Raw genomic sequence first — 71607 nt, forward strand, 5'->3', positions numbered from 1 at the left:
GCTTAGATTTATTATAATTACAACCTTCACTAATTAATATAATTGATATACTCTCTACAAATCCATTTCTTCTTAAAGCATTTCCAATATTTTGTTTATTGTTCATATGCCAAGAGTTAGGTCCAAAGGAGGTCAGTGCTTAACGGGTCCAAAGTCTTTTCTACCTGGAGAAATCTATGTAGAACCTATACTGCTAGATCGAGATTCTTAAAATTCCTTATCTTGGAAGAAAAGCACACAGTCAGACTGATGGAATTTTTTATTTTATTTTTTTTTTTTGGTCATGATCTTGCCCCAAATATCAGTAATACTACTAAAACTACTGCATAAAATCACTGCTAGTACCAGTCACAGAATCAATTAGGTTGGAAAAGACCTCTGAAATGATCGGGTGCAACCCACGACCGAACACCACCTTGTCAGCTAGACCACGACACTAAGCGCCACATCCAGCCTTTCCTTAAACACCTGCAGGGATGGTGACTCCACCACCTCTCTGGACAGACCATTCCAATGTCTAATCACCCTTTCTGGGAAGAGATTCTTCCTGTTGTCCAACCTGAATCTCCCCTGGCGGAGCTTGAGGCCATTTCCTCTCATCCTGTAGCTTGTTGCCTGGGAGAAGACATCGAACCCCACCCGGCTACAACCTCCGTTCAGGTAGTTGTAGAATGATAAGATCTCCCTCGAGCCTCCTTTTCTCCAGGCTAAACAACCCCAGCTCCCTCAGCCGCTCCTCACAGGACTTGCGCTCCAGCCCCTCCACCAGCTTCATTGCTGTTGTCTGGACAAGTCGATCTAGAAATAAAGGGAAAACAGGGCGGAGGCGGTTTCCCCGTGCAGAGGGCAACTGCGAACGCCGCTGTTTTGTTGCGCCCCGGCCGCCTTCGGCAGGCAGGCAGCGGGGCGGGCGCGGCGCGCTGGGCGGAGCGGGGAATCCTCCCGGACAGGGCGGAGCGGGGCCGGCCCGCCGTGCCGTGTCGTAGCGGCGCCGCCGGGCCGGGAGGCGATCGCCATGGAAACCCCGGCCCCGCCCCTGCCCCCCCGGGTGCCGCCGGGAGAGCGGCCGGAGCCGCCGCGTCCCTGCTCCCCGAGCGGCGCCAGGTAGAGCGCGGGGCGGGGGCTCCCCCGGGCCGGGCCGGGCGGGAGGAGAGGCGAGGGGCGGCTGGTAGAGCGCAGGCCGGGCTCGCTCCGTTCCGCTCCGCCGCCGCCGCCCGGCCGGGGTTCCACCCGGGATCTCCCCCGGTGCCGGGTGCCCCCAGCGATCCGCCCCTGGGCCCCCGGCGGCTCCCCCCGGGAGCAGAGCCGGGCTCTTCTCAGCCCGCCGGGGCGGGGCTTGTTCCTCGTCCCCGCTCCTGCCGGAGAGGCCCTGACGTGTTGCCATGGCCGAGGGGGCCGCGGCGGCCCCGGCGTGCTTCAGCGAGGATGATTTTTACTGCCCGGTGTGCCAGGAGGTGTTCAAAACGCCCGTGAGGACCGCCAACTGCCAGCACGTGTGGGTATCCCGGCCCCCCGCCCCTTCCCAAGCCTTTTCCTCACCGCCTCCGGCTCTCCACCCTGTGCTCCTCTGCTTCCCCCCCCCCCCCCCCCCCCCCCCCCCCCCCCCCCCCCCCCCCCCCCCCCCCTTCCGCCGCTCAGACCCTCGGCCTGGAGCCTCTGGCTGTGGGGATGACGAGCCCAGTGCTGCCCCAGCCTCTCTTCTCCTCTTTCCTTTGTAGCCGACGAGGACCGGTCACTGAGGAAAAGCCCTCGCGGCGGTCTGGTCGGTGGCGGGGGAGTTTCACTGTACCCTCTAACCTAACTCGCGTTTTTTTTCCACTTCATGGTTTTCCTCGTTCCTTTTCGAACAAGGACTGTAGTATGAGTTGTTCTTTCTTTTCAGCCCGTCTATTCAGCATTTTTTTTTCCAGAGGAACGCTTGGTTACAACGTGCTACTTCGTAGAAAAGCAAAACAGTTTCGGCAGCTGGTGCGTGAGGAAAAAGAGAGCTGCAAAAGCTGGTGGACTGAGGTCTCTGGAAACCCGTGCTGAATGAAGCTTTGCAGTGTTTTTGATTCTGCTTAAGGACAATAAACAGGAATTCCTCTGATAAGATTGTCCAATGTCAGGTGCATGCTGCACCATTTAATATCTTAATTAATGATCAATCTGGTGTGCAGCTCGTCATACTAGTCAATAAATAATGAGAGCTTTACCTAAAGTGCATTGCCAAGTTCCCCTAATTTCCATATTCTTCTTCATAAGCACCGTCGTTTCATTTTTCTTATAAATATTTGAATTCAGTAGACCATTACTCTGATATATATCTCTTTTTTTCCCTAACAATCACCTAGCTCTCTTCAAGGACAAAGTATCTGTTCATTTTGCTCACCTTTGTTTGTGGTAACTTTTTAATTTAGATTTTGCAGAAAGTGCTTCTTGACAGCTATAAGAGAAAGTGGAACACATTGTCCTCTCTGCCGGGGGAGCGTGACTAAAAAAGAAAGAACGTATCCCAAAAGGGCTCTAGATGTTGAAAACAGTATGAAGAAAGCTTCTGGGGGCTGTAGATGCTGTGAGAAGCAGGTAGAGTAAAACTTTAAAGAAAAGTTGAATAAATTTTACTTATTTTTGTCCAGACACGCTTTTAGTATGTGTCATTCTTGTCTTGGGGCTAAAGAGCCTATAGCAGTTTGAACTTAGCTTTGTATGGCTTGTGCATATACGAGACATGTAGTGCCTAGCTCTACCTAACAGATGTAAACTGAAAGAGGATCTTGAATTGTCAATAAAGGCATTTTTAGTGGAGCGCCAGTTTTTCCAAAAAAAAGATGGGAAAACTGGATATAGCTATAAAACTGGCAAAAGAAAAGTTAGGAAGATGAACATGAAAGTTGCAGATACATGGAAAACCTCAGAAACTTTCAGTATGGAGATGAAAGTGCTTAGAACTGCTATAAAATTTAATTTAAAACAAATGATAAGAGTGGCTTGATTACTTTCAGTGCTGATACAATAATATGTAACTTCCTCCTTCCCCATCAGTCTTTTTACATTCCATTTATTTCCCTTGTCAGGGGGTTATTATTTTCAGAACATTAGGTGAAATTTTGACCCCTCCCCCACTCAATCCAAGGGTAATCTTTCTTCTGGTATAAATGAATGCAGGATTTCAGCCACACATTTTGTTTATAACAGGTTGCATCGAACCCAGGTAGTCTTCATGTTTGTTTCGTTTCACCTGGGACTCATTTCTGCCAGTGTGAAGATTAGTACTAGTTGAAACCTCATCTGCTTGCCTTGTTCCATGTGATTCATTAGGATGAAAAGTGGGGAGAAAGAAACTGATAGGAAGTTAGTAAACTGGAAGCAAGAACCAAGCAAGAATTTTAATGGAATTCAGGCACAGGCATGTGAGATGTGATCTTGTTCAGCCTCTAAACCTGTGAGCACCTTCTGACAGTGCTGTTGGACCTGAAATTCTGATTTGGGACATGTCCAACACAGCTGTCTTCAGACAAATCTTAGCAACTCGTTGTCCTACCTTGAATTAAAGGTGGATAGGCAGCATTAAGTTGGTGTTCATTCACCTATTTTTTTAACCCTCCCTTCTAAAAGGGAAAAGGAATGCACCTAATGCCAAAAAAAAAAAAAAAAGTTCCTCTGTGTGGGGTAACAGCAGGCCAGAGAAAACTGAAGGAGCAGTGGTGCTTGTCCCATCCTCATGGGCCCTCTTTGTTATAGCTCATCAGTTATTGATCCTGGATCTGGAAGGTGTAGTTCCAGTGACTTTGTTCCAGTTAAATGGCATTTACTCACACTTTTCACCCCTAAGAGAGCCCTCAAACGCCTGGCAGAGTGGGGAATAGAGAGTAGAAGAGACTCTAAGCAAAGAGGAATCAGAGATGTCCTGTTGGTGAAGAATGTGTTTGTGCTCAGTGGGGAGGCACAAGTCCTGGTTTCTGCTACATATGATGTCTACAAAATTCCTGCACGCATTGCTTTCTGTTGGCAGAATTATCTCTTCCTTCTATCCTTGGATTGTTCAGTATGATTTCAGTAATTTGGCATTTCATTTTCAGGTTAGATTTTCGTGGATGAGACAGCATTATAAAACCTGTAAGAAGTATCAGGATGAATATGGTGTTTCTTCAATTATTCCAAACTTACAGATTTCCCAAGATTCAACAGGGAACAGGTAATCAGGGTGTTCTGTGTATAACAATTCATCTTCTTCTTTCCCCACCCCGCCTGCCCATGGGAAGTATTTTTTTCCAGGGAATTCCTTCTTTTTGCAGTAATTCTTGTCCCTATTTTTGTGTTTCAAATATGAGTTTTTCCAGGTCTTTTTTTTACTCTTAGCAGACAGAAGAAAACCTTTCTGCATGATGGCTTTGAAATGTCTTGTAGAGACTCTCCTGAAAAGTATTTAGTATTTGTAGCTTGCTTTCCTTGCCTTAACAGCATTTGAGCAGCTTACTTTGTAACATCTTTCATAATATTTACCTCCGGGGAAGTTCCTGTCTATTTTTATTCCCCCTCCCCTTCCTAAGTTTGTTTTAGTGGCTATCCTGTTTCAAAACATTACTGTGCAAGCCTTTGCTTTCTGATTGAATTTATTTTGAATAGCTCTCTTATGAAATGTGTAAGGAACTCCAGTATGTTACACACCATAAAATTAAATGACACTTTTACCACTTGTTTTCAGGCAGTAAAGCTAAAGAACTTTTTTTTTCATACATTCTCACTCATGGTTGGGGTTGGGGATTTTCAGTTATTTTTGAAGAACTTTTTTTACATACTAGTTTCACAGAGCTTTTTTATATATATCCTGTCCTTTATTTACTTTGTTTTGCCATCAATTTTCTATTTTTAGCAGACTGAACTTCTCTGTTTGGTTTTTAACCCATCAGTATATTGAAAGTTGAAGCTCTTACCAGAATTAGCTGCAGCAATGTTTCACCAAAGTGTCTGGATATTATTATGTCACTATTTACTGAGTATGCCACAGTAGAATACCCAAGCTTATAATATCACAGATGTATAAAAAAAATTTACCGTGACCTTATCTGTGACTGTAAATATTCATCTTCTTAGTAAGATCAGCATGTTTGGACAGTTTCTTCTGGCTTAGCTAGAGGTGCATATACAGTCAAATTTATTTTCCAAAATGCTTCTCTCTGTTACTCTTACTTTAGGAAATAAGTTTGTTTTGTGCTCAGCATAAGAAAAGTTTCCTTGTTGTAGTTGAAAGTTGTAAATTATTTCTGTAAACACATGGCAGTTAAATCCTAAGTCAAAAGACTTAGTGCTGCCTATCTTACATTCATGTAGTTCATAATGGTTTTTGAGTTACTTGGCTGCCATCTCCATTACCATTCTTGTTGACTAAATGTTTGTTGTATTAGATACCATTTTCCTATAAAGTTGCGTGATATTCCACCGAGGATCACCATGGTAACTAAATTATCCAGAGAAGTTCGAGTTGACTGCAGATTTGCAAATGTGATGCCCATCTACAAGAAGGATCAGAAGAATGATCTAGGGAGCTCCAGGCCTGTCAGACTGACCTTGGTGCCGGGGAAGGTCATGGAACAGATCATCCTGAGTGCCATCATGTGGCATGTGCAGGACAACCAGGGGATCAGACCCAGCCAACATGGGTTTATGAAAGTCAGGTCCAGTTTGAGCAACCTGATCTCCTTCTGTGACAAAGTGACCCACTTAGTGGATGAGGGAAAGGCTGTGGATGTTTTCTATCTAGACTTCAGTAAAGCATTTGGCGCTGTCTTCCACAGTATTCTCCTGGAGAAGCTGGCAGCCTATGGCTTTGGACAGGTGCACTGTCCTCTGGGTAAAAAAAGACTGCCTGGATGGCTGGGCCCCGAGTGTGGTGGTGAGTGGAGCTACATCCGGTTGGCAGCTGGTCACGAGTGGTGCTCCCCAGGGATCAGTTTGGGACCAGTCCTGTTTAATATCTTTATGGATGACTTGGATGAGGGGAGCAAGTGCACCCTCAGTCTATTTGCAGATGACACCAAGGTGGGTGGGAGTGTTCATATGCTGAGGGTACAAAGACTCTGCAGAGAGACCTTGACAGGTTGGATCAATGGGCTGAGGACAAACTGCAAAAGTTTCAACAGGGTGAAGTTCCAGGTCCTGCAGTTGAGTTATAACAGCCCTGGTCTCTGCTACAGGCGTGGGGAAAAGTGGATGTAAAGATGTCTGGAGGAAAGGGACTCGGTGGTGCTGCCCTACAGCCAGCTGAACAGCCAGCGGTGTGCCCAGGTGGCCAAGAAGGCCAGTGGCATCTTGACTTGCGTCAGCAATAGAGTGGCCAACAGGACCAGGGAAGTTATTTTCTTGTGCTCAGCACTTGTGAGGCCGCACCTGCAATCTTGTGTTCAGTTTTGGGCCCCTCGCTGCAAAGAGGACATTGAGGTGCTGGGGCAAGTCCAGAGAAGTGCAATGAGGCTTGAGAAGGATCTGGAGCACAAGTCCTATGAGGAGTGGCTGAGGGAGCTGGTGTTTATCTTGTAGAAAAGGAGGTTCAGGTGGGACCTCATTGCTCTCTAGAATTACTCAGGAGGAGGTTGCAGTGAGGTGGGGGTTGCTCTGCCACATCCCGAGTGAAACGACAAGAGGAAATGGCCTTAAGTTGTACCAGGGAAAGTTCAGATTAGATACTAGAAAAAATTTTTTTTCACTGAAGAGTGGTTAGGCATTGGAATAAGTTGTCCAGGGAGGTGGTGGAGTTGCCGTTGGAAATGTTCAAGAGGTGTCTGAATATGTGGCATGTGGGGATATGGTGTAGGTTTGATTATGGTGGTGCTGAGTTGACAGTTGGACTAGATAGTCTTGAAGGTGTCTTCCCACCGTGATGATTCTGTGATTCTGTAAATATATTCTGGATGTATCTAAAGAAAAAGTTGTGAAAGTTAGAATATGTGCATCGTATGTTGACTTGACCTTCATGGGACTTGATGGGTTTTTTTCCTCTCCCTCCCCCATTACAGTTAAACTTTTAAAAATTTTGATAGTGGAGTAAAATACTCTCAATTTTCATTGCCTTTTTTTTTTTCTTCATTTAAAGTAGCAGGAGTGATGCAATATCTGATAATGGCGAGACGGCTAATAGTCAAATACTTCAAGGAGAAACAAGGTAGGCTGCTTATTTCTCTATAGCTGTTACTAAAATAGATCCAGATAGTCACAGTCAGCTTCTACTGACTTATAAACAAAAACCAGAAACCCCCCACACAAACACCTTCAACAAGTTGTTTTAAAAAAATCCTGTAGTTTCTCCTACATTTGCATGTATACGTTAGAAATTGGGTTTTTCAGTACTTTCTGGAAGGATTTACACTACAAGATGTTATCAGAAAGTAAGAACAGGGTGTAGCTGCAATTGGAACAAAAGAATTTTCTGAAGTCCAAATCTCAGAAGAATGCACTTAGGCATACAAATTATAAATATGCCTTAAAATTACAATTTGGAAGTAGCACTGGAGCTGCATTAGGTCTGCTGCTGTGTCAGTGAGGATGTGGAGGGTTTTTTGTTGCTTTTATCAAAACAAGGGAGGACAATTAGGAGATAACAGATGAATTAAGCTTTTGGTAACACTGCTTCTAAAACTCTGTTTTCTTTTTAATACTCTGTATTTCTGTTTACAGTGGACACCCAACCTTCAAATGCCCCCTGTGTCAGGAAGCCAATTTTACCAGACAGCGCTTGCTGGATCACTGTAATAACAGACATCTTTATCAGATGGTTCCTGTGGTAAGTAGAGTTGCTTATGTATGTTTCCTAAGCTACTTTCATTATAATTATGTGGACAATTTTATATGTGCAGTAGCTACTCTATATTTGTAACATCACTGTGGTCTGAAAAAAAACCAATATACTTCATGTAGTGCATTTTTCTTGAGGAGTGACTTTCACTTTGAAAACATTTCATGTCCAGCCTGCTGGTCCTAAAGCATTTCTGACCTGGCTGTCTCATTTATCTTGATGTGAAACAAGTTCAGTTTTTGAGCCTGATGCTTAGCTCTTCTTAATTTAGTATTTCAGATCTGTTTCTATAGAATCCCATTTGTAACGTAACTATATTGCTTCATGTGAAACCTACCGTTACTTGAAAAGTAATCTAAGGTGTAATCAAAGGGTCTTGAAGGAAAAAAATCTGTTTGGTTTTCTACTTGATGAGCTCACTTGTATGAAAATTCTCACACACAGTAAGTAGGATGCAGTAATCACTTTCTAAATTGACTGAATGTCAGACGGACATTGTAATCTCCCATTCGGAAGAGAAACGCTTTAGAAATCCAGCAAGTTGAAACGTAGGTTTTGAATGTTGCACAGTTGAGGAAAAGCACTTGAGAACTGTGATTTGTTGTTAACGTCTCTACTGTATTTTGGTAGTGGATGAGTAATAAACTAGTTATTCTTGTAGAGCATGTCTTTAATGCATTCTGTATTACCAATAACACCTTTTTTTTTTTTTTTACTGTCTCTTTCCCCTCCTCCTCCCAATACAGATCTGCCCTATTTGTGTATCTCTTCCTTGGGCAGATACTAATCAGGTTACTAGAAATCTTGTTGGCCATCTAAATCTAAGACACCGGTTTGATTATGGAGAATTTGTGGTAAGCTTTCTCGTCTTTGATGTGTGGGGGAATAAATGGTAACTTTTTTTTTCTATAAATAAAAATGCCAAATAAAAAATTTGTACCAAACTTGTGCTCTGGACATGCTATGTTCCTGCTCTGTATGGAACTCAGAAGTAGCCTGTCTGTTCTTAGACTTTCTGTTATCAGCATGAAGTGCTACTGGGAATAGTCAAAATGCCCCAAACTGACTTAAACCTTTAGTGTAGTGTTCTCAGTCTGGACTGTTTATTAGAACAGTTGATTACTGCTGTTTCTAGGGGAAGTAAAATAGATACTACTCTGCTTTATTGACATTATTGACCTTTTATGGAAGAAATTGCTAAATCATAATTTCACGACTCGAAGTGTAGCTTGACTAGCTGATATTGCTGCTACACCCTCTCTTCTGGTATGTTGGGAGAGAGACTGAAAAAGGTGTGTCATGAAGTTGGTGTTCAGGTTGCCTCCTTTCAGGCTGGCTTTGAGTAAATGACCTTGGAGTAGCGGCAGAATTACATACACAGATGTAGTCAGTGGGTGGTTCATAAGTCAAGCTGACCTGTTGGTTCTGCATGCGGGTTCAGAGAGCTGGAGAGTTTGAGTTGGAGTTTCTGTAGAGTTTGACGGGCTTTGCTCCTTAAGCTTTGTGTGGGACAGGCCTAGTATTTGAGGCAGAAGCAGCCCTAATGGTTCAAGATGGCAAAGATGATGTGTAATTGTTCTCTGAGTTGAGTGATTGATGATAAAAGCATGAAGAGCTAGGAGTTTGATACAGGCAGTTGGGCTCTTCACTGTGAGTCCATCTTGCATGTTTGACGATGTAAAATTGGTGATAGGAATTCTGATTCGGGGAAACTGCCAGGATTGCACTAAAAAGATGTATTACTGTGGCAATTAAGAACCTGTAAGATAGGTTGGCAAAAGTAGCAGGATTAACCCCACATCTTTTGTGATGTGTGTTTGCTGTCTCATTTCAAGCAGTATATTCTCAAGAATCTATGATTACTGTTGTCTGGTGATCACATTTTGTTTTCATTAATGGAGAATGTTATGGCTGGTTAGAAGTCCTGTTATAAAAATTGCATGACACAGTCAGCTTTCCTGAGCTGGCTGTTCCATAATGGAGTTGAGCTAGGGAGAGAAGATGGACCCTTCTGCTTAATGAACCTTGTCCCACTCATCTGATTCTTCTCCTGTCTCAAGTGTCTCTTGGTATTTGGTTCAATAAAAGATACTGTGCAACAGAAACAATCATGTAGTACACATGAAGATGAAGAGTCTTCATCTAGGTGCCAATTCCTATGTAAAAATGTGGAAGAGGAATTATTAAACTAATGATTGTGGGACATCTTGAGTATTTGTCCATTTTGATGATGTTTTTATTTTGTTTAGAATCTTCAGCTTGATGAAGAAGCCCAGTACCAAAATGCAGTTCAGGAATCCTGTCATGTGAACTTTTAAAGCAGAGCCCCTTCCATCTTACTGATTATCTGCGAGAAAAATTACTTCTGTTGGTGATCTGAGTGTATATTAATAAAAACGGTATTCAGTAACTACTTTTTGGGCTAAACCTTTTTTCACACTCACAAGGACTTTTGATAAATGATTTTGCTGAAACTCAAGCTTGACATCTTTACTGCGATCTGTCCCTGTGGAATTAGGGACCTTTTTGGAACTTCTCACTCTTGTCTTGATTTTCTCTAACCTTTACTACTCTGTTAATTACATAGTTTCTATGATTAATGTAGGATATTTTAATTCACCAAAAACAACTTTAGAAAGACATCAAGGATGCTCTGTTGCACTGTTGAGTTTGTTTAAGTTCAGCTGTCTTCTAAGGTATCTATGAGATAATAATTTATTTTTTTTCTTTTCCTGCCAAGGACAAATTTTATTTGATGTTGTGATTAATTTTTTACTGTTGCTATGTGACTGAAAATAACAACAGCTTAAAAAATGAATATATTTCTTTTCTACAGATCAACAATGCAGGGTAGGGCTTCTTTCACCTTTCATTGAGAAAGAATGATGCCATTGCCTATGAATAATTACATCTATTTTTTCCACTTTTGGAGCATAACTGAAATAGAATGCTTGCTTACTTATGTGATGAGTGTGGAGTAGTCCTAATACTCCCAACTGCTAAGGAAGATGACATATTTTCTGAGCGATTTTGATGACATAATTTCTGAGCAAAGATGACATGCAAAAGTTATACTCTTTTGGCCTCTGACTGTGATCAGATAGTTTTTCATTTTGTTGGAGCTTTTAAAGAACTCCTGTTGTTGCATTTGGAATTGAATTTTTGGTCTGTCCTGTCTTTCATGGAAGGCTGTGTAGCTCAATAACTAATTGGCTTCACACCTACCAACACTCAGAAACAAACTTGTTTATTTTGGTAAAGCTGTTTAAAACTTGTACATCTCCTGCATCCAAAGGCTTGAAAAAACAGTGGAGAATACTTGCTCTAAAATAGTTACCAACATAGTTTAAGAGTTCCTATTTTAAATTTCCATGTTCCCAGCAAGACCATTGTTAAAATCAGAGAAAATAGAGCAATAATGCAATTTTGAATTTAAATGGAAAATTGATTTGTAAAAGAGTTTTAAGATCTTTTGTTTAATACTAAAGGGGAGGAGGGGAATGAAGGCTGCAAAACATACATTGTGGAGGTATAAGCAGAGACTGTTCTGAATATATACCATTTAGGTATAGGACTCCTCATCCTGTGTTGCCATCACCCATTGTCAAACAATTGTTCTTACTGAGTGTTGTATATGTGGTGGAAAACATCCCCAGTAATTTTCTTAGTCTAGTTAGTGATTTATGTGTAGTAATCAGTCGTGCAGCCAAAGTACAAACTGTTTCTTATGCCCTGCCTCCCATTTTGGGCTCCATACAGAGGTTTTGATTATTCTTTAAATGCTGGGATATTTCATATTCCAAAACTGGTAATGTTGAAATGCCTCATTCTGCAATGTAATGGGTTTTACAACTGAATCTTAGTTCTACTTTATTGAGTGTTGGAACTAAACCACTATACATTGTAACTTGACTTCTCTAGCTTTAAATTTTTAAGAGTGTAAAACATTCCTGAAGGCATTGCTGGCTAAAATACAGAGAAAGTTGTCCATTTCAGAAACTTTTTGTAAGAAACTGAAATTTCTTGCATTTTGTTACCCTCTCACTGCAGTATTTTGACAGCAGACCACACTTTCATCTTGTATTCCAACTTCCTATTTCCCCCCATACTCTTGTCTGTGTATTCTCATGTATCTGTCAGCTCTAGTGCTTGTGTGACCACTTGAAGTGGTTCACTGATCCAACAGGAAAGATTATTTAGACTTTTTCTTTTGCTCTGTAAAGCCAACTATGAGACAGTGCCTGTTAGATAGAAATGAAGTTCAAGGTAGCCTGATGCTAAAGTTTTACCTTTTTTGAAATAAAAATACATACTGTGGTGATTTATTACTGCATACATTTCCTAAGGAGTTTAACTGTTACATATAAGTTTAGTTAATGTTTTTAGTTTCTATAAAATATTTATATGATCTGGCAATAAATGCCTACAGCCAATACAGATTCTGAATGCCTCATGGACACTGGAACTAGTTATTTCTATTACTTGAACATATCTTGAGAATTGCAAATGTTTTAAATCTCTTTTAAAACTCTGGGAAGCAATTTTTTATAGCAATAATTAGTTGTCACTTGATGAGTACTTGCTGAGCATTTTAGTCATGTTTAAATGTTGAGAGACTTAAATACACATTTTAAAGCAACAAATGTGTATTAATGCAATATGAAGAAAAACCCTTGCAAAACGTTCATCCTCTTTATTTAAAATCTGTATTGGCAGGCGCAGCCTTGCTTAGGATTTTGTACTTTTAATATGAAGAGATTGCATCAAATACATTCACTAGGTAAGCGTTTAATGAAAATTAAACTATTTAAATATGTTGCTACCGGTCATGATCTTTCTCACTGAAACTCAGACACGCACAAAAGCTGTGTATTTGTGATGGGTGATGCTCAAAATATGCGATCTTTACTAGAAGATTGCTGTTAAACGATGTTTTCATGTTCACGTTGCATTATGTATGGTTTCAATATGTTATTATGTTTGAATTGTACCTTCTGTTTTTTCTCCTATTAAAGTATTTTATTTTCTGTTTGTCTTTTTGTTGCATAATAAAGATGATCAGTTCCCTTGGTGCTACTTCTTCCTTTTCAGCTGCTTTCTCAAACTTAAATATGTGGTCAGTTGTATGCCTTCACAATGTGAATTATTAGAATGGCGTGTGCCTCCTGGAACTAATGAGTTGTGACTCATCATCCATCTGTGAGCTGACAAGTTACCTCTGGTATTTCCAGAAAGCAAAAAAGAAGATAAGTTGTCCAAAATCTGCTTCTTGCTTCTTTTCTCCCTTCTGTGTTTGTATGTTGCTGTCTCATGTCATGTTAATAGAGGAATGACAAGAAATAGCAAAAGGAGAGAGAAAGAGGTATGTAGCACTCAGGTCATTAGTTAATCTTGTTATTTAAAGGTAGATTTACTGAGATGAGTTAATGCTTTTCTGAGGAAAGAGTTGTCAGTAAGTTTGGGCTGGTTGCAAGGTGGCAGCTAGATGTTTTATCCTTCTGCCCTCTGTTTTTGAGCTGAAAAACCCTTTGGTTACTTCTTGTGCTTTTACATTCTAAGGACATGCAGATGATAATACAGTTAGGAAATTGATTTAATGTGTTATTTTGAATGACAGAAGTGTAACAAAATTACATAAATTTTCTTTTTGTTAGTTTATTCTTTCCCCATAGAATCTAATTTTGTGATCTCTAAGTAAACCACTCTATCTCCGAAATCTGTTTATAAGCCCTTTGTTAGAGATTTCACTTTACTTTACTACAGCAATTCATATTTCATTACTTAGAGAGAATGCACTCCATGTGTTTAGTTCTCATTGACAGTATCTGAATTATAGGATACTTGAGCTCTGTAAAACTGCCCTTTGTCCTGCTCCAGTCTTAACCCAGGGCTTTATTCCCAGGGGAAGAGGGGGACTCTTGTGCACCCAGGTCATCTTCTGACAGGTAGTCAGGGCTAGAAGGTTTTCTGTCTTTGGGAAGCATTCCTGGGTCCCTCTTCTTAGATTTGGCTTTTCAGTATGGTGAGATTTGCATACGAGTGTCTGTGAGGACTCTGCTGTGAAAGAGTCTGGATAGTGTATTTTTTATATCCTTTGTTTTATGCAGAAACGGACACTGATTCATGGACACTGTTAAGAAATGTGCACTTTGCCATGTCTGGTGAACACTGTGCCATTTGTGAAATGACTGCAGAACCTGGCAGCCAGGGTTGGTTTACTGCAGACAAGAAGAGCTACAAGAATATCTGATAAACACATCTTCGGGTTTCTTCTACAACTGGAGGAACTAGCAATGAATGGGCACAAAAACTACTTGGTCTGTTCTCCGTGCAGCGTACATTTGCTTTAGAGATCAGGTTTCTTTTGTGTCCTGTTGTGGCTGTATTTGAAAACACGTAAGAGTCAAGATCATGGCTGCCTGCAATGAGAAGGCTTTTCAGTAATGTTAAAACTGCCCCTTCCCAGTGATTTACGAGACTCTTACTAGGGTCAAAGCATGGACTTCCTCCTTTCATGAATAAAGTAAGTCTGTACTGTTTCTTATATTTCTCAAACTCCACGTCTGCTTTGGGAAGGACCAGTTTTCACCTTTTGATTTTCCAGCTCTAACCAGTCTTATTCTATCTGTAACATTTTTTCCCCCTAGTCATGCATCTCTATTTTTATGGACATGATAAGGAAAGAACTAGGAAAATTAATTTTATGTTTATTCCCTCACCATTCTCCAAACTCTTAGGAAATCACATGGGGGAAGTCATCGCTGCCACATGCATTCTATGGGAAGTACTCAATTCTATTTTAAGTCTGTGCCTTAAGTACTCCATATACGTTTAGGATTCATTCCTCAGCTCTGTGAAACTGCAGGCTAATTCCCAGGGCTTAGAAACGGAGTACTGTTTTTATGGGGATGCCTAGTCACTGGGAAAAGTGCTCCTCACTATTACTTTACATTCTTTCTCTACTGTTGTGTTTCTGTCTCTTTCTTTCATAGCATGGTTCATGCTGGAAAAGGATCATCCAGTTCCAACCCCCTGCCATGGGCAGGGACACCTTCCACTGGACCAGGTTGCTCAGAGCTGCATCCAACTTGGCCTTGAACACTTGCAGGGATGGGGCATCCACGGCTTCACTGGGCAACTTGTTCCTGTATATCACCACCTGTTTTCCTCTCTGTGCATTTCCCTACAGCAGTTCTCCTAAATTTACACTGTGTTTCCCTCCCACTGCCTTTTTTTGTCTTTTAAAGCAGTCAGCAATTAAACTGCTATGATTGTATTACTTGGATACTAATTATTGTTTCATATTTATAAACTACTCTGGCTGTGCCCTTAATATGGGGCTGGTGTGGGCCTCAGGGGTAAATACAGTAACTAAGATGCTTAGCACCAATAATTTCCAGAGTTCTCCAGACATATTTACTTCTATGGCTGGAGGAGTTTATATTTCTCAGAATGTGTTTGCACTTGGAAAGAATCTGGAAGTCTTACCAGACAGATCTTATTGCTTTTAAATGCGTTTTAAAGCATTTAGTTTGTTGTTTTCTTTAGGGGGAGGATCTATTTTGGGGTTTAAGAGATTAGGATGAGGTTTAAAATTAAAAACATCTCACGAAGACCAGTTCTTTAATGGTAACAGCACTCTCTTTTCAGAAAACCTTGCAGTTCTCTGTTTCTGCAGGTAGGGACAGAAGAGTGTGGGATGGTTTTTCTCCAGGTTAACTGCCGTGGCCCCAGTGCTATAGAGGGTGAGGTTCAGGTGCCATTGCAGTTTTGAGACTGATCAAACTTGAGTATTTTCTTTCATGAATTTTCCTTTCATAATTCAAACCACAAGAGGGCACTGAATATTCTTGGGAACTCTAAAAAAAGTATTTAAGGGTGATAATTCACTAAGTAGTTGCACTCCAAGACACTATTAGATGCGAATTTTTTATCCAGATGTTTAATAAATCTTTCAAGGGCTTTTTTGGGGGGTTAAGAGACTGGCTGGGCTCATTCCAATCTAGAGAAAGAGAATATTTCTAACTTAAAACTTCAGACTTACATATTTACTTCTGTGCTGGGGCAAGTAAACAGTGTTCCCCCAGGACTCCACGCTGGGAAGGACGGAGTGCTCCCCAGTTCACGAGTGAACATAAAAGGTTGCGCGTTCGTGCATTTAGTTGCTAGACCTTCCCTTCCCGAAGGCGTTCTCCAGAGGTCTTTAAAACTAAGGCGCTGTAGTGCAGACGGGAGTCACACGGGGGCAGCTGAGGACTGATGGATTCTGTGAGAGCTACAACCGTAGTAGTGCTGATTTTTGAGTTCTTGCTTTCTGAAACTGCACACAGGTCCTCGCCCTCGCTAATTCCCTCTGCCGCGGTGGTGAGATCCACCCGGTGCCCAGTGCAGGTATGCGTCATTATCTATTCACGATGGTTTGGGGTTGTTACAGTCCTCGGGAATGAAGAGAGGAATTCTCCCACCTCCGTCATCTGAGAAAGACCTAAGTATCCCTAGAGTATGTTTCTGCAGTGGCATGATACTTAGTGGCCAGCTACAGCCACTTAGGTAGCTGCCCGTCAGTGGCAGCTTGTTTTCACACTGTAATCTGATTCATATTTACTCTGAAATACATCTATGTAAAAACATGTCAGACGTGATTCAGATCCCTGTGAGAGGGAGAGAGGTGTAATCCTGTATGACTAGTTATTTAATTTATGAGATACTGTTTTCTCACGCACACACACAAAATAATGATTAAAGTATGTCTGAAGTGGCAGTGGGCAGAATGGTATGCAATGTTATACCCAACCTTCTGCTTTTTGCTTTTCAACCTTGCTTTTTAATTTAGCAGTAGCTAAGCAATAGAAGAAACTGAAGGTCTGCTTAATTTTTTTTTTTTAATAAACTCTCAGTCAAAGCAAACCTGTCTTATTTGCTCCTCTGCAAGTAGATGGAACACTTGTATTTGATATCCGGTGTAATTTTCACTTTCTTACGTTATATCCCACGTGACACTTACTAGGTTTGTAAACATTGGAGTTTCCCAACTTGAAATATTTGGGTGTTCAACTTGAAGCATTTTGGATTTGATTGAGGGTCTCTTATCTTGCAGGTTTATCTGACAACTCTTATCTTCGTTGGTGCTTTTGCCTCATCAGCCAAAGAGATACTATTGCAGTGATATCTTGGTTTGGGAGATAACTGAAAAAGTGAAACTAATTTGTGCAAGATAATGCAGGAAGCTTGAGACAGGGCAAGGACAATCCTCTATCTGAGAGTATGAGACCATCTGAATATCCTCATACTCTTTCACATTTGGTCTATATGCACTTCTGAGTGGGATATGAAATACAGCACTTTTCATATTATGTAACGAATTCATATCACTTGAAGCTGACACTGAATTTTGTAATCAGACAGGTTCCACCAAAATGTCAGTAAGCAACCCATGAATCACCCTTGTTTGCTGAGCAGGATACAGATAGTACAATTACCAAAGTATTTGTGCTGACTTACAGAAGATTAATAAAACTATTCAAATATGAAACTACCTACCAAAAATTCTAGAAAATCACTGTATTTATAGAACTAATTTTACTTGGGTTTATGGTTCCATGTAGTTAGCTAATATTGTGTTTTGAAATTAAGTTCTTTTGGCTTTTAAAAGAGCATTCTTGCCCTCCTATACTTCACTCATTTTTCCTAGTCTCTCTGCCCTCATTACTGTCTCTTCCCAGGTTATTGCCCACAGATGTAGCTTTACAAAGAAGAATAAAACAGGTGATATTTGCCAGCTCTATTGGATGATGCCTGATTAATGTTCTTTTTCTGCAGCAAGGCAGAGGGAAAGCACTGCAGTATCTTTATTACCTGTGCTATGATAGTACCCACTGGCAGCAGTGCTACTAGGAAGGCATGGAGAGACAATACCTGTCCAGGAGAAGGTGCAATCTGCATCTGTCTGGTGCTCACAAAGTGAACTCAGCAGGAGATCCAAGTGGTCACCGCAGTGCATCTGCAGCAAGCTCCACAACACGTTCTGATGTCTCTCCTTTTCATTGTTTCTACTAGCAGCGTGTGAGCCTATGGAAAAAGAAATGTAATTGACTGGCAAAAGCTCAGATTTTGCAGGTGTCTCTTACAGTTACTCAGGGCTCATTAGATAGTTTAGCACCCATAAAAAAATGTGAAATATGTTTAAGGTAAAGAAGTGCAAGAAAGGAAAAAGCAATCGACCAGTTAAAGACCTGCTCCTTCTCATTTGCATTTAATGTTTTTACTTTTCTTCAAACTCAGAGCTTGCAATTAGGATAGTGGTGGAGTCCGCCTGCAGATCAAAATGTTAATGGAAATAACATCCTTGAATTACACAGGTCCCTGAATGTATCAAGAAAGGACATGCATTACTTTTGGCTATATGTTAAGGGAAGTTATGTGTTAAGGAAACTTCCCAGTCTCCCAGTCTGACCATTTGTGAGACTCTCTGGCAGTCAATCTGCATTTCAGTCTGCAGCTTGCAAGCTGAGCTACCTGGGCCAGATGTTTTCCTCAACATATATGCCCTATGCAATAAAGACATAATCTAAAACCACCATTCTTTTTGTTAATCTGAAAATTAGCACTATCCAAATAACTTGCACTACCCTTTATTAATTCATCTCAGTAATACTCAGTTTTTTCTGACTATGAGCCTGTCTCAGAAGTATGATATGGCTGTTTTCATCTGCTAAGAAAAATGCAAGGAATCCTGTAGGAAAAGCCTTAAGGAAAATAAGGGGTAAGAATATAGCCTGAACACAGACAGCCAGTCAGTGATAAAGCAAAAGGTTTGTCATTGTAGAGAACAGGATAACAAAAGTAGATAAGGCCTGTCAAAAAGATCCTCTGTGATTAGATAGAAATAAAACTTCCTGAAGACTGCACATCTATTTATTAATTTCTCCTCAACATGTAATAAAAAAACCCATTTGACTGCTTCACTGATATTTCTGCCAAGAGGTTCTATCTTAAAAGTCCTAATGTTCTGTTGTTAACATGTTGCTTATTTTTCCATTGCATCTTGTTTTATTATACCAACCAGATGACTGGTTGAGGTGTCAAAACTCTGAGTTTATTTAATGAAAAAGAGGTGTGAGTTGAAGGAAAAATGGGTATATGGATGTCTTTCGCAATGCAGGGTCGGCATATAACTTTTGTACCTTTTGTGTTTGTTGTCACTATATGCCAGTTCCAACACCAACACCTGTTTTCTTCAGGTAACTCACTTTTCAGCCAGTCCTGGGAGTAGCAATGGTCATGACGCAGAGGTTCATACAGCCCTTCATCCCTCTATCTACCACTGACAAAAGGTTGGTGTGAGGTCTCAATAGTGATTGATGCATCTTAGAAGTGGGGAAGAGGGAACAGAGAACAATTGTGTTGATTATTTGTGTCTAAAGAGGACCAAAGCAGTAGAAAAGCAGAGTTTTAGGCTTTCTTCCAACACCAAGTAGCAAGGCCAAAATTTTTGCATTTCTTTTGAGTTCATCATCTCAGGAAAACCCTTGTAAGGTACTATAATCAAGGAATACTGGAAGCAGCTGCATTAGTATTTTAGTTTTGATCAGGAGTGTATTTTTTAAGCAAGTGTTATCATCATGTTTTTTCATGGTTACTCTACCATGCTTTAATTTGCATCACAGAGCAGTTTTGGGGTGTCCAAATTGAATTCCTTTGTTTTGAAAATAAGCCAGAATATGTTCTGCAGATTCCTGCCTAACACAGTCCAGTTGTCCTCACTGATATCCTTGGGATCAAATCAGAGCCAGACCAAAGTAGAGCCCTTTGAGATGTCTACAGCGTACATGCCAGGTTCTTGCCACCAGGTGTTTCTGTCTATTAATCTGTTCATGTTGGTTTGAAATACTTGGTAGTGTGGACATTGCCGATCTAGAGAGCCTCCAAAAGAAGAGCTACCATCCTCTCTCAGTAGCTGGAGATGACAGCATGCAGAATTCAAGGAGCACTGAACTCGTAGAAGAAATCTTGGCTAAAAGAGCGTTTCAACCTACTGAGCATCACTGATTTGAGAGCAGTTGACATCACCAATATTGGTGAGTAGAGGATTACAATATTTAGCTACTTTAGTAGAAAAAGACCCTGACATTATAAGAACAACAATTCCTGCAACAGCTACTTCTCAATGCATCAGCAATAAGTAAGTATGGATCTGAGTAGCTAGAAATGGCTTAGGTGTCCTCATTACTCTTTCTTTCTTTTTTGTTACCTCTGATACTTAAAATGTTGTGCCAAATGTTATTAATTTTGTATCATAATTTGAAAGTCTGTGTTTACAATGCAAAATCTAAATTTAAATTTCATGCTGGTCTATCCAAGTATTTGGTCTGGGAAAATAAAAGGTTATCAAAGCCTGATCATACAATTACCACAAGTACATGCAGTTTAAGTGTGGCAGTTTCAGCACTCACTGACAGGTAGGAAGTAGAAGAGATGATTGGAGTTGGAAGAAACACCCAAGAGTCACAGACAGTGATGAGTGGTGCTAGTACAGTGGTACTGACATTTTAAATATTAATTTGCATGGAATCTTTAAATGATCGAAGGATACCATGATTTGAGATAGTGACAAATACAGTGTCTCACATCTATCAAAATAGAAATAGAATTGCATTTTCCAAAAGCAGAATACTGAAATTATATTGCTGACAGGTGTTGTTTTTTTGTTTTTTTTGTTTTTTTTTTTAACGCACACACACTTCTCATTTTCACTTCCGGTCAAAAAAATGCATAATTATTAAAGAATTAATGGCTTGCTTGCCAAGAGTCTTGCTAGTTTTCTATTGTTCAAAAGGCTTTAGTACCAGGTTTATTCACTGAATCACAGGATGACTGAGATGGGAAGGCATCTCTGGAGATTGCCTAGCCCAGTTTCCCTGCAGCACCCCAGTAGGGTCATGTGCATCGCTCAGGTCTGTTTGATTGAGTTTTGACTGTTTCAAGGATGGAGATTCCACAACTTCTCTCGGCAACTTGTTCTAGTGCTTAAAACCCCCTGGAATAAAAACCAAATTATTTCTTTAAAGTTCTTAAATTTAAATGGAATTTTCTGTATTTCCCAAAGTGTGCCCATGTCCCCTGTATTTCCATTTTCCTTGTTTCCATTTCATCATGTATTTCAGGTTATGTCCAATCCTTTTTCTCACATCAGTAATAAAGTTAAGATGGACTTAGCTTACTTGACAAGAAAAAGGTAGTTAAGTTAATCGTTGTTGGGAGGACAAAGGTTTTGATTTATGATACTTACTGCCTTAAATACCAAGTTGGTCTAAAATTCTGTCCATGCAACTGCTGACTAGAGAACAACATGAACTTGTTTTCTGTGTCTGTGCTTCTAACTTGGCTTCTTCTTCAGGTGGTCTGGAGTCTGGTAAGAAAACAAAGAATATATATTCTTTATATGGTTGAGTAACTAATGCAACTTAAGATGAGTTTGAGAGGAAAACTATTAAGTATGTTGATTTTGCAATATAAGAATTCTATTATCATCTGCATTAGAGAGAGAGAAGATTTCTGTTTCCTGGGGGAAAGTGTTGCTCTTTTTCATAGACCTGGCTATACATAGAAAGAACTTATCTTGTGTTCCTCATCTAAGCAAGTTGTCCACTAGTACTCAAAGTGCCATTACCAGAATAACAAGTCTGGGGTTAGAAACAAAATAAGTACTGAAATGTATTTCACTACTCCATATTTAAGTGGATTTTTTTTTTTCTGTAACACAATATATTTGGTATTGAAAGTGATGCCTTTCTAGCCACTGGATATACTTGGAAATGACTGCTCCCTGTTCCTCCAATCCAGCCGAAATATTTAAGGTCAAAAAGTAATAGTTGAGATTTTTATATTTCCTGTCTTTTGTAGTGAAATATAGCGTTTTGGTCATGTTGGGATGCTTTGTTGTAGAGGTCAGGAATTTTTGGTGATGCACAATATAATTAGTTTGGAGAACAGAGGTTGTTGACCAACTGTTCATAGTGTCAGGGTAATCTACAGTGTAAGGTATTGCTTTTTGTGACATGATCTAAGTGCAATAACATTATCTGAGTTATGCAACTTAACTATTTGATTCTATGAATCCACCTTCTGTATCTCACTGTGGCAGCCTTGTATTCTTCCTCTCCACTAGCACATGTTCATACATCTCCCTAAGACAAGAGCTCAACCTCACACTCCCAACTTTCCCATAGTCCGCCTGTATCCCCCACTACCCCAATCCCACACGTCTGTTTCCGTTACCTGTTCCTCTTCCCCAGCCTTTTGGAAACTCAAGTCTCAGCCTTGTTTAGATTCCACTGCAGGCTGTGTTAAAGCCCATAGTGGGTGATGCAGGGTGCTACTAACATCTACAAGTTATCTGACATCAAACTGATTCCTGATAACCAAGTCTTGTGTGAGAGTGGCTTCTGATCACTAGGGCTAATTATTAAATTCCCATGGCCAGGAAGAGCCCATTTCATATTTCTGGATGCCAATACTAAAATTATATAGCCTGAAGAAAACAGTGCTAAGTTAGGGTGTCATCCAAAGCAGCTGAATATATTCCATCTGAGGTTTATGGTAAGACAGGGAAATTTTCATCAAATGATTTATCACATCCTTGAATAGACTTCCAAGTGAAGTGGATCAACTTATGGAGATGCCAGGGCATCATAGTGGTGCCACAGGTACTCTAGGAACATAAGCATTACCCATTTGTTTCTCCAGTGATTACTGAGTGAGTCTACTTACCTAATTTTTACATTACTTCAATAGGTGAGATGTTTCCCATCTGTCCAAGATGCACTTGAATTATTTGCCAGTAAATATGCTTACAAGCCAGGGTTTAACCAACCATTGCTGTATCTTAATTCGCACAAACCACGTTGCCCATGTCCAAAGTTAGGAGCTGATATAAAAAACGTTCAGAAATTTGTGTGAGTGAATAAATTAGATTCCTGTTTGGTACACCTCAGCTTACACAACCTTCCTCTATATGTGACTATGAACTGTGAAATTGTTGTGTATTTACAGTACTTCCACAGGCTTCATCATATAGTTTGTTAGGCTGGTATTGAGACCAAAGTCATTGCCACAGAAACAAATGATACTTGTATGCAGAGATACTCTCTTTGAAACAGACTGTTTTGGTGTTGAGATTCACAGGATTAAAGACCTAGTTTTGTTGGGAAAGAAGTGAAAAGAAGTGATGGAAGGGATTCCTTTGGCGTAAAACATTCAGTGGCAGTTCTCGGACACCGAGGACCAGCCTGGATTTCGCTGAGTTGCTGAATTTGGCATTGCTCAGTCATGGACTCACTTTTTGATTTGTGCACCAAAGCATGACTATACTTAGCTACATTGATTTCAGTTTATGAGCTTTTACTGCTGCTAGAGGAACTTTTCCAGGAGTTAGCCAGTTTGTACCTTTGGCACAGTTATACTTTCTGATTAGTAAATATGAGTGCATTGTAGTTTATAGTTATTGAAACTGTAGAAACATGTTACTCCCCATTAATGGTTACAGTTCAAAATGGGTGTTACATACTTTGCCCATGTACTTTCAGCTTGTTTTACAAGCTGCACCTTCGTTTCAAAACTTGAGTATGTGTATACTGTCACACAGTGATAACAAACTGTCTTATACACTGATAACAAAATATAATGATAAATGTGCAATAAAACTTCATCATGTAGGAGGAGCCTATTGACATCTCAAATATGTGGATGATTTGTCCAAAAAAAGATATCTGGGGTTATTAAACTGTATCTGTATACAGTTATATGCTTTTTTTCTATGCTTTTTTTCTATTCCCCCCTCGCCCCCCCCGAAGTCCCCTTCAGGAAGAGGAGTTAACCTGAATGATAACTCTGAATAGTTAACTCTGAAATGTGAAATCAAAATCAATCCTTCGGCATTTTCATCTGCAGAATTCTGGAACCAGTTTTTCATTGGACTCGATCAATTTTCTACAATGATACTCGGCTTTTAAGAGTCACCTATCTTAAAATCTACCAAATTTTAAAACCACTCAAAAATGCAAACTGCAGATATAGGGCTGTTTCAGGAGAAATTCAACCAGGAAAAAGATTCTATTCAATTTTTTCTGTAACCAACACTTCAAGGTCAAAATCCTGCCTTTAGACTGAGCAAGGATATATGTGGGTAGTACTTTTCATTAAAAAAATTAAGAAGTTAAATTAAAAACTTCACCTGTTTATATAACAGATATTAAGGGTTTGACTGTGCCAGCTGATACCAGGGAGGAATTATCTCTCTTAAAAACCTACAAAATCTAGCCTCTGATTTGTTTTGGCAAAAGAAAGTTTTCCCCTCTAAGGCAATGAGAATAAATTTTTAAAATCTGACAAAAACTCTGAAGGAACAGTTTGAGTTAATCTTAGTTCAGGTGAATCAAAATCATAAAATGAGATTTCAAACTTTTGTATTTGCAGTATTTTTTCTGCCATTTTCTGAAGTTTTTACAAGACAGTCATTTGAGATTAAAAATTAATCTTCCATTACAAAGCTAAAATAGGGCCTTCTGACAATTTCAAAGCTCTCTTTCTAAATCTTGAAATTTTATGGAAGGTAGAGTTTTTTTCTGTATTTGGTTAAACATTTTATATGAGTGTCATCAGTTTTAAGGCTCACAATTTATTACCCTCAAAATTGTTCCCATCATTACGTGTCAAAAGTTAGGCGTAGAAGAACATGTGCATTTGAATCTCACTTGAATATTCTGACCATACTTTTATCTTACACATCATACAGGTGGTAGAAATTACCCCAATTAATATTCCTGGGAACTGCATGGACTTGACTTTTGCCATTTTTCAGCACTCTGAACTTGTATTGGTCATTGCTTCTAATGAAGGCTGCAGATGTTTATCACACTGGAAAAAATAAGTCCTACCTGCAAAACTTCATGTACAAAAAATAAATTATTTAAATGAAGAAAGAAAACCATTTCATGCTGTTTTGCACAATTGCTGTTGTATCTTGCCATTTGCTATATCACTGAACTGGGGCTGAAGTGAGCTGGGCTGTGTACTCAGTCCTTCAAAGTCTTGCCGTATGATGGCAGACCACTAATTCTGTTCTCTCATCTTCAGCTTTACAATGGAAAGTTAAGCATAAATTCCATAGGTTCTTCACAGCTTCTGATAGTAGCAATACTTGATTCCATAGAAACAATAACCTCTTTTTTTTTTTTTTTTCCCCTGTTTGTGAAGGACCATTCAGTACTACTTGAGTTGTGAGAGGAAACCTCACAGGAGCAGTACTGGGAAACTTACTTGATTACTTGATTCATACTTGTTGGGCAGCCTGAGGTGGGGAGGGCAACGAAGCTGACAGATGAGCAAATGAAGTATTCCAGTCAAATGAGGAGGCAGTGGGCTCAGTCAATCCAATACAAAGCCATGTGCTAAGTGCTGTCAGTTGAGCTTGAATCGCATCTCTAATATTGTAGAGAGAGTAATGTGAACTGCATTTCATCATGTGCCTTTCTAATAATACCTTTTTTTTCTTCCCCCTTCCAGCCTGCTCCAGAGACAACTGGTGAGTTCTGTTTAGAGATCTATTTGTATGCACAGGAGGCAGTCAACAGAACCAGCTGCTTGTAAACATCGCTAGGACAGACACAGATTTATAATTACTGTTATTGTTATTGCATTAATTTTCACACTTCATAAAGATAACAGCAAGGGCTAATGTCCTACCTCACTTGTCTTTTTATTTTTCAGAAGTGGATGTAGATGGAGGAATTGAACGAGACATCTTTGACATCAATGAAGGTTTATCAAAATTCAATTTCTCTTTTAATTCTTTTTGGTAATTTTCATTATACTAGCCACAGATCAATACAATAACCGAATGTTTATATCCTCTTCCCTTTAGCTTTAGGACTAGACCTTTTTGAGGGAGACATCAAACTTCATGGGGTGAGTTCAAATATAAAATATAAACCCAGAAATGTGTCATTGACTTATGTAATGTAAAGTATCACTGGCATGGAAATTCTATTACAATAAATGTTGTTTATGTAACAATAAACTGAAGATGTTTGGGGGTGGAATTCTACCAAATGTCATAGACGATGAAGGAGTCAGGAGCATTTGCAGAAACATTATCCAGCATGAAATCTGTTTAGCCATTAGATCAATATTATTAACTTCTTGTTTCCTTTACTGAGTTTTTTTATGTTTGAGCTTTTAAGAGATTCAGCAGCACTGATAATCATCGAGGCAGATTAATATATAAAAAAATTATTCTTTTATCTGTACAATATTTATTTTGAGCCAATTAAATTTACTGAGCAGTGCTGCAAAACATCCATCATACAGATTGACTAAAACCAATGGAAAAATTAGATCTGTAGTACCACATTTTAAAGCGTCTGACAAGCATCCTTATCTCATCAATTAAAAAAAAATAATTGGATTTACATCTCAAAAATAGCTAGTAGGAAACCCCGAAAGTGTCTTGTAGTCTGAAGGATGATAGTGTTTTACTCTCCCTTTTGGGAGATATGCTTTGGCTGAGCATGTCAGTGAAAGCAAGGATGGTGCTTGCTAAAGGCATGGAAACAAACCCTTGCATTATGAAAAATTAAAAAATTATTAATACTTGTTCAGTTTTCAATACTTTAAATCTTAATGCTTCCCATATGAGCTGAAGCTCCTATGCACATGCATCAAAAGCTCAGGTAATTACTGTGGAGAGAGGGGTGCAGAAGCTGGAGACACTGGTAGAAGGGAGTGAAGGGATTTCAAACTCGAACCTTAGACCTCTGAGTTTTTCTGAGTTCATTGTTTTCCTTTATGCTTTATTTGGACCTGTAGGTTTGCTAACACTATTGTAGTCCCTGATGCTAAATCACTTTTTCCTGAGGACTACATATGTCTCTTCTTTCTTGGATGCAGGAACGAAACTCCATCATTGGTGACAACTATCGGTGGCCCCATGTTATTCCCTACGTCCTCGAGGACAGTCTGGGTACAGTATTTACCCTTGACAATGTCTGTATGTTGTGTTGATTGAAATGTTAAATACAGCTTGATAAAGCTTCTGTGACATCCTTTCCTCTTAAGTCTAGAGCAGGCATTTCCCAGAGCAGGAATGGGGCTGAGTGGGCACAAATAGGGTATATAATCTTGGTATTGGTGCTGGCTCTCACCTCCTTTCTTGAATTATTCTCATTCTGCCATTGCTATGGCCCAGCAGGTTAGTTTGGTTTTGAAAGCTTGTGTCTGAGGCATGAAACTCTACTAAGCAGAAGTAAAAAGAGGACACCGAAGATCTTTTTGAAGCCCTTTACAGCATCTACAGCACTGAAGGCAAAATGGCATTCTGACAGGCAGAGTCAACGACACATTGCTGAGTCTCCTAATGTGGGCCAGGGACACATCATAGTTTGTCTCCATCCCTTTGAATCTGCCTGCCTGTGGCTCTGGATGGCAGAGGTGGGCAGTGAGACAGGGAGCTGTAGTTCTTACTGATACCACAGAGGGAAGATTACATGGTGTGGGGTCATCCCCAGTTTAAAGTCAGATCTAAGATGGGCTGAAACTATGCAAGTTTCTTAGAGGAGATAACCCAGATATAATGTGAGCATTTCAGATCCTGGAGAAATTCTGTGAGAGATCTGTAGCCTGCCTTCTGTACTAGGTAAAATCTGATGTCTTTGTTGCTTATGTATTTAATACTTGCTTATGTAAATCTCAAAAAAAGTAAATGAAAGAATTTACAAAATTAAGACCTATGCACTATCATATTTTATATACTCATCGTGCCATACTTTATACATAAGTACCTAAGATAAATTACATGGATGTGGGGGAAAAGGCCTTTTCTCCACAAGTGGGAGCAAAACAAGAGGAAGATACAGTGTCACAACAGCCTAAGTTATGTTTCTTAGGTCCCTACTCTGGTCTTAATCCAGAGAAAAGCCTGCTCATTTTGATCAAAGATAGCTGGAGCAAGACCCACCCTTAGAACTTGCCCCATACAGATAATAATACAAATCTGTTGCTTCAGTATTGACAAGAACACTGTTTGCTTTGCAGAAATGAATGCTAAGGGACTCATCCTCAAGGCATTTGAACAATATCGACTGAAAACCTGTATTGACTTTAAACCTTGGGAAGGGGAGAAGAATTACATATCTGTGTTCAAAGGAAGTGGGTAAGAGGAGCAATTCAAAATAACTTTGATTCTGTTTGCCTTCAGACTATTTTCATGGCCAATATTCACTCTAAAACTCACATATCTGATTATAATTTTGTATTTTTGTTGTCTTCGTTTTCCCAGTCTTTTTTAAACTGGAAATTGTAGTAGTTTCCGACGCAGGTATTACCTTAGTAATAATGAACAATTACTTACTGAAACTTATTTTTAAATACAATATTTTTATATATATTTTAAATACAATATATTTAAGTCCTTTAAGAGGTAATTTTCTGGACATGGTAAAATGTATCAGAAACAAGGCAGTTATGTTCTTGACTGATCTTTGGATATATGGAGTATCACTTTCAAATGGTTATTCTTACTATACCTTAGTATGTAGGGAAAAAAAATCCCAGAAGAAATGGGATAGTTCTAACTGTGGGGCAACGATTTTTTTTGAATATAACAATGAAATTGCATTTGAACAATGTTACACCAGCACTCAGATGTAAGAGCAATATTTTTAAACACTGTGCAACACTGACATATTTTACTGAGGTTTCACTTTATTTACCTCCTTTGGTGAACAGTTATGTTATTTCACCTTAAATTTTGCAAAACAAGACTCCAGTAAAGAAGTTAAAATTGCCCCACCTTCTTTCCTTCTAAGACAGCCTCTGTCAAAACAGTGCAACAAGAATAAATATATTCTCCACTCTATGCTGAACCATTTCTCCTTCAGAAAAGGTGAACAGGGAGAGCTTGATAGCCTGGTGAGGAAATTTGCTTTCAGAAAATAATTTCCTGATATGAGAATGCATTCATAAATGGGAAAAGATTTTCTGATAATAAAAATGTTTCTTTTTCCCTTTGGCTTGTTCTGAGATATTTGTAGCAGATAATTATTTCAAAATTTCTTCAGTCTTGGGCTCTTTGTATTTTCTGCTATTCACGCTGTACATATGACATTGAAACTCAGCTCTAAAAGATGTATAAGGGGAGACTCGGGAAGTCTGTGCTAATGACTCTGGCTTTTTGAGCTAGATGGAAAACTCATGTAGCTGAATTTTTTAATCCTTGTTCCCATAAAGTATGCATTAAATTTGCTAATAATTGTACCTGAAAAAGAACCACAATATTTAGCCTATAGCACGTAGGAGGCCTCTGCACAATGTTTCATTTATATGTCTGTTAAAAATAGATGAGTCATGGTGATGAAGAAGACGAATCGTTCTAGTTGTATAGCATTTCTTACACTCACTGCCTAGTGTATTTCTTGCCCTGAAATGTTTCTATCACCTCAGCTGACACATCTGCAGCAGCACTTTTAAAAAGGTTGGAACAAAATGGTGCAGTCTCCTGAAAACAACCATCCAGTTTCAGTGAGTCAGTTTGGGCTGAACAAAGAAATCAGGACTTACCCTGTATGAACTGCCTTTCATTTCACTCCTCTCCTAACTTTGGATCTAGTGGAACAAGGTGTAAGCTGGGTAAACCAACCCGTTTCCCCTTTGCTGTTCCTAATATTTTGGGATTTTTTTTTTTAATCAGCTAGGACTCTTCTATCTGCTGACTAAAGACCTCAGTCCAGAGGTACAGTGCAGACAGGCACACAAAGTTCCTGGCAGCATAGTTTTACCACACCAAGAAAAAGTTGATAAATCATCCTTGCCTTTCTGATCTTGGCTTGCATCTATAAAACAGAGGAATGTGGGGGAACTTTGTGTCAAAAGGATTTGTAGTAGGCCATAAAGTCCTCATCTGAATTGCCCTTTTGAATTCAAACTAAGTAAACCACAAAAGAAGCCAGCTGCCACTTTCCTGGGTTGACTGCCCTGTGTAAAAATACGTTTGTAGTCTCTGATGTATGTACACAGTGTAACAACACTCAGTACAAAAAGCCCTCTCCATGTACACATTCTTCATCCTACCATTCACCACGCCTTGGCTACTGCCTCTGCTATGATAACGGGTATATAGTTATAAAACTGAGTAGAGGTATGTGTAAGGTTTTCTAGCACACAGCCCTCCACCTCACGCTCTACCCAGATCTATACATCTGCAGCAGGGTCTATTTAAAGATTCTTTCTTGACTCCAGCCTATGTGCTGAGCAAAATACCGGGGGGATTCTTGTGAATTACAGAGATGCAGGAGTATCAGATGTGGCAAGTGCCTGCAAAGCTCACGGAACAGTCTGGGAAACTGCTACGGATGTACCATTTCTCCTTAGTCTTCTCGTGAAGAGAAGGATTCATTCCGCAGGAAAACTAGCATGGTGTGGTAGATTCAAGTGGTTAGCAGATCAGGGAGGATCGATGTCATCTCTACTATTTCCACATGGAAAATCAGTTGTTCATGGAGCACTCCTGAGAGGGCAATTCATCTCTTTGCCACTGTGGCGCACAGCAAAGGGAATCCATGTGGATTTAGAAGTGGGTTGAAACAGGTCCCTGGCTAGCCAGCTTGCTGCTGGTAAGTCAAAGTGCCTGTGAGCTAATACTGGTGATCTGTGATACTTTGGGAAGGAAATCAGTAGCAGGACATTAGCATAAAATCATATCTGAAATGAGTGGCACCATTGCTACTGATGGCATGTGGCTGTTTACAGCCCACCTTCCAAAAAGAGGGCTGGTGGGAGTAGTCAGAGGAGGTAGTTCTCTGTGCCTCTACCCTCTGATAGCCATGCAGACAGCATTGAGTCAGTGGCGATAGAGGTCTCACACTCCCAGGGAAGCTGGGACTCTCCTCCACTTTTTCTCCCCTCCTGAGGACACTGCTAACAAGGGGTTCCAGGTGCCCATTGATCTGGAGTGCCCTGTCCCGCTTGCCTAAGTTTTATTCTCAGTGCAGGGTGATGCAGACCATGTATTTATTCCCTCTGTGGCTGTAGAACGCTGGTGTTGTAGGTATTTGGCAGTCTGAGGGCAAAGGGAAGCTGCATCATTTGGATGTTAGTTTTGCCAGGTGTCCTGGGTATACCCGTAGCCTGCTGTGCTCTGTGTGGCAGCTGTGAAGCCAGAGGTGGCTTTGATACAAGGTAGACTCAGACCTGTGATGGACTTCTCATAGTTCTGCATAACACGAGAAAAAGCTGCATAATCACTATGAGGCCTTGTTCAGGGGAAGCCCGTGAAATTATGAATGCTACATGTGCTCCTTCCCAGGTCTCATGTTGTGATTTTAATGAGTAATCAATAGCCAAGGCCTGTGTTGCTCTGTGGAAAAAGAAATACTGGAGAACATGTGGCACTAATAAATTACAGAGTTCAAAAGTGCATGGTATGCTTATATTTTAAAATTTCTGAAGCGATAGGGCCGCAAATCCTATGGCATATTTTGTGCCCGATTAATTTTATGTATTTCATTGGGCAAGTATTGATTTATTTGCTGCATAAAATATCAATTTAAATGTAGCTCTCTGTGCTTGCTACTTTGTGGACATGGGGTGCCATTTTATTGGCTTGTGCAGATAACACACTAAATTTTTTTATCATTTAATAAAAACTTCCAGCACAGCTGTGGTTTTGCTGTTCCTTGTGAGTGTGTGTCAGCAGCAAGTGATCTAGCACAGCAGCTCACGGAGAGCCAGAAAAAAATGAGCTTCTGAAAAGCACTGTCAAGTCCACCAACCTGTCATAAGGCAAGCACAGCCATGCAGAATCCCACCTTACCTGGCAGCCACAAACCCACGCAAAGTAAAAGGCCAAAACAGCGCAGAGAGAAGTAGCTGCAATGGCAGAGGCAAGAATGTCTGTGAACCTGGTTCCTCCTAGGATAGGGAGAGGCTCAAAGGGTTCTCACAGTCATGTACTGTGGTCCAGCTGGAAATTGTTAATTTGCAGTAGCTTAAACTAAGTCATGTGCCTGTGATGTTCCAGAGTACCAACAAAATCTTCACCAGTTTTCTTCTGCCACAAATAACTCAGCATTTTTCTGCTAAATAAAACACACTGGAAGCAGTACAGCCAGATCCGGGGAACTGCTTATTCTTCAAAACAGAGCTAAATGTGAGAAGAAAGTATATGGTAAGGAGCAGATCAATGAAAAAGTGCTCACTGGAGCAAAATGTGACTTCAGCGCTCAGTTTAAAAGTATACCTGTTGCACAGACTGATTCTGGAGTTTGCTTGGCATGGGGGTGGTATGTATTTCACAGAGCCCTCTCTCATTTTATTTCAATGATAGCTGCTGGTCCTCAGTGGGAAACATGCAAATGGGGTTGCAGCAGCTCTCCATCGGAACCAACTGTGACAGAATTGGGACAATCCAGCATGAGTTCCTGCACGCCCTGGGATTCTGGCATGAGCAGTCACGGTCTGACCGGGATGACTATGTGACCATTGTCTGGGACAGGATTCAGTCTGGTCAGTCACTCCCCTGCTTTTCCTTTCAGGCCCTGGTGCTAGGGTGTTTAGCTGTGGAACATCCCTTCCAGCCATCCTTTTGTGGTCATGCTATTCTCTTACCTGGACTTACTTTTCAAAGCCAGTAGATAAAAAAATTAAATGTCAAGGGACATCTGTTTGGTACAGAAGTCCTCATTTGTTGTTGCTGTGGTTATTTCTTGTGCCATGGCAGTTCTCAACCCCCTAACTAGAGATCTGAGTCCTGTTGTGCTACATGTTGTGGAGAAGTGCAGCAGGAGAGAATAATTCAATTTGTTTAAATGACTACTTTAAAAGCACTGTTACTCTGGGAGCCCTTAACAAAATAAAAATAACTAAAAAAACCCCACCCACTCTGAAAAACCAGTGGGACCAAAACCAGTAGAAAATCTCCAGGGAAAACACTGGTTGTTCTCTTTCTGTCCATAGAGACCCCTTTCAGTTGTCTGCATTGCAACCAGCAGTAACTTTAGCAATACAGCTTGTGGATGTAAGTGTAGGCATATTTGGCCCAAGCCTGAGAGCTGGCACAGGATTCCTCAGGACCCTGTTCTGTCTTCGCCTCTCTAGTTTGTCGTTGTCCTCTGTGACTTTCAGGCAGTTCAAAATCAAAGCTATATACACAGACTTGATGCTTTCCTAATACAGGTACACACAGAAGACTGAAAAAGTAGATAATGATTAAACCTAATGCATTATTATTTAGTTGTGATCAATAATTAGGTGCATATTCAAGTATATATTGCAGAGAATGACTTAGACTCAGTTATTTGATTTCCATTATATTTTGCTGACTCTTTAGTGACAAGTTGCACTGTTGGTTGTTAGCCATTTCAAACTGCTGCAGCTTTTTTACACTAACCAGAATATAGTTACTGTATTTTGACTAATTTAAATCTTTACCCTCCATTGGGTAGTTAGCAATGATTTTTTTGTTCATACTTCAGAAAACATGTGGAAGCTTATCCAATGACGGCTTTAACTTGTTTACTATGACCTAAAATGACTAGCAATGGAGAACACAGATTAGAAACAGGGAGGCATTTCAGTTGCAAATTGCAGTAATTTGAGTACTGAAACACTATTTCCACTTTTGGATATTACAAGCCCGTCAAAGATTACAAGCAGTTTCACGGGAAAAAGTTTTCTGGTAAGAAAAAAATGTGGTTCATCATCATGTTATGCTCCAGTGGCTGAAAGAGGAAAGTAAACAACCCTAAGCTGGAAATAAAACTATTTTACAGAGTAAGTACAAGTAAATGACTACAAAAAAAAATTTTTGGGGATCTGATGGATTCTTTTTACTGTAAGAGTTTACATCAAAGCCTGATTCTCTTGGGCAACAAGAACAGTGTGGCCAGCAGGAGCAGGGAAGTGATCCTTCCCCTGTACTCAGCACCGGTGAGGCCACACCTTGAGTATTGTGTTCAGCTCTGGGCCCCTCAGTTCAGGAAAGACATTGAGGTGCTGGAGCAGGTCCAGAGAAGAGCAATGAGGCTGGTGAAGGGACTTGAGCACAAGTCCTATGAGGAGAGGCTGAGGGAGCTGGGGTTGTTCAACCTGGAGAAGAGGAGGCTCAGGGGTGACCTCATCACTCTCTACAACTCCCTGAGAGGAGGTTGTAGCCAGGTGGAGGTTGGTCTCTTCTCCCAGGCAATCAGCAGTAGGACAAGAGGGCACGGGCTTAAGCTCTGCCAGGGGAGGTTTAGGTTGGATATTAGAAAGAAGTTCTTTACAGAGAGAGTGATCAGGCATTGGAATGGCCTGCCCAGAGAGGGAGTGGATTCACCATCCCTGGAGGTTTTTAGGAGGAGGCTGGATGTGGCCCTGAGTGCCATGATCTAGTAGTCACAATGCGGTTGGATCAAGGGTTGGACTTGATGATCTCGGAGGTCTCTTCCAACCCAGTTAATTCTATGATTCTATGAAAAAACAACCTTTCCTTTTATTTTTGCCATTTAGGTAAAGAGCATAATTTCAATAAATATGATGATAAAACATCAGACTTCCTAAATGTTCCCTATGACTATAATTCTGTGATGCACTATAGCAAAACTGCATTCAGGAATGGAACTGAATCCACCATCATCACTAACATACCAGACTTCATGGATGTTATAGGACAGAGAATGGATTTCAGTGATTATGATCTCCAGAAACTGAACCGGCTGTACAATTGCTGTAAGTTTCTCCATCTATTTTATGTTTTATGCTTCTGGTGTTTGAAAGAAATGAGAATGATACATACATGCTTGCACTCATCCAGACACAAGTGAAAGAGATGCTAACATATTTGGAGGAGTGAATTTTGTTAAAAACACCAGAAATAATGCTACAGCTAGAAATAACAGCCCTCCTGCAGAAACACTGCTGAGTAGCAGAGTTTTCTGTGCAATTTTATCTGACCTTTAGTTGAAAACCAGCTTCACTTAGCAGCTGATTTTTGTTCATCCCTTGGGTGGCTGTTTAAAATGTGTGCTTCAGCACAAAGCCTTTTGTTTTTTCTCTGTATTATTCCACAGCTGTTGCTCAGACACTGCACAGAAATGAGTAGCTTAGGCTGTCGTACCTACTCCACTTTCATGGAATCTATGAGATAGAGTGTGTGTTCATACAAAGAGGGTCCAGGGTACAGATGCTGTTATGAGGAAAATGCAAGCTTTTAAATTTTTTTGTTGTTTAGTTTTACACCTGGTCTCTTACAAAAGGGATCAAAAGAGTTATTTTGATCAGGTGGGATTTATTTTAGAAAGCTGAACGAAGGTAAGAGACAGGGAAATAACGATAATTCTATTACCAAACCGGAATACAATTCTGTAATTGTTACTGCATCAGACATGCCCTAGCGCTAGAATGAAAACTTTCACCTCACTGCTTCAGTATCCCAAGTAGTGAGTACTGGCTTGTGATTATATTTTAAGCCTCATTATACAGATACCTTAAACAATTATCCTACTTTTATTAAAACAGTGCATTATTTTGAGCATTCAATTCAGATGAAAATATTTCTATTTCTGTAGGTCTAAACTGAACACTCAGTGTTCAGGCTAAAAGCCTTAGCTTCTAGCACTTGTCACACAGTCAATTAGGCATTATAAAAGTGCTTACAGCTAAGGATGTCTTTAGCAGTGGATGGGGTCTTTCTTCCTCTCCATTAATCTTTCGTGTTTTCCAATGGGGTCCTTCTTCCTCTCCATTAATCTTATATGTTTTCCATCATTCCTGTGCATTGCAGAAATACTTGATGACATTTTAACTTTCTTCTTAACCCACAGACACATTCCCCAAGTGAAATATCTCCCAGTCGTGCTGAAATCAGTGACAAAACCGCCACTGCCTTCAGTGCAGTCAGGATCTGCCCTGTCCACAATCTGTCCCTTGGCTTCATACAGTGTTCACGATATTTGCAGAGACACAAGTGTTTGTCAGGTCACCCACCATTTGCCTAAGTGGCCCCTGTGCCAGGGAGGACAGGTCTTTCCCAAGTCCCAACCCTTGCCCACCCAGCTCCTGGACTGATCCTTCCAGGTTAGAGGGAAGGCTGAGAATGTCAAACACTGTATGGGTGCTAGAGATCCTCCCAGAAGAACCAAAAGACTATTTTGGTTGAAGAACATGTTTTAAAGGAAAGTTTAAGCTGAATTTCTGCTACAGGCCTGTTTGATTAGGAAATTGCATTAAAAATGAAAAAAAAACCACTTTCTTAAATTAAAAATAAAAAAACCCAACAACTCTCAGCATAACAAATCCTGACTGATAGTTTAGAGCTGTTTTTATCTCTGTTTCAAGTCTGTCTTTCAGGCCATATGATAACAGTAGATTTCAGTCTGCTTTCCCCTTCCAGCATATTACTTAACAGAACTGACCATGAGGTTTCCCTCACACGTGGAAAGTTGGGACTCGGCACTCTCCCCCTATATATTTTCCTCAAAGTCCAGTCTTTCACTGCACACCAAGAAAGCATGTGGCTTTGGTTCAGATGGAATTCAAAACCTGCCTCAAGCAGTGCCCACTTCCCCTATTTCAAGAATGAATCTAAGAAATACAACGTAAACTATTGGGTCCTGCTTTTCTCTTTTCCTGTCATTCAGGTCACCACTCCAGCGGTGCTTTCTAGTTAAGTTTTTTTGGCTTCTTCCTTCCTGTTTGGGCAAATCAATTTCAAATTTGGTTTTATGTTTTGATTTCAAAGAGTTCTTTCATCTAATAATTCTCCATTTTTCCTTACCTTCTTTCTCTAGCAGTCAATATAACATTTACTGTGAATATTTTTCTTGGTTTTTACAACATTGTACCAATATTGTATCTTAAAAAATATTAGTCATACAACACTTCTGATGACCTTGCATCCTCTAGAGGGTTGTCAGCTTTCTATGAGGACAGCACAAAATATCTCAGCAGTAAAACTGATTTGGCAGCAGTTCATATCTAAGTGCTTCCCTAAGTTACTGCTTAAGTGAAGCTTTTGGCATGTTATTGAGGTTGAGTTTTGTGATACTCGTTGCATTATAGTGCAATGAAACCTTTAAACCTTTAAGCCACAATATTTTATGTGTAGTTCAAAAAGCATTTTATTAACTTCGTTGTTTTCAAATCATGGCTGGTGTTACACAGAGCTCAGACATGGTACAATGGGAAACAAAATAAAGAACAGGGATAAACCTGGATTGTGCCTTCCCTCACCCATCCAGAGTTTGCTTCAGGCAGAGAAAACATTTCAAATGGTGTTCTCCTCTTCATATTCAACTGACAGTCATCCTTCACTTAATTTTTCACTTGTTGTATGAAAGACTTTGCAAAATTTGTATGACTTGAGAAATCCAATGGTCCCAAGTGCACCTTTGCCAGATGTTTGGGGTTTTCTTTCAGTTCAGCTTTTTGAAAATCAAGGTTTTCTTATTCCAGTGAAAGAACTTCTGCTCTTCTATATTTTAAAATAAGCACTTCAGCTGATCCATTAGTGAACTTTTATTAAAATCTGTGGCCGAGTGTGGACTGGCCTAAAGAAAGCAGTGGAATGAATGGGAAATCTCAGGACCTTTTTACTATAATATGAGTGTGTAGGGATTGTTTTGGTATTAGTGTTCCTTTTATAAATGAAAAATATGATATGATAATTTCTTATTAAAAATTTTATTAATGTCAGTGTTAATCACCAAAAGTTTTGAGTTCCTGAGCATATGAATGTTGATAGCATTTGAAGCCAGTGATTGTTTGGTGTTTGCATTTAGTCTTTGTCTGCTCATGGCTTTGGGTCTTCAGAATTAAAATGTTTCTTCAGTAGAGATTCATGACCTTTTTTTTTTTTTTTTTAAATGTCATAGCCTCCTCACTAAGTTTTATGGACACATGCAGTTTTGAACTTGAAAATATTTGTGGCATGATTCAAAGTCCACACGATAACAGTGATTGGCAGCGTTTGTCTCAGGTTCCTGCTGGGCCAAATACTGATCACACTAATATGGGAGAATGCAAAGGTATGAAAAAAAAGTTCTTATCTTTCTGGGAAGCACTTTCTGCAGTGTCATGTGAGTTCACTTTGAGCTTGGCCTTGTTATCTGTTTGTTTTTTGACAAATGACAGTTTATTTTTTAACTAAGCAACATAAATCTACATACTTAGGGACATCATGTGATATGTTTGATTTTTGCTTATTTGAGAAGATTGAATGCCCTTATCTCTTTTGATCTGTTTTCTAGCCTTAGTATCACATCCCAACATGAGAACTATATAGAGTTCTAACCTATGGTACAGGCACACCAGAAAGAGTGCTGCTTTTCTGAATAATTGCTCAATAACTCCTTGGAAAGGATTAGGATTTTGAAATGATGGATATTATCAGGGCTAAAATGAAGAACTAATTGACAATATATCTCGTTGTATCTGAACTTGTCAGAAAGGTTCATGAGTTCAGAAGCTTAAACCAATCCTCCAGAGTGTCAACTATGAATTACTAGCACTGGGTAAAGAGTAAAAGCACGTGGTTTTCAGTACAAATTGCTAGAGACACCCACATGAGGAAAAAAGTTACAAGGAGAATGGTTCTGCCTTTGGAGAATGTGAACAGGTAACAGTCCTCAGTCAAAGGATTTGTACAGGTCTTCTAGTGTTCTTACAATGCAGTGTTAGGAAAAGCAGTGTGCCAGGAAAATTTTGTTTTCTCTCAGCTCTACCATTCATTTCTTATTGACTTTTGTCAGATTCTGGCTACTTCATGCATTTCAACACCAGTGCTGGAGAAGAAGGAAGCACAGCTCTCCTGGAGAGCCGAATTTTTTATCCCAAAAGGGGCTTTCAGTGCTTACAATTCTATTTATACAACAGTGGTCATGAAAGTGACCGGTTGTATGTCTTCGTCAGGGAGTACACTTCAGCCCATCCGAACGGCACTTTGAGATTCATTGAAGAGATAAAAGGTATGGAAGAAAGTGCTTTTTGTTTTGTTTTGTTTAATCTATATTCAATATTTTTAAAAGTACTGATTGTAGCAAAGTCACTCATTTCCTAGTGTTGTTCTTTGGCTCTTTTTCTGTCTATGTAATTGATTTCTTGCTGGTGAAATTATACCCGATGGATTCTCAGTCAGTTGTTTCCTTATCATATAATAGATTACCACAAATTTCAAACTCTTGCATTATGGAATAGTTTTATCACCAAAATAGATAGAATTCCATGAGCAGTCATTTTAACTGTTCTATAATTGCTACTATCAGTCGCTACAGATGAAATAGAGTAAGTTACAATTATTAAAAAAGTGATAGTAAAGAAATGGAAAGCATATGTGCACTGGAATACTTAATATGCAAGCTTAAAAATATAAATAAAATTTAAATAATTTTTTAACAAGGTTTGACATAACTGAAATATATGGGCAGCAGATCATGATTTGAGTTGATGTTTGAAAAAAATAATTGGGATCTTTAGGAGCCTATGGCCTACAGTTAAGGTCAGTTAATGGAAAGAGCTTTTTAAGCTAGAATTGCCAAAGTCGCCTTATGATTAAATTACTTTCTCAAATATTTAGCTGTTATTTGGTCTCCATTACAGCTACACCTGATTCAGTGTTTTGGTAACATAAGAGTCTACGTAAATTCTTTTACTAAGTAGGTATGAAGTCTGCTTTTCAGTCTCTTTTTACCCCTTTAGGTTCAGCTGCTGCTGCTGCCTGGTTTTTTTTTCCTTTTTCCACTCTTCACCCTGAGGGTTTCGCCACACCATCCCTCTGTGCTTGCTATCAGCATCCTTAATAGAATGAGTTCTGTACCTGGGATTTGCAGTGCTTATTCCAGAAAGTCAGTGCTGCTGAGGCAGATGTAGGTTTCAAATCAGTCAGAACCCTCCAAACTCTTTCAAACCCTACTTTAAAGCCACGCTTCATCCTTGCTCACAAATACTCTTTCATGTATATTAGGTCCCATCTCCCATTCCTGCTTTCTCAAGTCCGTGGTTTCCTTTAAAGTCTCCTATCTCGTATGTGTGTCCAAACAGGCGCCTTATTTTGACAGTCTCTGGCAAAACTTTCAGGAATGGTTTAAGATCATTTTCCCCTCAAGCTGTTTCACTTCTCTCCTGTAAGAAGTTACCCTCACCAACTCAGCCAACGGCCTGGAAGAGACGGTGACACTGCAGCCCCTTCCAGCCACGATCTGACACCCTGGCTGAGCTGCTTATGGGCTTGCACTGAACCACCACCCTTGAGGGGCTGAGGGACAATCTCTGAACCCTTCCCGCTGGTCTGTGGCAGCTGTGGATGCCTTCAGCCAGGAGCAGGGGAGGCTGTGGGCGTGGGACATTTTGCAGCACAGTAGCTGATCTGCTCATTGAGCATGACTCAGAAATCCCAGTCTTGCATATAATATGTGCAGTTCAAAAAACCTTTAGTTTATGCAGAAGGCAATTTCATGGAAAACAGTGGGACGCTTTTCTTACTATTTCTGGGTTTATTTTTTTCCCCCTGATTATAACGGTAATGAAAAATGTCAAGAAATTAAGACTCATATTTGAGATCCATTGTGTTGTGTTTAGGATTGTTAGGAGAGTGACGCATGAGTTCTGTACCTGGGACTGGCACTGCTTATTCCCTGAAGTCTGGTCTTCTGTGCAGATGAACACAAACCAGACAGCAAAACAAACTGTTTTGCTGCGCATACTTTTAATAAAGGGTGTTCTACTTTCATCGGCCTCATAAGGCCTCTGTGCAGAGGTCTTTGCTTTTATGTACACTGCTCTTGAAGTCAAGCAGAATTTGCTAGTGCAGGCACTTTTGGACGCAGCATCAGACTTGCAGTAAGGTTTTATCCCATGAAGTAGGATTTGCAACGGACTGGCTTTAATTCGAACTCAGTACTTTTAACCATTCAATGGGTGAATAGTGCTTCTGCATAGGCAAGCTTCCAATAAGCCATTTAAATATACAAAAACAAATGAATGAACAAGTATTGTAGTTCTAGGCTCCCAGGATCTTCTGAAGTATTTTTTTCTTTGTTGAGGCATGGTTTTGTTCAGTTATTTGAATATAACTTGTTCTGAATTTTTTCTTTTTAATAATACAGGTGACAGACATTTTTATGCATTTCATTATCACAACATCTGGACTGATTTAATGCAGTTTTCTTGAAACATTTAAAAGAGTGGCTTTAAAACCCATCAACAATGTTTTCACTCAAATTAAAGTGCTACTATGCGTATTAAATCTGTTACAAAATTGTATTGAGAAAATATGGTCTTGCACTGAAAAAGTAACATCTACGGAAGAAATATTCCATCACATCAGTGCCAGTGAAACTGAGACATTCTTGCACAGTGTTGGTGTAGGGTCCACAGACCTGTGCAGTGTTTGACTGTACCTCTGACTCAGAAACCTCTGCCATTGTTTTTCAGGTTCACCTGAGACTTACTGGCAGCTCCATCATGTTTCTTTGAATGTCACGAGTAAATTCCGGGTTGTGTTTCAAGGCGTGAGAGGAAGTGGCTTATCAAACGGAGGCCTCTCTATCGATGACATCAACTTGTCAGAAACTCAGTGTCCCCACCATGTCTGGCATATCAGAAATTTCACAAATCTCCTCAACACAAGTCCAGCAGGGGAAGCAGGAAGAATATACAGTCCACCTTTTTACTCTAGTAAAGGATATGCTTTCCAGGTCAGCTTGTACGTAAATGGCACCACTGATAACCCATTTAATTTAGGAATATACTTGTCCTTGATATCTGGAGCAAATGATGATCATTTGCAATGGCCCTGTGCATGGCAGCAAGGTACCATGATTCTGCTCGACCAGCATCCTGATATTCGTCAACGGATGTCAAACCAAAGGAGTATAACAACGGACCCCCAGAAATTATCAGGTTAGTTAAAATCAGGCATGCCACTCAATACATGTAAAACACAACCAAAAGACAAGGAGTCACATCTATTGTGTGTAAATTAGTGCAGCTTGCTTTGGAACGTTTCATCTGTTTGCAGAAACAATATAATTGACCCACAGACAAGAAAAAAATGAACCTACAAACAAGTTAAGCTGGGACCCTGGATTTCAAAGGTGATTTGTGTAAGAAACAGGTGGATGATCTATCCCTAAAGTTTCTTTCATATACTCTGTGAAGATGCATTTATATTTGTTTTAATTAGAATAGAAGTTTTCCAGAAGGCTTGAAAAATACTGAATTAACAATACACAAAGTTCATACCAGATAAAAGTGCAGCTATTAAACAAATCCCCGCCCTCCTTGTCAAAGGTACAGTGGTGTCAGCGCAGATCTCCAGATGGACAAAGTACTGATTCATATTACATAATCTGTACTTGTTCAAGGTGTGAGAAGATAAGGGGCAATTGTCCACAATGACTTGGAGAGGAGGGAGCTGAGGTAAAATATAACTCTGAGAAATGGTAGGAATCTCTAGAGAGAGAGAGAGAGATTTAAGAAAACACCCATCTTCATCACTGGATAAAGATTGGGTATAAGCCAAAATTACTTTCTACGTTGCTGTAAGGGTTTTTCCAAAAGAAACCACCTCCACCACTGATTTGGTTTCCTGGGCTTTTGGACTTCAACATTATAGAAGGAAGGAAGGCACAAAAAATGCCTAATTCACAGTATTATTTTAAAAGTTGTATGTTTTACATTCATTTTTCTATGGTGCTGGCTCTACGTGAAAATGAAGCATGTAATCTGGAAAGACTAAATGTCCTCCCTGTAAAGGAAAGATGCACCACACCATGTCCTCCATAGATGTTTGACATTTTCCCTGTGCTTTCTGCTCTTATGGCCACAGTGGTTAGCCCTTTTCCTTCCCTGACCCTGTGGACATGCAGTCTATTTGCACTCTGCCTCTTCTCCCTTGTTTTGTTCACATATTGCAAATAGTCCCAGATTCCCAAGAAAAACCTTGTAACATGTACCCTTTCTCTGACCAGAGAGGTGTTGGAGCAGGCAGTTTCTTCCCCCTGTGACAGATACTTTCATAGACAATCAGGCTCAGCTTTGAATTTAAAGCAGGGTTTGATGGAGCAGGCATCAGTGATCTGTGATCTTTCAGGTTGTTCAAGTGCCCTGCACCTACTGCAAGGGATCCTCTTTTTTGAGAAGCACTGCATTAACTCATTTTACAGATGATTCATGTGCTACTTATCTTCTTGCCCACTACACTTTAAAGAACTAAAAATAAAATACAGCAGATTTTCAACTAGCTCTCCAGTATCCTCTTCTCCCCCACAGGTTGTTTCCTCAATATATGAGGCTAAACCGAAGCATTGAAGATCTCCATTGTCTTGTGGATCTCATCAGTGTGGAATCTCAGACAGTTGTGATTTCTACTGAGAGAGTAATCCAGAGTGGTCTCACATTCACATTCTTTTATTTTTTTTTTTTCTAGATTCCTCATCAAAATTTTTTTGGGATAGGCCAGATATAGTGGGATCCCCAGCAACTTTTCCCAATGGAACTAACTTCAGGAGAGGTCCAGGATTTGGAACAGCAACATTTTTAACTCATGAGAGACTTAGAAGACGCAACTTTATTAAAGAAGATGGTGTCTATATTCTTTTAACAATGGAAGGTATGTTAATGTAGCTGATACTCTTTATGATGTGGTAAACAATGTCATACACTAAGTCACTAGTGCTATAGGTATAAATACACTTCATGTACTTTGCACATGAGCAGTTTTCGATTTATGCCTGTATCTAAAGCCAAATCATATGTTTGAACAAATTTGTGGATAAATACATGCAAGGTGTAATTCCTTTATCTCACGTGAAGGTGTATAAAACAATGCTAATCCTGTGAAAATTATATTGAATAGAGTAGTTTGAATAAAATTATCTGTTTCTGAAAAAAATCTAGAGGACATTTCCAAATTGCGCTTTATTATAAGAAACTATCTTTGGGATAAGAACAAAAATACCATGAAGTAAAGACCTTATTTCTTGTGGGTTTATCATGCAGATATATCACATCTACTGACAACTAAGCCGAGTGTTTCACCCACTGTTGTTACTAGTACAACACGTGCCAGCACTGTCAAACCTGACTCAAGCCCTACTCCCACCACCAAGCCAGGCACCAACACTGAGCCCACGGCCCCGGAAGAGCCAGAGGGCCCGTCTTTCTGTCCAGATAACCCTTGTGAAAATGATGGTGTCTGTGTCATGGTAGATAGAGCACCAGTGTGCAGGTAACTGCCTTTATTCACTCCCAAATGCAATTCTAGGATGAGTAATGAAAGTTTCTAGTAAAATAAATCTTTGTTTCCTAATGAAAGACAGACTGTAGCTGATTAAGGCAAGTGTTTCCAACTGCTCCTGTGAGACAGGATACAACTGATTTGGGCAACAAAGCCCCTAACCTCAGCACTTGATGATTTTGAAGTACTCCAATTGACTTTCCTGTAAATTACATGTTAAGTGTGTTTATTATTTTCAGTAATGTATTATTCCAAGTCCTTAGAAGTCCCTGTAGTAAAATGTAGAAGTTAAATAAATGCGGTTGAAAGAGCTTTTATATTAGTAGAAAAAATTTTTAATGCTTATCAGGTAGGAAGCAGCATAGACATTATGTTAGAATTTGATTCAGAAATACTGTACAGTGCAAATTATGACGATAAATTGCCAAAGTGTAGTTGCTTGCCTTTGAAACCAGCAATGAAGGCTGAGGACTAAAAGATTGTTTGCCCTGTAAGAAGATTAATATCAACTTTTATTAAACTCTCTGTGGATGCATTTATGTAACCCACCTGCCTGATTAGAGCTGTTCCAGCTCTCAAGCAAACTCCAAGCCTGAAGATAGTGACCTTATATGATGCTGTGCCAGGGCAGGTAGACTGGGGGAGTGCTGTCAGGCAAACATCTAAAGGCCGGGAGCCACAAGAGTCAGGATGACTCATTAAGTATTGTATCTCCCCATTTAGAAACCTTTTAAAAACAGCTCTTGTGCAACTCATCAGAAGCAGGTCACAAATACGAGTAAATGTCAAGAAGCTGTTCCAAAAAGACAAAAAAATATACTGTTATGCCTGATTTCTGAAATATGGAAAGAGAACACTTATTTTCTGACATCTCTAGGCTATTCAAAGCTTTAGTGCCTTTGCAACCTACTTTCCATCCTACAGAAATATGTGACCAGCAGTCAGTTTCCGCTCCAATTTTCTGCTGGGAAGTGAGCGGGAATGTGGCACGGACGTCTGTTCCAGGTGAATCACCTGAAGTCCCCCTCACAGCCAGTATCTTTGCAGCGTACTGCAAATGGACTCATTTCCAGGGCTGAGGGTAGTTCTGAATAAATGGCCTAGACAGGAACTAGAAAATCAATACGTAAGGAGTAACCAAGGTCAGAAAGACAGGGGCAGGTGTGCACTCAGTAGTACTGCACACACGTTTTTTTCTTCAGTTAGATCATTTGGACCCTCATGTGCTCACTATAAAATGTTTCGGAGCTGATTGTGATGCTGGATAAGGTGATGGAATCAGAGCCTGGAGGTTGTTTTCAGTCCTTAAACCAGACAACTGCTAGGATATTAATTTCTTTTCTTACCTGCTTCTTGGAGGAGGGCAGAGGCAGCTCATACAAGTTCTTTAAATTTGAAAAAAAGCCCTTTGTGGCAATGAGAAGGTCTGATTGGAATGTACCACATCTCACTGGAGAAGCACTGAGCAGTGAAAGCGCAATATGGTGGGAACACCTTTGGCTAGCTCAGGCATTGAACTGGGGAGTTCTTGCAGCTAAGTTTTGGCTCACCTGCTGTCTGTTCAGAGAAGCCTTGAGGGTGCTACCATTCAGTGGCAGCAGCTGTATAGATCAGCTGCAGTCAGGTGTTAAGGAGGCAAGAGTATCAGGAAGGAGCTTGGGTTTTGTGGAAAAGGCTCTCTCTGAAGGCATGACCTGTGAAACAGCAGGAAGCTGAAAGAAGCTCATTCAAATGTGCAAGGACAGTGGGCCACTCAAGACAGCTTTAAATAGAAGTCCATTTTAAGATAACTTCATTATACTTTGGGATTTAGAAACTGCATCAGAGATGCTATTTTTCTGAAGTAGACTTTTTCATACCTTTAATCTTTAGGTGATAACATATGTCTGTCCTTTCGCTTTCTAGATGTCCAGTAGGTGACGACTGGTGGTACATGGGAGAAAAGTGTGAAAGGAAAGGCACAGCTCAAGAAAATATTGTAATAGCTGTTTCTTCAACCGTAGCTGTATTTGTTGTAATGCTTATTGTCACTATCACAACTGCAGTGTGCCTTAAAAAGAAATACAGAAAAGGAAAGGAAAACAGGGAGAGCTTGACTCTGGAAGAAGTAAGTATTTTGCCTCTTTCAACAAATACACACACAAATGCACACACACACATCTATATTCACTAAAAAGTAAATAATCAAATTTGGTAAGAAGTAAATGGGAAGATGTCACATTTTTGTAATCTAAAGACTCCAGTTTAGGAATTGAAAAGCTCCATTAAGTGCCATTAATTTACAGCAAAAAGCCCCTTAATTCAAAACCTGCTGTCCTCCACCCAGCACCCCCATACTGGCCCAATGGCAACCTACACTGAGCGGGAGAGTGTGAAGAGGCTAATTTTCAATTTGTGATTAAATCACATTTTCTACTTGGTAGAATTGTGTTTCATCTATTACTGCCTTTTGTGCTAAAGATCCCCCCTTAAAACACCTGGATATGGTGCTAAAAATTCCAGCCAAAAATGTCAGAACAAAAAGCAAATCTAAAAATAATTTACCCTATTCAAAGGCCATTTTTTATGCTAGGAACAAAGTAGCCATGGAAATCATGACTTAGGGAGAGGTAAAAGAAGATAGCAGATTAAAACTATATCTGAGTGACTGGTTCAGAAATGCCTTGCAGTGCATAGCAGCAATGTTTGGGCAGGTTTTCACAGGAAATTTCATAGTCCGAGATGCATGGACTCTTAGTTTAAATAGAGGCTTATCTTGGAAATAGCAAGAGTGACATAGCTTAGAGGGACTCAGAGGGCACCGGGGAAATTTTGTAAGCAAACTGAAGAGGAATGGCCTTCCAGACAGTAGAGTTCCATTTTAATTTTGCACTAATACTCTTTGTGTGATATCCCATTGAGTTGCAGTACCACTGTGCAGTGTCAGATACTTGACACTGTTACTTCATGACCTTCCAATAAATAGTTTCGGTTTCTTTGCAATTAATGCTCTTACACTGTACACATATTTCCTTTCCCTACACACTTTTAAGATGTGGGTTTGTTTTTTTTTTCCCCCACTTAGACTAAAACGTCCTTCTGAAGATAATGCAAATAAGCATCAAAGACACAAGATGAACATCACTGCAAAACCACAACTTCGTCATCATTCTTTCTGCTCCTTTTATCTCAACCATCACGATAAAGGTTTGTAAAGTCTGGAAAATAATTAATCATCTGGATAAAATACTGTGTTTAAGTCAGTGAAGTGTCTGACAGTGTTGTGTATCATCATGCAATGGAGAAAAAAGGAACTTTGTTTTGTAACACGCCTGCCCAGTCCTTCAAGTCTATCTGAACATGAAGAAAATGTATAGAACTGCATCCTGACTTTGAATCAGCACAGCAAAGCCTAGGTTTGCAGTATTATCATTATACAGATGTTTATAATAAAGAGGAGCTGAACTCTGTATTCACAGGGTACCCTGCAGTTCTGAGTCCTGCTACAGCTGTCAGTCAGTAGTGCGAGAGTATTTGGAGTGTGGAAGCATCTGGTTCATGAAGTTATTTGGTTGTGATCTACCTACTATAAAAAAAAATAATAAGTAATGAGGAAAGTGATAAATGAACCTCACAGACACACAAACATTAATGAGGAAGTCACAACAGAGACAGTAATGAGCATCCAGAATGCTTCATCCCCTGATTGATGGTCCTTTAAAGGACCTTCTCAGGCAGAACCTTCAACAATGTCAACCTGAACAACAATTTTTAACTGATAGGAAGGGGAAAACATGATTAGTATGAGTATTATTGGTAAGTTGGAGCTGCTTGGGAGCTATCAGAAAAGGCTTGTGGACTTATGTAAAAATGACTATGGCATTGTTTAGGGGAAGGACCAAATGATCCAAAGAAAAGTGGGGGAAAATGGGGCCAGCAGTTGGGGAGACCAGCCTGCAAAAGAAATCTGTGTGCCAATGACCAGAGGAGACCGCAGGTCTTAGGGACCATGGATCTAGGTACTAGCACATGGAGTGACTGCCATGCAAGGGTCTGTGTGCCAGTAAGTGGAGGGTTGTGGGCCTTAGTGTTTTTAAGTTTAAAGACCAAGACTGAAGGGACTGGTGTGTGTGTTTTGTACGTGTGTTGAAAAGGTCCAGGTGTCAGCAACTGGAGAGGAGGCCATGGGCACCAGGGCTATAGGTGTGGGTTGCAGCAACTGGAGGGATCAGGCTGTGGGAGATGGGTGTGTTAAGAGGTCTACGTGCCGACAGCTGGGCAGACCAGTGTGTGTTAATATTTCTTTCGTGTATTTAATCCTCTGTGTATGCATGATTCACTAGCAAACTTCAAGCTGGACTAGCTGGTGAGTTGGAGGAAACATTTCCACATCTGGAGGACTTGGTCAGAGCCAGTGATTAGGGTAAAGGAGCCCAGGTTCCAGGCATGGATATTAGGCAGGCTGAGGGCCCATACTAATATTCACAGGAGTACCTATGTGATGATTCTGTGAGTGTATGCATCTGTTTCACTAGCAAACATCACGTTGCTCTATCTGGCAAGTAGGAGATGACTTGTATACCACTGAAAGGACTCCCAGGATGGGTATTAAACAGGTTTAGAGGCAATGCTATCCATCAAGGGGACTGTGAATATGGGTGTGTTTATGGATGTGGAGAATGGGGGCACACATACTTTCACCAGAGAACCTCCGTTGGAATTGAGGAGAGGATGAGGACAGGACCGTCTGCCCTTGTGTGAGTTTGGGTATCATTATAGGTGGGCTGTGCTACCCACGCTGCTCGGTGTGTGTGCAGCAGTCTGTTCAGCCAGCTGCTTTAGGGACCCCTCTGTATGTGTGTCAGCGTGTCACTTGGATACACAAACAACTTCGCTACTGGCCAGACCTGCGGGCAGGAAGAGGAGCAGCAGCTGTATCCTTGGGACTGGTGTGTAGAGATCACCTCGGAATGTTTCAGGATGGGCACGTTGGCTGGGGAGACGGGATCTTCAGCCTGAGAGATTTGGCGGCTCCCTTAACAACCCTGACAAGTAGGGGTATGATCCAGTAGGATTTAGAGAAAAAAGTAGTCGTGGAAATAAAGGGGCCAGAGGAAGCAAAGTGTACTTGCCTGAGGACACTTTGCAGAGAAAAATGGCAGTCACCATGGGCATAAATCATCGCATTTGTGGTATTTTGGAGGGAAGCTGTGAGAGACAGGAGTGCCAGTGATAGAAATGTCAGGTCACACCAGATGGTTGGTAGACTGGTGTGTGAATGTGTTCACATTCAAAGGTCAGCAGTTACTTTGATTCCCTGGAATGGGTATTGGTGATCTTAACATTTGTCATGCAATTTACCTTAACTCTGGGCAAGAGCAGTTCAAATGTATGGAAATTTGATGAGGGAGCAAGTCTTCCTCTGAATGCTATTGCACAGCACAAAGCAACAAATGTGTATGCTTCTGTATCAACATCACATAGTAGTCCTTCTCTGATTGATATTCTCTGAAATGTAGTTATATTTAAAGCATTCATAGCTGGTTTTATTAGCTTTTGTTGGAATCCAAAGATTCATGAAAACAGCCAGACAAAATTAACAAAGATTTGTCAGAGCTAACAAGCATCCTGGAGAGGAAAATACCCTACTATAGCTGTCTTAAAATAACTTTCCTATTTCCACACATCTTCATCAGCAGATTTCATGCAAATAATCCTCCAAATGTGCCTTCAACTAAGATATGCACATAGATTTACATGGAGTTAAGAAGACACAAATGAGACTGTTAATAAATTCAACCCTGGATAAAATCCTTAACATTATAAACAGTGAGCATTTCACAATTTCAAATGTCAACTACCAGATTTGTGACCACAGAGATCATTTATATTTTTGAAATCCAGATTACATGAGACGGCATAAATACTTACCTGTGCTTTCATCAGGAGAGAGCTTAATACACAGAGCAATATTACAATTTCAATACATTGTGCAAGATACAAATTCCATAGGGTATATCCTGACATGTTAAACTTCCATGGTGAAAAAAACCTTAAGCTTCTGCTTATTCATTTCAAACAGAAGTCAGTGAAGAGCACAACTTAAAACTGAATCTCCCAGTCAGTGTGAATGACTCACTTTCCTGAGGTGTGTAGATTCCATAGAGCTAAAAGAGACTGACGTTTTAATAATGTCGTTAACTGACCTAAAAATACTCAAGAGGAAAATAACTTTTTTTGAATTTACAATTTGGAAAAATAACCCAGGAAGTCCAGTATCAGATTCAACATTGCACTTTATTGTTTATCACAGAAGGTACGCTACTAGCCCAAGTTCCTGAACAAATACATTTTTCTTAAAAAGCTGTAGCACAAATGAGTTAGAGTGATGGTATTTTTTTGAAGAAGAATGGAGGTGAGAGGTTTCAAGCACATATGTGGTTTAGGAAATGAAGCATTTCAACTGATTTTTTCTTCTTTAGGAGAAGATGTTTTACTTGGATTTGTAATTTAACTGGTTAAAGTTGCAAGGCCTCAGTAATGGTCACCTCTTGTAAAAATGGCAGCAAAGATTCAACAGCCTGGGCCCTGCAGCTTTCCTCTGGAGATGACTCCCCTGCTTTAACAAGATTTTTCAACATAGTTGTTAGGTCTGCACTTATTCTTTATAATGAAACAGCTTAGTTTTGGAGATGTGCATTAGACACATGAATGGATAATATGGATATCCATCACAGATCAGATCCTGTGTTGGACAGTTGAAGAGCCATGCATGGGCCTGCAGCCTGGGTGTTTACTTTCCCAGAGCAGATTTATCCACAGAAAGTTTTGCTACAAATTTGTGATACAAAGATCTCTCTGTGAAATCACTGAGATGCTAGCATGATAATAAACCCCACCAGTGTTAAATCTGCCCCATTCCAATTATCTTTCCTGTCCTTCTCACACTGTAATGATTCAGGTTAAAATCTGCAACAAGGATTTACTCTGCCTGCATCCCTGCTCAGGCAAATTTCACTCTACACATCAGGACTAGTGTAAGAAGCCTATTACTGGGTTCACAAAATATTCAGGACAAGGGCTTGGGCTGTGAATATTGACCCCATGGGTTGCCTGCCCTGCCCCTGTTCCTCATTCAAATGCAGGTCTCTGCATCCCTAGCAAAGACCCAGGCCAGGCCTGAGTCAATGTTCTTCTCTTCTCCATCTTTACTGGGCTCTAGAATATCCGTACAGCTGGACCCAGCATAGTGTGTGCACATTGTATTTAGAGCTATTTTCATGGCACATTCCCCACTGCTGAGTCTATCAGCAATCACAGTATGGGCTTAAAACTAAACTAAACTAAACTAAACTGACCCCAACATTCAAGTCCATGGCTCAGTTTTGGAATACTAATCACACACACACACACACACACACACACACACACGAAAATAAATTGGGCTATTGTACCTCTTGATCTCTCCTCAAGAATCTCAGCATTGCAGAAATTTTTTTAGGCATGCCACCTACTATCTATGCTAACAGTATACACAGCCTCATATTCCTGATACGGGAAAACTAGACCAATTTCCCTGCTACTTGCATCACAGAGATCAGCTTGCTCAGTCTAGCTTTTGCACAGCTAGCAAATAACTGAGGCCAGTGGTCTAGCTGGCACTACACTGTCTAAATGCAAAAAAAGGGACTGATCTTAGACATCAGCTCTCCTATTTCAGCTGAGTGTGTCAGGTGTCTCGTACCCCCTGTGCCAGGCTGGGGTCGTGACTTGTCATTTTCTTTAGCTGTGGATCAGAACAGAGAAGTAGTATTTCTCCTTTTTTACCTCTGATTCGCACCAATTGGATCTTAATTCTCCTGTTTATTTGGACTGCATTTTCAAGTACCAGTAGTACAGATAATCATGTCTTAAATGGACAAGAATTAATTAAACTGCCTTTTCTGAACAGTCAGTTGTTTTTCAAATCTAGAGGCATTGCTTAGAGACTTCTTTAGTATTTGATGCAGTAATGGCAAAATATCTGTGTTTTGCTCTGTGTTGTGAAATTATGAAAAAATGAAATATATGGTGATCATTTATTTCCTTCAACTACATCTATTCTGGTTTATTAAAGAAGACAGCTCTAAAGTTGAATTTTAATAATTTGTTTTGTGCAAGAAGATTATGAATTTCTCGCAGCAGACAGATTCCATGTGGCTGCTCTCTCCCCTTTTTGAGCATCAACAGAATGAACTGGGAAAAAACAACTACCACAACAAATCATACTTATTATTACTTACACCAGGTACATTCTAACTGTCATCATAAAGGTTGCAGACAGATTTACATTCAAGTTCCCTTTTCCTTTGCTCACAAATTCTTAGACTCCTTCCACTTGAGATGAAAAAGCTCATGCTTGATCTCTGCCTTTGACTTCAGCTACTGTGAAAACAAAGTCTCATCAAAGAAGCTTAACTTGAATGTCTGGAACTTAAAAGAGCAAAATCAAACCTCACTGTTTCCCAAGGCTGCAATGCTAATTCCTACAATGCATAAACATGGTCACTCTTTCAATGCAATACTCATGGGAAAAAGAGAATTGTGTGCTCTTTATCATATTTGAATCTTATCTCTAAACAATTTGATGGAATATTTTGATTAACTTCTTAATGATAGCCTTCCTGCTTAGCAGTTACTTATATGTAAGCAACTAGAACTAGCCGCCTTCTTCTGCCAGAGCTCTGTATATGTGCATTTGCCCTTGATATTTTTATTTTAACACGATCTGGATCCATGAAGTCTATGCTTCAAAAAGCCAGACCAAATCTTGCCAACAGCACATCTCTCGCTTCGTCTCTGATTGCCTTTTTTTTTTTTTTTTCATACTTCTCATCATGTTGTGAACACTTGGGCTTGGAGGCAGCTTTCACTCATGTAAATGATATTTGCTTCTTCAGAACAGAGCATTATGAATTACATAGAAATAACATTGCAACTCCAGTTTAGTTTGTTAAGCAAGCTATTAGCTTATTAAGATTGGTAGTTATTAGGTTGTTTAATAACATTTGTTTATTAACTGTGGTAGGAGTCTCTGTTGCTACTCAGAAGAGTCAGGTTTCATTCTGGGTGCTATTGTCATGCCTTCATCACCAGAAAAGATTTATCAGGTTAAGCTGGAGGTAAAGAGAGAAAAAGAAAATTAAAGGTTCGCCTTGGCCAAAAGAATAATGGCCATGCTTAAGGCTCAACATGTGTGATTAAGAGGAATGGAAAAAGAAACGCTGCTGGGATAAGACAGTATGAATTTCCTTAAGGGAAAAAAAGTTCTAAGGAAAAACAAAAGAAAATTAAATTGAGATAGCAAATACTTACTGTGTGCCTCTGCATGATAGACTATAGGCCATGTTTCCCAAGCAGATTCCTCCTACTCAGCAGCCCTACTGCTTGCTCTGCTTTTCACAGGTTGCCAGCTCACAGCAAGACCAATTGTCACTACGTGTTCTTATTAAACCTATTTGCATTACCTTGTAGCAATGCCCACATTCTCTCACTTCTAAGCACTGTGAGACCTCCAGCTGCCCAAGCCGCAGGGCTGCAGAGCCTCTTTGGGCAGCTCTCTTCCTTGGGAGAAGGTCTGGGAAACTGGCAGCCAGGGTAATGTGGAGGCTGTGCTGGCACAAGCGTCACACAAAACAGACTTCACCACTGGGAGTTGGAAGACTGAAGAAACACTGGGAAACATAAAACCCCTTTCATGGTGCGGCATGCTATGGACAAAGCCAGGGGTGGTACCTCATGGTGCCATCTGTGTCCCTATGGAGAGCTTGTCCCTGCACAGGCCACAGCCAGAAGCAATAAATAAAAGTGTTTCTTGCCTTGGACGATTTGCTGGAGAAACTGGTGGTGACCAGCTCTGTTTCACACAGACGCTGAAGATCAGATATAAATATGCCTAGACTGGGTTGTGCCACTTGTTTTCCTGAAAGCAAGTTATCTTGGCTTCCACTTGCCTTGATTTATATCCATATTGCCAAACCATTTTCAGGCATGTCAGATCGCTCTCATATTGGCTGTGGTCAGCCTTACTTGTGTATTTGCTTTCTCACTTGTTTCCCACAGTACCTCAGTGATCTGGAGGACTATGACTGGGTGGGTTAAAATTACGTTTTCTTTCCCATTCCACAGATATTCTTCAGCTATAAAACACTTCCATATGTCTTATTACATGACAACAAAAGCATTTTTGAGACTTGGTTACCTGGATGGGCTGGGGTGCAGGAGCTGGGTTATGTGGGTGCTTGCTGATGCACACATGGGTGCACAGCGTGCAGCCGGGGGCGCGGGGCCCGTCGCACAATGGGAGGGTTTTAGAGCTCAAGAGATGGAAAGTTTGATATCTTTGGAAATGCAAGGCTGAGCATCACTTTCTTAATCAGCAGTTACAGCTGCTGTCAACTGCTTTCCTGGCAACCCCCTGCTGAAGGTGGAAGTGGTTTAGGGAATATTTTGCATTACAAAGATCACCTCTTAAAGGGGAAAGCAGACCACTTTGCCATTTTACAATCGTAGGGCCAAAGCCTTTTGCGTGCTGGTTTTAAAACACTGGAAAAAAACCAAATAGCCTAATAAGCAGTAGAAAATTCCTGGCCTTTCTTCACTGCCATTTATTTATATATGTGAATGATTAAACTATGCTGAATAACTGGTGCACTATCTGTGAGTGTATAATTTCCTTTGGTTTGTTAAACAGGAGTGCAGTAAACTCTCCTTCCTCTTCCACTTTGGCTTTTGTCACAAGAGGTGCTGAAAGTATTTGACATTTAAGTAGCTACTGGTGAAGTCAAAATACTTCTTAGGAATCTCTCTCAAGGGTCACCATGTAAGGTGTAAGGGTCTGGGTCATCTCAGATGAAACCATGCATTAGAAGGATTACCCTTGCCAAAGGGGTTGACCTATCTGCAGCAGGGCTTATTTGTCATTAAACCTCAAACTTCAGTGATATTTAACAACACAGCAACTCCATGAAAATACACATGTGTGCAGCACAAAATTTTTATGGAAAAGCAAATGTGGGGCCCAGTAGCCAGAGCCCTGACTCCCCTCCATGGATGTGCAAAAGAATGGGCAGGAGGAGCACCATGGTCACCTCCTTCAGATGCAGGAACTGCAGGATGCAGGTCCAAACCTCCAAGCTGGGTGTTAGGGATAGCCACCAAATAAATCCTGGTACTTTTAAGCTCTGACAGGAATTAACTTGAATGTGACGAATGTTCAACCTCTTAAAAAGTATTTTTACAATTAATTGCCCAAATACTCCTGGGAAATGGGAAGTCATTTTCCTCATTTATTGGAAAGAGTTAAATAAGGACTATTAGGAGGCTTAAGTAAGAGCATAGAGTAAATCGATGTCAAATCAGGTTGAGAAAGGGAAGCACCTGTTTGCTGGTCTGGTGTTTTGCTGCCCCAATGGTGTCACAACAAGGGACTCACCACTCAGTGAGAGCAAACCCAGGACTTCTACCAATGCTGCTCTGCCATGGCTACAATTTTTGACAAGACACTTCTTCCCCACTGGCCCCCAGATTCCAACAGCTGTTGGCCTCAACACTGTTGGCAGGCAGATCTCAATAGCTGGATGAAGGTGGTAGAAGCAGGAGTGCCAGGAGTCCCCGCTGGTGGGTCAGAGGATGCTAACCATGGTCTTGCTAAATCCAAGGAAGCCTGGGGTGGTGGTATCAAAAAACACAGTTTGCCAGGTAGCTGAAGGGCACTTACACCCAGCTCTTATATCCTACTACTTGGTATTTGTAGTAAGTACTTTTTATTGAGTGTTTTCCAAGCTCCTTCACTGTAAAAAGAGGAAGATACCTTTGATAGTGTTGCAGGTATGTTGAGAAGTGTCAAGAGTTTCTCCTGTTTTCAAGTAATGAAGATCAAAACTTTCAAAATTTAAAACATTCATTTAAACCTTGTAAATACCTTCAAACATCTTTAATACATTTTTTCCCCCTAAACTCTAGCCTTTTATTTCATACATTATTCAAAAACACAGTTTCCATATAGATATCATGAGGTGTAATGTTCAGCTTTAGTTTCACAGGAGAAAACTGCAAGCAAATCAAATCAACACCTTTTGTTATTCCAGGCAGAGGAGCCTGACATGCTTTACCAGCATCTCCAAAAGCACAGGTTCAGGCAATTGAAAGAAGACAAAGCATTAGAGAAATGTGCTTGAGCCTTAAAGTTCCCAAGGATGACAGGTTCTGATTACAGAATTTTAATTTGTTTTCTTCCAACATTTACTGTCCGGAATGCTCCCGAGTCCTTGCAAATTTGGAAATCTTGCACCACTAATAGCTTCTAAATTGCTTAACTAGTTGTAAGGTTATACTGACAGTATGGGTGTGTAAGAAGGATTGCAATTGGTCATTTCAGTCTCAAACTGGAAAGGAAAGAAGCGGAAGCTGGCATTTCTAAGGTCAAAAGTGTTAAAAATATACATAGATAAATATATATATATAAAAGAACCAAATGTGTTTTCTTAACAAAAAGTTTATATTACTACACTATTATTACATACCTAACACTCCTCTAGACAATACTGCAACACAGAATTTCTGAGGATATCTTTAGTATCCACCTATGTCTAGTAACCACAATGGTAGAGGATTAAGGGTTGGACTTGATGATCTGAGGTTGTTTCCAATCCATCTGATTCTATGATTCTACGATTCTGTTTCAATAAGTGAGATAGAAACACTCAAAATAGATTTTTCTATAGAGTTCTTGTTTTAGAATCCTCCCAGAGTAAATATTTTTTTTTTTTTTTTTTTTTTTTTTTTTTTTTTTTTTTTTTTTTTTTTTTTTTTTTTTTTTTTTTTTTTTTTTTTTTTTTTTTTTTTTTTTTTTTTTTTTTTTTTTAATTTCAGATCTCATTCCAAATTTCAAAGAACCTTCCCTATATCCATGCTAGCTTTGCATTTTATGAAGGGACCAATTTCTGGCTTTATTAAAGCTTTAATAAGTCCTTTGGATTGTAAAGCACAGCAGATCCATTAGCATGCCATTGGGTGCCCTTATACAACTGCTTTGAATTTCTGTGGCTCCACGTGTGCTATATTTCGGGTACACAGCAAGGCAGTTCAGGTGCTGAGCAAATGCTTTTGACAAGGGGTTTTTGGATAGCAGATCCCACCTGTACTGATGTGGCTAAAATGCCACAGTGTTGCGATTCAAATTGCTCTCCTGAGGACAGAAGAGACGTACTCTTAACAGGATGCTTTGAAAAGGATTATTGTTTTAGGATAATCTATTTCTGGAGCAAGCTATCAAATATTTGATAGAAACTCTGTACAGAAACAAAGAGCTTGATTTATGTCAGGAAGCTGACACCTCTGCCAGGAGCTGTTATGTAGCAGGTTAGCGTAGGCAGCTAATGTAACTCAATTATGGGTACTGAAAACAAAGCATTTAGAAATGAAGTCACAACTGAACAGCCACCATGACTACAAGTGACAGAAGCAGAATAGTTCTATCAACCCGAGCGATAAACTGAAGCTCATTTGTGGAATCAGTGGGTGTCTCGCCCGACTGAGCAGTGCAGGATTAGACTCCATTGCACATCATGCTGGCACTAGTTAGAAACTTGGAACAGATGTCAAGTAAATAGGGAAATGTGGGACAAAACAGAAATAATTGTAAAAATGTGCCCAAGGATAAAATAAATTGATCCTAAGACACTAACAAACATTCTTGTATAAGGCAAAATGAGTCTTTGTACTGGGTTGGCTTTTATTTTCTTGCAAATATTGCATAACAGAACTACACTGGCATGATGAGGAGGTGGGATAATAAAATAACTTATCAATGCACTATTAACTCTACATGCTCTTACCTAATAACAAGATATTGATGTCTCCTTTAATGCGTGCCCCATTGTTGAGAACTTTCTCATTACCCCGCAGTAGCATACACAAAATGGCTTTTTTAATATACTCATGGCCGTGAATGTTTGGTGCTAAAGACTTGCTTAAATGGTCAAAGATATCCTATTTAAGAAACAGCAAACACTTACATTGCACATTACCAACATTAAATGAAATCTCATTACCCATTAGCCAGTATTAGTGCAATTTATAACTTACTTTAGTTTGAGTTTTGCAGTATTTCTTGATCTTTGCCACAGTATCAGTTGAGAATGTGGGTGTTATTTCTTTGCTCATCAGTTTGATATTATTAGGCAGCATTATTGTCCTGGGTATTTTCCTCCAGATGCAGAGAAATGTCATGAGATTAACTACTAAAGAGATGAACTATTAAAGAGATGAACTATTAAATAAATACTGGACTACTTTTTACACAGTGCACAAATAATAAAATTTAAAGAAATTGTTACGTTTATACATTTTATTACAGTTCAGCAAGTGAAATCCATACTACAGGAGGATTCACTGAAGCTCCAGTATCAGCCCCTGCTCATGGAGGAGCATGGAGCCAGCTTGGGAGACGCTCAGCTGTCACTGAGGTGTGGCTGGGGCCAGGTAACGGGAGGAAATTTGGCAAAGAGGAGATGATGATAGGTAGAAAGGGTTGTTCTCAGCTCGACAAGCAGCATGGCAGCTGTCCCCACCAGGCACAGGAAGTGGAAGGAGGCAGCGGCGGGCACAGGCCAAGCCATTGAAACAATGGGATCCTTCTGAGCAGGTCCTCATGAAATAACTACTGCCTGATTTTGTAATCAGTCCTGAAGAATATCACGACAGGATTCAGAGCACTTGAAGTCATGCTGACGAGAAATTTTTAACTGTTTGGTAAATGCCAGTCCCTCCCCTTGGACACCAAGTTCCTCTCATGGCAGTGCTGACGGGCAGCCTCTCTCACTGCTGGCTGGCAATACCTCCATGGGGCTGTTAGTCAAAGGGACCTTGATGGATGGAGGGTTTTATGACTGCTTATTCCTCCTGCACACTGTCCAAAAGAAATCAGTTTTTCTGCAAACACTGTTCATGAGATATTTGTAATATTGTAAGCAGAACTGTTTGCCCTTGGGACACACGATATTTGGATATTTCCCCACGGAGGTGGAGGATGGACGGCAACTCAAGCAGTTAAAGTCACACAGTGGTATGTCGAGGAAAGGAGAACGCCATGGCACACAAGCCACCTGCATTTTTGTTCCGGTGTCTGCTTCAACCTGAGCTGGAGCTGATGCCTTGAGGCAAATCAGGACACCAGGATCTGAAGGGACATCCACCTGGAGTTGCTCCCTCTGCCCTGAGGGGCACCAGCTACCCACTGCAGCCTCGTGTCCAGGACCAGAGCAGGCAGTGGGCACCCAGTGAGACCAGTGCCACCCGCAGGGCAGGGGGAAATGCTGTATTAACACTTGCCATTAATACTTACCGATTAAGGAAACCCAACAATCAGTGCTTTTTTCCTTTTATACAGTTGAGAGACAAAGCATAGACCAAGTTACAACAAAGCTTAAATCCAAAATAATTACATTTTGTCACAATTCCTTCCACACAGCCCAAGCTACCAAGGAAGAGAGCTGCCAGCACCCGAGGACAGACACGATTTGCTCCACAGCTCCCTTCATCCCAGCGCAAAAACTTCCAAATGTTTGAAACAGGGAGCAAGTAAATCTTTTAATGCTCTCTGAAAAGCAATCAGCTCACCAAACGCATCATTCAGCAGCCTCTAATATAAAATAATTAAACCATGAAAAGCTGCTGCAGTAATCTTACTTAAAAATCCTAAATTCCTTTACATTTTGAGGATCTGATGGCACTGACTCCCAGCCAGACACAGAGGCAGGGCAGAGACTGCAGGAGCTTCTCACAGCTCTGCTGAACAAACCTCTTCCGCTCAAGCAGAGGCAGCTTAACTTTATAAAGATTTGTTGTTGCAGCAAAACTATCCAAGAGATACAGCTAAATCCAAATTCATTTCATTTCCAGTCAAATTATATTTTGATGCAGGTCACTAGAAGCTAATCTTTCATCTCTGTTTTTCATACATGAAAATGAAAAAGAAAGAGAATTTCAGATTAATCAGCATTTATCATACTAAATAGAATTAAATCAGATGGAAAATTACATAAAGAAACTCGGTTAAAACAATCAAATTAAAAAGCCCTTTACCTGTGTGAATGTAATCTTTGATTTTCTCAGAAGAGAAGAAAACCTTATTATTAAGCAAACTTAAAAGGGAGCCTGGATTACCCCTTTTCCCCTTTCCCTTTACTTGAACTATGAGTTTGCCTTCACGAGCAGATTTTACTTCCTGTCAGTCAGGCAAGTTCACTTGCTTGTTATCACATGCTAGAAAAACTTGTGTTTTCAGTATTGCAGAAGCACTTAAGCTGTATAGTAAGCAGCAGACAAGTAGCAGATGACTTTTTTATTCATGTGCTTTTTGTTAGTTACATGAATATATACACAGACACACAGGTGCGTACTCACATCTGCATTCAGTTGTATAGCACAGCTTCAGCAAAAATTCTAGCTAACTGGAAGCTAGCTTGCATTTAACAACTTTTTATTGATGTTCTGACTTTTAAAGAGCTCCCATCTGAAATAAGTTTATGGCAAGTATTAAAAATGCAGAAATAGAAAAGCTTTCTAGAAAACACCTATTTAAAGTTATCTCACAAATGTTTCAGCATGACTGAAGGAATTGTAATTCTTTTTTTTTTTTTCCCAAAAAAACTTCCAATTCTTACATTACTTCAATTAAAAATGCATTTATGATCTTGGCTTATGGCAAAATCGAGAGCAATAAGCATTTGCTGTTATGGAGAACAGCTCTCTGGGAAGAATTTTTCTAATATAGAACATGAGCCTAAGAGGCTCAATAATGCCTTGGGTCAAATATTTGCTGATGAACATTACCTTAGTTTCTTGGCTGGAATCCCCTCTGGCTTCTAAAAGCCCTTCTTCATTTCAAGGCAAATTTTGTCTGAGAAATAAATGCAGAAACCCATGCAATAAGGTTTCACACAGAACTTGAGAAATACTGAGGTTTGGGGTCCAAGGCAACATTTTCTTTGTTCTTTGTTATTTGAGCACTTATCCTTTAGATCTCCGTGAATGACCCAGTGCAAACTGCATCCCTTGACAATTGGGAGGGGTTTTTTAACCCAGTCAGAAACAAGCGTCCCCTAACTCAAAGTGCTTCACGCATTACTGCACAAATTTCAAGCTCTGTGAGTACCAACAGAAAGTTGTAACACCTCAGAAAAGCTTGCAAGAACAGAAACACCAGAGGCAGAGTCACATATGGTTTACAAACACAACATACTGATACTGTTCTAGTGGTGGCACTGGGGTCTTTGAATGCATCTGTTCCTATAACCTAGAATTTGGTTAGCACTTCTGAATAAAATCCAACATGAGCCACAGGTAAAAATTTGCATTTTAGCATGAGACATCGAAACTCATTAGTGAAGACAGTGACTTTTAAATACAAAATACCACTACTGTCTCTGAAAGCCCCTGAGATGTAAATCATTGGAGACAGGGAAAGCAGTCACAAGAAATATCCTGATGCTTCCCATTCCCTTTCCCTTGCCATGCCTTCCACTTGGGACTGCTGCGAGGGAGGTGATACCAGGCTGCAACCTTGGGCTGAGCCGCTGTGGCTCGGCTTACGCTTGCTCTTTTCCTGTATGTTGGTCCTTTGTGTTTGGAGATGAAAGGTGCAGTGCGACAGAGAGGCCTCTCCTCTCTCCTTCAGAAACTGCCTTCTCATCTCTGGTTTTCCACAGTTCAAACGTAAGACTTTGAAAAAGATTTCAAGGCTGCGTCTTGTATATGGAAATTCATGGCTCCAGGCAGATTCATGATCAGCCCTGAGATTTCAAGCTTAAGATCAAGAACATGCAGCCTAAATATAAGTCCTTGTGCTTTGTCCTTCTCTGTTTTTACTTTTTAAACCAATTATTAGGAATAAAAGATGATACCAATTTTCATGGATCATATATATAGTTTTACTCTAAGTCGATTTTTCAATTTTCTTGCAAAAACACCGGGTTAAGGAAATATGAGCAGAAGTCATTTGGATGAGCTGAAAATATCAGACTCCAGCTGCCTGCTGGCAAATCTAAGTGACATTATGCATGTTTAGAAAACTGAACTCATACAACCAGAGGGTAGCTGAAGGTGCTCCAGTAACCCCAAGAGTGGGGAAATAACCAGCCACTTTCAGGGCATTAGTAGCCGAAATATCAGGCCATGCATTGGGGCTTGGGGACGGGTTCATTTCGCACATGAAGAACCAGGGAAGAAGAATGAAAGAAATACTATTCACCATGAGTTTTGCACTCCTCAAAACAATTCTTTGAACTCTCTGAGCAAAAGCAGTGGGGTATTTTATAAACACTAGTTAACTGCTTTTATATGTGAATATCACCCTACCTGATTCCTTCAGGATTTGTGGGCACAGCAGAAGCCAAAAACATGTTTATCTGCAGTGGAAGCTCAGAGGTTAAAGATCTCAGAGCAAGAGGGGTGCAGACAGCAGGAGCAGGAGAGGAAAAGGACGGGCTGGTTTGCCTGGACATTGCAGGAGGGTTCTGTCTGGGACCAGAGGCAGCCACCCATATCTGCAACCACACCATCACCCATGGGAAGAGGCACCCAGTCAGTCCCTGGAGACCAAAAGGCAGCAAAGAAGGGTAACAAAATGAAAGGATGTGTTGGGTTGGGTTTGTACGTCACCCTGGGAAACCTAGATTTGTACCATTTGTTGCTTTTTTAGTTTGTACGCTTTTTATCCTTGGCCCGCCACACTCCTGCTGGAGGCTCAGTTTCGCAGTCCTATTTTTTAGAATTGCACAAGGAGCTCAGACTGAATTCTACAAAATAAAAATGAACATTGAAGAACCTGAGAAATGACACTTCATTTTTCAGTAAACCAGCTGTAGCAGAGAAAAATCAGGCAAAGAAACAATATGTGCCCTTAAATGAGGAAGGAAGGGTTATTGGAAACCTTACTGTATAGGTAAGAGAAAAATTTAAATATCACTGCCTTTTATTAAAGGAAGCAGAAAAGAAAAATGTTTCAGAAATCAATAATAAGGCAAGAGTAACTGCAGATTATGTGGGACAGATGCAGACAAAGTGTCATGGCCATGTCTAACACAGTTTCACCAATTTGTTAGTAAAAGGAGAAATTTCATAGCTGTGAAAATGAAACACCCCTGTACTGAAACAGGCTGAGAGTTGTGGTTGCTTAGCCTGGAAAAGAGCAAGCTCTGGGACTTTAGTGCAGGCTTTTAATACAAAAAAGGGGGCTTATAGGACAGATGGGGAGGAGCTTTTTACAAGGGTCTGCAGTGAGAGGACAATGGGCAGTGGTTTTAATCTTAAAGAGATGAGGTATCCACAACTTCTCTGGGTAACCTGTTTCAGTGTTCCACCACCTCCATCATAAGAAATGTCTTCCTTACCTTCAAGCTTAATCTACCCTCTTTTAAGTGTTCAAGGCCAGACTGGATGGGTCTTTGAGCAACACGGTCTAGTAGAAGGCAGGGGTTGGGCGAGGACCTTTAAAGGTCCATTCCAACCCAAATGATTCTATTGTTCTATGAAATACTAATCCAGTGCCACTTTTCAGTCTTTTTGAGGGATGTAAACACGCATATTCTTCAGGAGGAAACCAGAGGGCTGGGTTACCAGGATGGCCTATGCTTCATTCATCAGGAGCAGGGGCTACAATCTAGGACTAACCTTTAGGATAGTTTCTAGCTGTCATATGTTTCTGCCACTTGCAGAGCTGCAGTTAAATAAGATTAGCCAAGATATATCCAGTCTTTCAGGGCTCTGCCAGACTTTCTGCCAGGCTTTACATTGTTGACCTATTAGTATTTCCTCCTGCTTTCTGTTTGCACTAATCCACTGGAAACCCAGCCCAGGAGACCTGCCTCATTGACCCCCATATTCATTAAGAATAATTGTTGGTACTGTATCATGGAATAGCACCAGCACAATTAAAACAGCTCCTCGTCATGACAGAGCTTTTACGGGGTTGGCAGGGAGTCCTAATGAGGTCCCTGAGCCCATCTATCACCCTCTGCAGCCCCTACAGCTGGTTTCATCTTTTGCTGCTGTGTGCCAGTCTGACACTGTGTGGCACGTACAAGAACTACAGCAGCCACTGCCACACACAGCCAGAGGACACGTCCCTCCGCTCCACTGCCAGCTCCTCAGACTTGGCACCTTAAAGATGTTTTCTCCTTCATCCCTTTTCCTCCCTTTTATTCTTCTTCCTCCTACCCCAGACTCCCTGCGAGGAATGGTTTTCATTTAATCCAAGCGTGTTTGGCAAGAAATTCCTTTTGTCCCGCCCAGGAGCCAAGGGCATTTTGAGGTCTTGTTGAGCAATAAATAAAGACTTCAGTTGTATTTCTCTGCCCCAATTGTGGCAGCCTGGTTACTCATCCTGAGCTTTCCACCTTTGGAATCTGATGGAGAGAAAGGTGAGAAGACACCTCCTTCTCAAAGCCACTCTTCATAGCAGCTCTTCATTGTGCCAAGTGAAAATGAATATAAATGATTTATCCTGGGAAAAGAATCCAGGCAACTGAATAAAAATATAAATACTGTCAGCATGGCAATCATAGGCAAGAAAAGAGAAAAAAATTCTATACACAGAATACAATTAATAGTGAGTTTTTGTGGAGCTGCCGTTCCAACAGCTGCCATACAGGCAGAGGTAGTGGTTAGCAAGGGGTGCTAAGGGAATCCCTAAAAATCATACTGCCATGGAAGGGAGATGTTCCAGCAGCCCTGAGGGTTTGGGAAAAAATCACCAAGGGCAGCTGCCCAAGCAGGTCAGATTTCCTGTTCATTCTGCAACGGCAAATCCCATCATCTGCTCACGGCACGGGAAAAAGGGAGAACATGAAAGTTTCACCCAGGTTTGCAGCTTTGAGTCACCCTTGTGCACAGGAGAAAGTGGTTACATGTGACGTGTGCATCGAGTGCTTATACCTGGGCAACAGAGCGTGGTGTGGAGTGCCCTGAGCTAGTGACGACCTGAGCTGGCAGAGTCTGCTGCGAGTGAGGACTTCAGTGATTAGTCACTGGCAACACGAGACAGCACGTCAGGATTTGTCAGTGCCCTGCATCCCATAGCAACTCGCCTCAAGGACAGGAGCCCCAGTGACTACTAGAATATACATATAATATGTATGTGTGTGTGTATATATATACATATATATATATATACATGAAAAATATGTATACCTGCTTTACAACACCACTTTCCTGATAGGGAGATGGACATAGTTTTACATGGGCTATAATCCTTCACTTCCCCTTCATGGACTGAATGCTATCCCCAGTCCCCAGTGATGCACATTCTGCCTCCAGACAAACTTCTTCCCTGTCCTGGATGTGAGGGTTGGAAGCAAGTAGACCCCATCTGTCTCAAATCTAACGGCAACCACTGTGTCAGATTCTGCCCTGCTTTATGTCTCATAAACATACATTAACGAGTCCCTCCATAAAACCCTCCACAGCTACTGTTGTGCTGTAGTAAACTTTCCTTTGGCCTAGTATCAGCGAACAAACCTTCAGCCCAAGAGAATAACAGCATAACATGTGCATGGTTGTAGAGCTGACATTTCCCTCCTTTTCCAGTACCTAAGGAAGTGGGAACAGGCAACCTGCAACCTACAGCGCAGCATTGTTTTTACCTCTAATTTTCTCCCTACCCAATAAAATGCCTCAGAGACCTTCTGCAAAGCAGGAATACTTGTGCACTTAAAAGCATATCCAGATTATAATTGAATACTTTTCTCCAAAACAAAGATAATAGGGCTTGGGAAAATAATGTTTTAGGTGAATGTCTGCTAGAGACAGGTAAGCTGTCTGGCAACAAATTCTTTGGGGAAACACAGCTCAATACTCTTGCTGAAGGGGAGCAAGTGAAATTACAAGACAGGGAAAAGTAATGTGTCTTGAGAGGTTAAATGGAAAAGCCTGACTGCTCCTCTCAATTATCCCAATCTTACTTTGTGAATTCACCGTCTAAGAAGTGCTTATTTCCAAATTATATTGAGATAAGTAAGAGGATAAGTCAGTGAAATTACTAAATGAAAACCAACCCTTTTATATAATCCATGCAACCCAACCAATTTAGTACAACAAATTCTGTACACATTTAAAATATCATGAAAATAGTGTCTTTAATATACAGTTTATATACTTACAATACGCGGTTTAAATTTGTTCATATACATTACAGGGATATTTATTTGCACCTGGTTTAAATAATAATTTGCCTTCAGCCTTTTACACAAAAGCCCAAAACAGCACAGAATTCCACAAAAACCATGCTTCGTTTTATAACGGAAATGTACTAAGCCAAAGTTCTGGGGCTTTCTCCTTTTTTTTTCCCGAAGTGTTACTTTTTTTGACATATCCAAAGTGAATCTAAAGAGCTAAGAACTAACATATTTTTAATATAATTCAGAAGATTGTCCAAGTCAAGAGAATCACTCTGCAGATTTTCACACTGAAAATTTGGTTGTTATGCACAAAAATGGTAAAGTCTGAACAACTCCTGGACTATTAGGAGTTTAAAACATAACAAAACGAAGAGTCATTTATTGCTAGGTCTCAACAAGGGGCCTGCATTTCCCCATTGCCCTGCCATCCCTAATACAGCGAACAAAAAGGATGATCCCCTCATGCTGATTAAGATTTCATCTGTACCTTCTGGGTTGTATATGGGCACGCTGCAGCTTCAGAGAGAGAGAAAGAGGAGCCAGGAGAGCTGGGCTAAGCCATAGTCCTCTCACACAGGGCTGGTGTTTGGCTTTTAAGTAGCATGGTGTACCCCCTGCCTGGCCAGCAGGCAGGACTTTGCTGACCTGTGTTTCAGGCAAGCACCACGCTGGGCAGCACACAAGTAGCTGGTGCCAGAGCAATTTATTTAGTGGGAGGACAATCAGGGAGTTGATTCAAGAAGAAAACATAGGAGAAAACACTTCAATTATTTATAGACAGGTTTGAAACACAGTGCCTTTTGAGACAGCTTCACTGTTTGTGCTGTTTCCCTTGAAGCTGTTGTTGTGGAATGAAGTCCATTAAAGTGGCAAGTAAAATTGCTGTATTAGAAAAACCCTTGTGTAATAAAGTTACTTCAAACCCTTGCTTCTAGCTGCAAAGAACACTTCAAAATACATTGCCCTTCTAAATTTGGATGGACCAAATGTTTTCTGTCTAAGTTTCTAGCCGTAGGCAATTTTTACAATACGGCAAGAATAAGAACGCAAGTACGCACTTTGAGTTGCTTTCAATACAGCTTTGGTTAGCCAGGCAGGCAGCAATACAAAGATTCTTAATCCTAGGCACAATGAGCATTTAAAGGAAACCAGCATTTCCCCTCAAGTTTTCCTCTTCATCCCTCCCCTGCCCAATTCTGTGTCTACCTCCAGAAAAGCCTCCATGCTAGAATCGAGCTTTCACTGCTGAAGGCAGCACCAGTTCTTGTGCCTCCACATGACTGTTGCATAGAAAGGACGTGTTCCCTGGTGCAGGGCAAAGAGACAGCTCCGTACAGAATGAATTGCCATATTTTTTGCTACCAAAACCCCAGACAAACAAAAACTCCAAGGACAACATACAGTTCAGACACAGATAACCAAATAAGCACCAAAGACCTTACATTTATTTGTTCTGAGGAGAGAAATCCAAGGTTAGGACTGGCCTATTTTAGTAGACTGCCTCAAAAAACTAGAGATTTTAGGCCCTCTCTGGCATGTGTGTGTTGTTTGAACTCAATGGCTACATCTCTGCTAGTAGACAAAATGGGTCAGACTTGCTCTCAGGCCCCAGGGACAATCAACACAACTCCCATCAACATGGTTGAACTCCACTATCCTCCAAAACCAGACTGCTTTTCCCCATTAGCTGACCTCTGAGCTGTGCTTGGGAGTTGCCATAGCCTGGCTACCTATCAAAAGGTACCCCTTTCCATAACCCAGGATCAAAAGACCAAGCCACCACACTCCAGCTTCCCAGTGTGCTTATCACTCTACTGATTTCATCAGAGCAGATACTTCAGTCCAGCCTGGGCATCACAGCAGGTACATCGACACTGCAGTCATACAATTCACAGAACACAAAAGTTAGGAGCACTTAAATCCCCAAAAATGGCTTGGAAAATTAAGGTGATGAGTGGCTAAGGGCAAAAGAAAAGTTTAAATGCTAACACATGATGCATAAAAATAAGTAAGCAGTGCCAAGCCAGAACAAGGTAAATTGAAGGACATCAGTAGCAAGTTTGCAGTTAGAGGTTCTGGTTGTATTTCTGCACACAGGCTCTGTTTCTGCAACCAATGCACATTTCTGGGCCTTTCAGTGGCCAGTTGCATTTTGATCTATGCACGTACAATGTTAATGCAGCACAGTCATGAATGCAAATTCCACCGAGCTCTTTGCAAGAATAATCACTCCAAGTAGGTAAGACAAGATAACACAATAGGTGTCCATCCATAGTCAAATAACACTATTTTCTCAGGGATGTTACTATCCTGGAGGGTGTTTGCAGTATTTAATGTGAATATTACCAAGAATACAACCTCTTTTTTTTATTTTTTTTATCCTCTTTGAGATATTTTAGGGTTTTTTACCTGGAATTAACAAGCCAAGCAAAACAATGAAAAATACCTGACATTTAAGATTTGGCCCTTTCAAATTTGAACGCTCATTTGACACAGTCAGGGTTAAAAGGCAATTGATTTCAACTTGCATGTATCTACCAATAGGCACACATATCTGAATACTATTTGAATTGGATTTAGTCTTACTTGCAGCTAGAATATTTTAGGACGCTAATTCAAAAGCATCCAGAGAAAGCTATTGATCTGTTGCTAAAAGTCAATACATTACAAAAAAGAGTAGGATTATGAACTCTTGGGGTTTTCTATTGTGATATTTGTTGGCTTTCTAGTACCCATAACAATCAGGCTTTGCTCCGTGGCTGGGAACTGGTGGTTTGCATTATTGCAAGACAAATAATACATTTTGGCTTTGGCATGGAGACATGACATGAAATTTGCCTCAACTACAGAAAACGCTATTTGCAAATAAATTCTTTTTAATGAGTCAATAAGGTTGAGAAAACAGGGAAAATCAGTCCCCTATTTTTGTTCCTGCTCTGTATTTGCTCTTGATGCTCGCACTACGTGCCCTACAATGGAAAGACCTTTTTTCCTTTTCTTGTACATCAAAAAGAAAGGCAGGTGATGGTGTTCCCCTGGACAGGGCTCTGCTCAGCAGCAAGTAAAGGTGAAGTTGCTCTAGCATCTTAGATCTGTGCTAGCTCTGACCACCGGAGGATCCTGCACATTCACGTTGTTGAGAAGGGACACCACAGATTGTTTCCTGAGGACCTGTACAAATCTTTGAATCCAGTATACAAAGTCAGGGGATCCTGGGGTTATTTAGACATATTTCAGAGAGCTCTGCCAACTACAAGAAATTTGCAAAGGACTATCAGAAGTTAATCCTACTTCTAGCCTTCTGAGCAGTTAAAATCTGAGAGATTTCCAGGGGCAGACTAATGCCCCTTACCGTCTCTGTGCTCCCTTCAAACTGCTACTTCCACGTGACATCTACTGCAGTGAGTTTTCACAGCTGGGCAACTGAATTAGCCCATCCTTTGATGCTGCAGTCCCTCCCATTTGACAACCACCGCAAACCAGACCAGGTGAACTGACAACATGACAGGCATTTCCCGTGGCATGGCCCAAAACCTCACTTAGCCCATTGTCCAGCCATGCTGCGTTTCTGATCCCTCCCGCCTCGCTAATGCTTCAGTTCAAAGGCATCCTACAGGAGCACTACCACCTTCCCACACAGATCCGGCGGCAGCAATAGAATAGCAGACTGAGTGAGTTTTCACATGATCCTAACAGCAGTAGAGGAAACATAGAGGGTGGTTACCTTTCACCACAGCAAGGGCTCTGCTAGCAGGCTGCTGCTGCAGGCAGGATCTGCTGAGAAAAGGTCTGTGCACCGAACTGCCTTTCCCATGAGAAAGCTGCACGACCAGAAGTCATGCTATTTACTCCAGTCATCCGACTACAAAAGCAACTTTTGAAATCTACAGGTCATAAACTTTTAATTGGCCAGGGCAAAGTGGCTCAGTAGAAAATCCCCCTTCTCCCTCCCCTCTGGGCAACGAGCTGACTCTTGTTTTAAAAACATTTAACTCTTTTTGCTCAAAGCAACATGGAAAATGCATCCATGTTACAGATAGTCAGGAAGATACTGTTAATAAAAATAATGCTGCAAGAATAGTGTATTAGTGGCACTTCACAGCAGTTCTTAACAAACATTTTCAGATGTAGTGTCAAAACCAACGTTTTTGTATATCTGAACATGCTTTTTGTTAACAGAAATGGAAGAAAAGTCACAGCATGTTGACAAATATTATTTGAACAGAAATAATCCTGTAAGAAATACATTTTTTTTTTTTGCAGTTAACACAAAACTGTAAACTGGATTGGTGTGTGTCTTTCAGCATCAAATTGTTCAGTAATAAATACGACTAAGTCTTAACAGACTATGGAGTAGAAGTTCCCTTAGTGTCCAGTTTTTAGCAGCTGTTGAATGTTCAGGGATGCACAAGGCACACCTCTGCAGATTCTCTATCTTTATTATTGACATAGAAAAAAAAATCCATTCACCACTCAAAAATGTTTATCTGCATAGTAAGAATTTGTCTACTACTATTTACAGGAAGAATTTTTAGTGCAAAAAACAGGAAGTGATGTATTAGCTGAAGTGTATTGAGCACACCTCGTACAGTTTCACTAATAACTAGTCAAGCATCACATCTTGGGCCGCCAGCCATTAATGAACTGGAGTATTTTCTTAACCTGCAATTTGCTTAGCTTGAAGTCTTCTGATAGGATTTCTTCTGTAAGCTGAACCAGTAAATTGCCATCAATCTTCTCTGTAACAAAAAATGATATGACATCTTCAGACAGACCAATAAACCTCAACGATTTAGACACTTCCTCTATGGAGAGTCCAGAGAGGTCCGTGGGTGGCTGCCAGGGAGAGCCATCCCCACAAGATCGTGGTGCTAACTGGAGGTGGAGCGGAGACGAGAAGGGATAAGACACAGAGAACGTATCCTGCATGCCCTTTTTAACGAGATACTGATCTTCCAAGAGGTCTGGAGAGCCAGTTTTTGACTCCTCCTCAGCACCATCTATTTTCAGTGGTAAAGGACACATGTCTGTAACTGTTTTATCTTCACTTGACTTCGGTGCCCGAGGAGGTAAGGCAGGGCACGAGTGGCTCTGCTTTGTGTTGCTGACTCCCAGAGTCTTCTCATCAGTGCAGTCTAGAGAGTAACTTGCTGACTTTGGACAGCTAGAGATGGTGTTTGTGAACTCTGCTGGAGTCAGTGGGGAGTACCCTGCTGGGAGCTCACACCCATCGAAGTCAAAAGTCAAAGGTGCTGGACAGTTTCTCTTTGGCGTACCTGGAGTCTTCTGTCTGGGGTAACTGTAGCTCCTGCTTGGATCGAGCAGGAAATCACTCCTATTCAGGCCTTCACCAGTTCCTGAAAAATGGTTTGGCCAAG

General features: G+C 40.5%; 3 protein-coding genes across 5 annotated transcripts in view; 2 read left to right on the plus strand and 1 right to left on the minus strand.

Moving 5' to 3' along the window:
• The first annotated feature begins 1150 nt into the window (after positions 1-1150).
• RNF138 (ring finger protein 138) lies at positions 1151-10184 on the plus strand. 2 transcript variants are annotated; one of them, XM_027883142.1, is made up of 7 exons: positions 1151-1495; positions 2400-2565; positions 4062-4177; positions 7073-7141; positions 7654-7759; positions 8518-8625; positions 10021-10184. In XM_027883142.1, exons 1-7 carry the CDS (start codon positions 1383-1385, stop codon positions 10087-10089), a joined length of 747 nt encoding a protein of 248 aa, XP_027738943.1. In that variant the 5' UTR covers positions 1151-1382; the 3' UTR covers positions 10090-10184. The 2 variants fall into 2 exon arrangements, with proteins under 2 accessions (XP_027738943.1, XP_027738944.1); XM_027883143.1 differs by having other exon boundaries at positions 1158-1495; positions 7076-7141.
• A 10929-nt stretch (positions 10185-21113) lies between these two features.
• Positions 21114-47275, plus strand: MEP1B (meprin A subunit beta). 2 transcript variants are annotated; one of them, XM_027883168.1, is made up of 16 exons: positions 21114-21182; positions 25334-25352; positions 25538-25588; positions 25692-25735; positions 26717-26789; positions 27860-27977; positions 32148-32326; positions 34310-34528; positions 37672-37824; positions 38548-38763; positions 41228-41695; positions 43224-43406; positions 43796-43835; positions 43866-44024; positions 45939-46140; positions 47098-47275. In XM_027883168.1, exons 1-16 carry the CDS (start codon positions 21120-21122, stop codon positions 47113-47115), a joined length of 2205 nt encoding a protein of 734 aa, XP_027738969.1. In that variant the 5' UTR covers positions 21114-21119; the 3' UTR covers positions 47116-47275. The 2 variants fall into 2 exon arrangements, with proteins under 2 accessions (XP_027738969.1, XP_027738971.1); XM_027883170.1 differs by lacking the exons at positions 43796-43835; positions 43866-44024; positions 47098-47275 and having other exon boundaries at positions 45939-46053.
• Positions 47276-66168: 18893 nt separating this feature from the next.
• The window catches only part of GAREM1 (GRB2 associated regulator of MAPK1 subtype 1), a 98270-nt gene continuing 92831 nt past the window's right edge, over positions 66169-71607 (minus strand). Inside the window, exon 6 of the mRNA XM_027883140.1 lies at positions 66169-71607. This exon is cut by the window's right edge and continues 149 nt beyond it. Coding sequence (XP_027738941.1) covers positions 70844-71607 — 764 coding nt within the window. The 3' untranslated portion in view covers positions 66169-70843.

This window comes from Empidonax traillii, unplaced genomic scaffold (assembly GCF_003031625.1).
Source record: "Empidonax traillii isolate 1590-97213 ecotype Southwest subspecies unplaced genomic scaffold, ASM303162v1 scaffold119:size1479319, whole genome shotgun sequence".
NCBI lineage: Eukaryota > Metazoa > Chordata > Aves > Passeriformes > Tyrannidae > Empidonax > Empidonax traillii.

Excerpts from the sequence above, each read along its gene's own strand:
- RNF138 (XM_027883142.1), top strand. The coding sequence starts at position 1,383 with ATGGCCGAGGGGGCCGCGGCGGCCCCGGCGTGCTTCAGCGAGGATGAT. Across the intron at positions 4,178-7,072 it reads CAAGATTCAACAGGGAACAG|TAGCAGGAGTGATGCAATAT; the intron begins GTAATCAGGGTG and ends CTTCATTTAAAG. Across the intron at positions 7,760-8,517 it reads TTTATCAGATGGTTCCTGTG|ATCTGCCCTATTTGTGTATC; the intron begins GTAAGTAGAGTT and ends CTCCCAATACAG.
- MEP1B (XM_027883168.1), top strand. The coding sequence starts at position 21,120 with ATGAACTTGTTTTCTGTGTCTGTGCTTCTAACTTGGCTTCTTCTTCAG. Across the intron at positions 25,736-26,716 it reads GAGACATCAAACTTCATGGG|GAACGAAACTCCATCATTGG; the intron begins GTGAGTTCAAAT and ends TCTTGGATGCAG. Across the intron at positions 43,836-43,865 it reads ACTAAGCCGAGTGTTTCACC|CACTGTCAAACCTGACTCAA; the intron begins CACTGTTGTTAC and ends AACACGTGCCAG.